At 39.9% G+C, this 71095-nt stretch overlaps 3 protein-coding genes and 1 long non-coding RNA gene across 13 annotated transcripts in view; 3 read left to right on the top strand and 1 right to left on the bottom strand.

Moving 5' to 3' along the window:
• Positions 1-2753, top strand: part of EDARADD (EDAR-associated death domain) — a 26696-nt gene extending 23943 nt beyond the window's left edge. For all 7 annotated transcript variants that reach the window (XM_014951261.1, XM_014951260.1, XM_014951262.1 and 4 more), the window contains one exon: positions 1-2753. This exon is cut by the window's left edge and continues 381 nt beyond it. The gene's annotated coding sequence lies outside the window, so the exon portion shown is untranslated.
• An 8187-nt stretch (positions 2754-10940) lies between these two features.
• On the top strand, positions 10941-25319 carry LGALS8 (lectin, galactoside-binding, soluble, 8). 4 transcript variants are annotated; one of them, XM_014950813.1, is made up of 11 exons: positions 10977-11035; positions 12132-12190; positions 13167-13301; positions 16516-16604; positions 17330-17540; positions 18174-18290; positions 19890-19946; positions 20025-20051; positions 21433-21521; positions 23387-23552; positions 24007-25319. In XM_014950813.1, exons 3-11 carry the CDS (start codon positions 13263-13265, stop codon positions 24154-24156), a joined length of 945 nt encoding a protein of 314 aa, XP_014806299.1. In that variant the 5' UTR covers positions 10977-11035; positions 12132-12190; positions 13167-13262; the 3' UTR covers positions 24157-25319. The 4 variants fall into 4 exon arrangements, with proteins under 4 accessions (XP_014806297.1, XP_014806301.1, XP_014806299.1 ...); XM_014950811.1 differs by lacking the exon at positions 12132-12190 and having other exon boundaries at positions 10941-11035; XM_014950814.1 differs by lacking the exon at positions 12132-12190 and having other exon boundaries at positions 10977-11048.
• A 963-nt stretch (positions 25320-26282) lies between these two features.
• Positions 26283-61455, bottom strand: HEATR1 (HEAT repeat containing 1). The gene is made up of 44 exons (XM_014950810.1): positions 61277-61455; positions 60136-60352; positions 59146-59287; positions 58515-58616; positions 57454-57594; positions 56674-56885; positions 55348-55481; positions 54420-54528; positions 53979-54089; positions 53418-53535; positions 52086-52193; positions 51573-51668; positions 50469-50557; positions 49974-50185; positions 49532-49653; positions 48849-49046; positions 48397-48580; positions 47972-48120; positions 46215-46407; positions 45517-45689; positions 44974-45141; positions 43904-44146; positions 43017-43148; positions 42500-42606; positions 41254-41397; positions 40359-40477; positions 39966-40087; positions 39022-39150; positions 37583-37813; positions 36781-36907; positions 35525-35691; positions 34856-34902; positions 33890-34013; positions 32903-33043; positions 32406-32695; positions 31491-31641; positions 30873-31031; positions 29798-29932; positions 29457-29561; positions 29194-29362; positions 28296-28450; positions 27748-27906; positions 26950-27058; positions 26283-26518 (listed from the first exon to the last, which is right to left on the bottom strand). Exons 1-44 carry the CDS (start codon positions 61416-61418, stop codon positions 26430-26432), a joined length of 6474 nt encoding a protein of 2157 aa, XP_014806296.1. The 5' UTR covers positions 61419-61455; the 3' UTR covers positions 26283-26429.
• LOC106893126 lies at positions 26575-43927 on the top strand. The gene is made up of 3 exons (XR_001412996.1): positions 26575-26620; positions 39867-39954; positions 43330-43927. It is a non-coding gene; the product is annotated as an uncharacterized LOC106893126 (long non-coding RNA).
• Positions 61456-71095: the final 9640 nt, after the last annotated feature.

The raw sequence follows: 71095 nt of genomic DNA, 5'->3' as shown, positions 1-71095 counted from the left end.
AAGAAAGTTGTTAGTTTGTACGTGTTAAGCACTGGGACAAGCTGCCACTAGTACATGGGAAGTTTCCCTTGCAAGAGAGAGAGAGCCTGTATTGATGGTTTGTATACTGTGTAAGCTTTATGTACTGTATACACATACATATGTTCTGTGCCCTCAGGGTTGCAAAGATAACCTGCCAAAGTGGATGGAATAATGCAGGCTGTGTTCTTGAGTCTACAAATGCCTTTAGTTTCTTTGCTGCTGTTCTTAGGCTTCCTAAGCAGAAGAGGAGTGAAAAAGCCAGGCCACTGGTTTTACTGCAGCAGCTATGAACCATGTCAATTGTCTGCTGTTGCTATTGGGAAAGCTACAATTAGAAGGCAAGTCTCTTGGCCTTTCCGGCAGCCCTTCCACAATCTTTTATGTTCTACCTAGTAGAAGATGATAAGGTTTTGTTTTGTGTGGTTTTTTTTTTTTCCTCTTTTGTTTTTTATTTTTTTAAGCTTTATGACGCTGGTTTTGGCACAGGAACACCTTAGTGTTCCAACCAGCAGTTTGGATTTGCATGTTACAATTCATTCAACATTTCAACATCACATTCAGGCAAATTAAGCTTTAATTCTCTTGTATAAACAAGAATAGATGTTAAACAAAATAATTATTTGTGTACTTCTACATCATAGGGCATATATTTGCTATAGAAAAATCATGCAATTCAAAGACACTTTTCAGCCCATAACCACTAGGGACCAAAAAAACCCACAACAATTAAAATGCTTTATATTTAAAATTAGTTTCCAAAGTTTTGAAGAAAATACATACACTGAGTGTACTTACCTGTTTATCTCAAATGCCTCTCTCCCTTTGCAGTGTGAGACGACGGCTAATGCCTCACCCACAGTATATCCTTAGTATTGAGTATAACTTCCCTTTTCATGGGCTGTGGTTTTCTTCACAGTCCTGTGGGTTAGCCAACTTTGTCTCACACCAAAGTAATTGTACATGTGAAACTAGCACAAGTTTACGTATTGATGAAAGCCACTCTAATGGGAAATTAACAGGTCAATTAATCCACAGTCCAGGTGGATGGTTATTAAAGCACTTATGGTGGTTTAGACTTATGTTTCTCAAATAATTTTGATACTCTGAATTACGCTGTTTACATTGTCACTATTTTAGAAATTGGTCTTTTTCCTAGCATTCTTCTGTGTTCTAATGTTTTGAAAAAACTCCTGAAAAATCAGTTATATAATACAAGGTATAAAGTACTTGTGGCAATAATGCCACACACAGAAATATTGTGATTTAAACATCTACTAGTTATTACCCTTGCTAAAAGCATCTCAGACAATACTAATATGTACATAGGTGTATATATTGAAGCACTGGTGAACAGTATGTCAAGATGTGGGGCAAAACTAGAATGGGGCACAGGTTGATGCACTGTTTACTTTTCTCGACTAGAAATGACTAAGAATTAGTAGCAAAGCTGAGGGAAGTCTAATGCTGTATACTGAGTTTCTTAACTGTAACAGAATGAAAAGGGACCTCTAGTGATACTATTCTATAGATACTGAGTGATACGGTTACAGAGGAGCTGGAAGTAAAGACTAACATTTTCAATGTCAGGCACTAGTTCTGGGGTGACATAAATTAGCTTTATTTTAGTGGCTTCAAGAAGCTGAAAATCTAGTTTCAAGGTAAAAGACTGACCTAAATTTGAGGCTTGATTTTTTTTTTTTTTTATCTTTTTTAAAATGCTTTTGGAAGACTGGAATTTTTAATAACTTTTTTTTAACTATTCCTCAAAAAAGCTGCTGCTCTTCAGAACAGTAAGTTTTCTAGCCATATTTTAAAGAGGAAATTGTACTGCTCTATTTTGTTGGGGCTGCAGTTCAAATGTTTCACGACCCTCTTCTAGGAACAGGGATTTCCCAATAGATATCTGTCAACCCTAACTTTTGCAAGTAATCTTCTGTCTTTAGTTTGGAGCTCTAGAATCAGCTTTGAGAACTATTGCTGTGGCTGGGCTGCCTGCTATTTTCAGTTCCTACACCAGGCATCCACTGCATATGGGCAAATAGCTCGTAATACAACTTGTCCAATGTACTCCCTGTACCTTGGGCCTATGATATGCATGGTTTAGGATCATGTGTCACGTTGTTCTTCAGGGTTATGAGTGCTGGCACATAGGCCAAACAGTTTTTTCTTCCCCATAACATACCACTGTTCTATCTGTGTGTTATTATAATGTGTTCTGATTTGTATATCCAGTCCAGCAAGGAACTGGGCCTCTCACCTAAGACTCACAATGTGTACATGAAACGATGCTGATGCAGCAGCATTTCTGAATCAAGATGTTCAATTGAAATCTACCCCTTTTCCTGTTTTCTGGCTAAAACGTGTGAAATTTTGAAGGAACACTGTTGTCTTGTGGAAATGAGTTCTGATCCGTTGAAGCTCTTGAAAAGTCAATGTCAGCTGCAAGGATTCATGTCTGATGGAAATAAAGCTGCTTCTGAGAGTTCATATGTGGATTCTGCATAAATTCAGCACTGAAGATTGAAAATGTTAGTCTTAAACAAACACTGGATTACTCATTAGTATACTTGAAATATTTTTTTCCTCTTTGTATGGCATGAATTGAGATGTACACACTTTTTTTAGTTTTATATCTGTTTACAAGATACTGGGTCTGAGTGTTAAGCTTATTCTTATATCTTCTGTTATAATGCATACTATTTTTAGAAGAAATATAGATTGTCACTGTTTGACTTTATTGTATTTGTTTTTATTACAGCTAGGAAAACAGCTGTTTTCCTTCTTACCAGTTATCTTGGAACCACTGAACTATCATCTAGTTGTGCTGTGTAAAAAAAACATCTTATATACAAGATTCATGGCATCTTAAAGCATCTATGTTTGCAACAGATACTGCTGTTGAAGAGAAGATGATGGCACTCTTTTCTCAAAAGTAACCCATTTTTCATATGGAGAAGATGATGAACAAAGATGTTTATCTAGAAGGTTGCAGTGGAGTTATTAACTGTAGAGAGGTATGAAACCTACACTGGGTGACCTATTCCAGAATTAATAAGCAATCTGATAATGAAGGTTAGAAAATCACATGGATGCTACTAAGGGCTCTAGTAGACTATCAGTTTTGTTGCATTACGTCTTTGTCCTATTCCTGTACAAGACCTGCACTCCCTTCAAGGATTTCCAGTTTTTTGGCTGCCATCTCCATGCCTGCAGGATAATCAGTGGCCCTTCCCACCCACTTTAGCTTCTATGAAGATGTCCAAACCACTATGTTCTTTAATTCCTGCAGCTTTGTGTAAGACATGGTGAGCCTGATAACTGTTCTTCAACAGCAAAAGTACAATCCTGTGCTCCAGGAGCCTGTAGCATCCTCAAAACAGGGACAGTGTGCAGTTGCCTTACTCGCTGCATGCAGTTCCCTTTGATCTGTGGAGAGGAATGTGGGGTGAGTGTAGGGCTGCCCTTTGGAAGCCTACAATAAAGGATAGGGTAGTCAGCATGGCCCCAGGTGCTTGCTTGGACTGAAGTTGCACAGAAACTGTAAAACATACTTTTTACTGAATCACCGCAGAATAATGGAGGGCTGCAGCTCAGTCTGGGCAATGCTTCGTGCAAGAGACTGCATATTTTTCATGGTCTCAAACTGAGTACCTCCCACATTTCCGAGTCAAGCTGCTAGCAAGTAGAAAACAGTGTAAACTCTGCCTTATGGTGGTTTAAGTTAAGGTAACAGTGTTGACTTATGGCCAGACATAGTGGGATATTGTCGGAGAGCAGAATTGTTGAAACGAGGTTAAAGAAAGTGCATGGCATTTATAGTAATTTGAAGAGCAGGCCTCTTCGGCTTTTGCAGCATATAATGTTCTCTGTCCATGAAAGAAAAGCAATTAATTATTCATAACTAATTCCAATATATTTTATAAGTCTTAAGTTTTGGTTTGGTTTTGGAGAGTAGGGCAGAGCACCATTAAATGAGGACTTGGGCTTGTTTTTTTTTTGACAGAAAAGTGCTTTTTCGTTCCCTTGAGCCCAGCTAGTCCTAATTGCATGGCTATAGTCAGTTGTTAGCCTCAGCTGGGTAGGGAAGGTAGGGATCTGCTGGTCAGACAGGCTGAATGCAAACAACACTAAGAAGAATTTATTTGGAAAGGAGGAGTCTGTAGTACTTGTAAATCTGTACCTTGGCCAACAACTGGGACTGACTCCATCTTAGAAGAAACTGATGCAAAGAGGAGTTGACAGACCTGGGAAAGGCTTGCCTGTGCTCTCTGTTGGGGCTGGGCCAATTAAACAGCTGGGCAGACTTAGTAGTTGGTTTGATCTCTGTATTTTACCTTTGTAGAAAGATGATTCTTGATTTTTAAAGGCAGGTCATTGGGGTAAATGTGTATTTTTTACTGTGGTAATGAGAGTCGCATGAGAATCTTAAATGGGAGAAAGATGAAGCAGTGCAAGTCTTGTTAGGATGGGATCGGCAAGGTTGGCTTTGAACTCCATCACAAAAGAGTATTGGTGTGTTGGGTTTGCTCAGGTTTTGTTTACTGGTCTTCACAGTGCTATGAAGATGAGGATTAAAACTGGAGAAGAGATGAGAAAGAAGTAGCTTCTCTCAGAAAAAATTAGTGAGAAGTAATGTCAATGGCACTAGCTTTCTCTTTCCTCTGATATACGTGCAGAAATAGTTTCCTTGACTGAAAATTTTATTTACAGCTGTACCTTTCAACTTTTTTTTTTGATAAAATTCCAGAAACAAGGTCAAATGTGTTAGTAACTTGGCGAATAAATGTTCTCTGTATCTGTGTACAGACAGGCATGCAACTTTACGTATCCACATAAAGGTACTTTTTATTTTATTATGGGTTTGCTTAAAAATTACCCAGTATTTAGTTTGGGAATGCTTTTTGTCTCCAAAAATAACTGAAGTTTCATGTTGTTGATGACATAAACCACATTTAAAACAACTAAAAAGTTTCTTAACAGGAAGAGCCAGGATAAGAATGAGAAAAGGGCACCCAAATCCTTACACTAGCAATAATCTTGAGTCTAAGATGAGGGGCTTTTTTCATGTTTCTGCCCAATATATGTGAGTTTCCCTCACTTCTCCCAAGCCTCAGTTCATTCACAATCCCATAAATAGCTTATTGGATATTTTTTTTTGGTCCTATTTCCTTTTGTCTCTACTTTATCTGAAGCTGAGGAATTCACCAATTATTATAAGCCTATTCTGCTGTAGCCATCAGAAAACACTCATCTTTTGGTGGGGAGAGGCCCTGTTGTTTCTCCCTTGAAAATGCAGCAACGCTGAGGGCAAGTGAGCCCATCTGTAACTGTGGAGACCCAACTGGGAGATCCAATGGCAACTGCAAGGAGAATGATGGTGTAACTAAGGCATGAAGGTGTAGTCCAAAGGTTCTTGGGTTTTGTCACAGTCTCTATTTTGGAGAACATCATACAGTTTTTTGATTTGCACAGATGTGTGGGTTTTGGTTTTTTTAACGTTCCTGGGTAGGTAGGGACCAAGGAACTATATTTTTGTAGACCACGTCATGAGCATCTTTTAGGAGGGAGCAGACAGGGCAGGCATAGGCACAGGGTTGCTCTGGTACCTGTTGCAACGCAAATGAAGAAGTGATCCTGACTACTTTCAGAATCCAATCCTAGAGTGTTGTCTCACTGATTTTAAAAAAGAAGGGGCAAGTATGTTTTAGGGGTTATATGGCCTATAATTGGCTTTCAGAAAGCAAGTGGCTTCTCTGCAACTCATTTGTCTTTTGGCCCTCATATCTAATCTGTATCTCGTTTGCTCCTATGATTCTTTTCAACCTTTTGCTTTAAAAAGTTGGCCTTGCAACAGCAAAAAAAATAGACTACTTACTAGTTTTGGAAGTAACAGTAGCATTTAGGATTTTGAATGGGTAAGCCCATTTAAAAAAAAACCAACCAAAACCCAAAGACAACTTCTTATTTTGTTCCAGGTGATTTGTAAGATTTGTGCATTTAGGCTTTAAACTGGAAACTGGAAGATCTGAATGATCGCTGGAGCTAAGTATTGACATATCAAGAAAGAGTTATGGAAGGCCGCTGATTAATTTGTTGCTAAATAACAGCTGAACGAGCTGGGCTGTCAACTGAAATTTTAATGTTAGTGTACCAAGAAGTGGTGATTCACGTCCACTTTGAATAAAAGGCCTTTCAAAGAATTTAGGGGAATAATTTCCATCAGAAAACATCAGGCTTTTGAGATGACATGAAGTCCTTACACATAAAATTTTTGCTGAGCAGTACAGTGTACTAGTACTGTATTAACTAGGGGAAGAAATTAGTTATTCTGATACAATGCAACAATATAAAAAAGTTTAGCTGAGGAATTTCCACTGGGCACATTTCTTAATGGGAACTCATAGGCTACTTTGATTGCCTCACTGCAAAGCCGGATAATGTGTTTATCCATTAGCTTTGGGTGAGCACAAACAAACTTGTCATAACCCATATTTTTGATCTCTTACCAGCCTGTTAATGACTCTTCATAAAACCTGCAGAGAGCCATTGAGGTCATTGATACTGAATGGTCATAGCATTACCATGTAAGTGGTACGTAGAGTGGGCAGAAGCTTCTGGTTCTGGACAGGATTTTTCTTGCAGGATATTCACAGTGGTTCATTGAAATATACTACATGCTGCCATGGATTGTGTTGTGGAGGCCAAAAAGTGGTGTCATTGACCTAAAAATGAATTGGGCTAGTTCATGGTCTGTTTACTCAGTGAGATGGTGCAATTGTAACCTTTGGCTCAGAAAGTGCTAAAGGGCTGATGGTCAGAAGCTGAATGTGGTGTACTGTGTGCTTCCCTCGGTTCTCACTCTGCTCCTCCAGGCAGCTCATGATGGCCACTCTCTGTAATGGTTGTGGGTACGTAACCCTTGGACTTGATGTGGTACAGCCAGTTTTGCCTCTACCAAACCACAGATGTTTTGTACCAACTGCAAAAGAACAGCACTACTTAGGAAGTTGTTATGGTACTGTATGTGTCAGAAAAAGGACAAATGTGGCCAGTGGAGCTGCCAACCCTACCCCTAGACTAAAGTCAGCATAACTTTGGGCTTTTGTATCTAGGCTAGGAAGAAAAGTATATAAATGTATTTGAAGATTAAGAAATTGCAAGTAAGCTATTATAGGAAGTGCTGGATAGGCCTAAAAAGGAAAAGCATGGAAGAATGGTGGTTTGGATCATGGCGAGGAAAAGAGTTGAACAAAAAGGGACCTGTGAGACGTTTTGAAATGTGTTTGTTTGTTTGTGTCAAGTCTAGGGACACCTCTTTTTTAAGTAGCTCACCGTTAATTAGTGGAAATGTTATAATTGGAACTGTGTGTAAAATATTTGGCCAAGTAAGTATGACTACGTATGCTGTTAGCTTAACTTTGGACAATGACTTGCTGCCCTGAGAGGTACGGGTTATAGGCTGGGAAGCAAGGACAGGGGGTCTGCTTAAGAAGTCTCCTTTGAGGAAGTAGGATAGCATGTAATTGTGTACTTTGTGGCACTCTGTGGAAAAGTGGGAGAAACCAGAGAGCAGGAGCAGAGAGCCAAAAGGCAGTAGGCAGCCCAGGCAGTGAGCAGAGCCAGAGTGACTCTCAAAGGACAGAGCAGCTTGTAATGCTGCTGGGTCTGGGGCAGCTGGGATTGTTGCACTCTTTTTCTATCCAGTAAAGTGCTGTGTATTAGGCCACCTGACTGAATATGTGAGATGGGGCTAAAAAAAGTGCCCGGACATCAGTTTATGTATCAAACTGTATCAAATTCAGTTTTGCTGACAACAGATTCAGTGAGCACTATTTATATAAACTAAAAATTTGATGTCACTATTAGACTTAGTCACATAGGTCCAAAAGCTCTGAGTATAAACGGTGCTAGATACCATCAGTCTGTCCTAATCGTGATCTAATTGACCAGGCTGTGGTCTGACACTGCTCTCAAGTGTTAAGTCCATCTCTTCTGCAAAGTGGAAAGGGAAAACAGAATGGAAAGCTAAATCTGTAAAAGATCACTTTTCAGTTTTTAATAAGACTAAGTCAAAGCAGTTCTTGGTACCCAAGAGGGAACGTGTAAGATTTGGAGATCAGCTAATTATCACTGAAAAAGGGCAGGAACTTCATTAAGGCTGTACACAGTAGTGCTGGTTGGGTATGGTACAGCTGACCTGCAGTAGCAGCTCCTGCACTGCTGGTGTTTTGCGATGATATTCTTCTCCCAGTTCCTGTGGTTGGGGCAGGAAAGGCAGGTAAAATTTCTTAAGGTTAACAGGCCCCTCCCTTAAATGCTACCTTTTGGCCAAGAGTAGCTGCTACATGAGCTTCAGCTTGAAGTTGCCTGCCTCTGTCTTGACAACGCACTTCTGTTTCTCTAGCAAGCAAAATTCTGCTGAAACATGGGAAGTCAGAGTATCCTGGCAGGATAACAGAGATTGTTGTGTGCAAGTTGAACTGTAACTTTAAAAGCAAAAGCCTGAGTTAGGACTTTGACAGTGGAAATAAGGGAAGACTTTGTTATTTGCTGTCATGACTGCCATTAGTAAATGCTGCTATAAAATAGCAGTCACAAGAAATCAGCAGGAAAATGACAGTCTGTGAACAAAACAACAGCAGTGCAGTGCAAGGCTTCACAAGCTGTAATCCAACTGACTCACTGTCAATGCTGCATTAGGTTTGAGAAGTGAAATAGGGATTTTCCTGTAAATTTCACAAACTGCCTATGACTCAGCCTTCAAAGAGGTGATCAGCATGTTAATGAAATAGCTGTTCTGCTTCAGTAAAATCTGGTGCATGCTTTAAATCACTTTATTTCCTTTGGATTGTTTCTTCCTGAAAGTAGAAGAGCTCTGAGCCAGAAGTAGTAGTAAAGTAGTAAAACTTAATTTTCTGTGCTGCTTCTAGAAACACTTAATAGAAGAAAGTGCTCTTCCTTTCAGTATGACTACATTTTTATTCCAGCCCTTCAGCATTGTTTCTGTCCCCGTTGTTTGACCCGAACTTGCAAACCTGCTTTGAGGTTGCTTCCTAATACTGAGAAGTGAACACATTTCAGGTACTTCTGTCAGTCTGGTTTTATCAACATTTTTTACTCTTTAAACCAAAATGCCTGGAACAATGGCTTCAAAGGAAAACTAAGTGGCAGTTCAGGCTCTAGGACCTTTTCTTTATTCTCTTTTAAAAAACTGCATTGGAATTTTTTAGAACAATTAAATAGCAGGCTTTTTGCTATCATCCAACTACAGAAAATAGCTCTCGGTCCTCTCTCAAAACCATGCATGATTCTAAGGTATCTTCCCCAAAGTGATCTGCTTTGCAGCTCTTTAATCTGAATCGCTCATTTCTGCCTTTTTCCTCAGAAACGTTGTCATACCTTTCAATCCTTCAAATGAGATACAGCTAAGCTGATGTACCCTTTAAAGCAGCAATCCTACAACCATTAGCAGAACTCTAGTGGGTAGATATGATTTGGTATGGGGTTTTTTTGGTGCTGGTTAATTGAGAATAGAAGATGGGATATTATCTAGCTAAAATATGGAAATGGTCTTTGTGACAGGAGTGGCCGAATGCCATTCTAACTTTGCTATATATCCATATGCACTACCCTCTGCAAGGCAAAGAAAAGCTGAATGTCTGCGATTGAATAGTATATGGTGATTTAGTTTTGTAGCCTCTTCTATTGCAACCTTTATTTTTGTCCTTATCTTTCCCACATCCGGCATATGAACAGGGAGAGCTTTAAATAGCGCTTCTCTGAGCAGCTTGTTGCTACACAAGCTGTAAAACTACCTGCTTACTAGACCAAAACCACCAAAAGCACCTTAGGGAAGCCTGTGAAGGGAGCAGGACGATAAAAAGCACAACCTTGGTGCGGAGGGTATAAGACTGGAGGTAGGTATAGGATTTCCAGGTTTCAAAAACTCCACAGTCCTGGGGCAACAAGTCAGAATGTTGTCCCAGAAGTCATGGGACTGCTTAACCCATGTGCAAGCCAGTGTGCTTGCACACAGAGTGGAGGTATTAGCTATTTATTAGCGGTTCTGTGCCGTGAAGTGTGGTAGGGGGTATTGCTGCAAAGCTAGCACACCCAACATTGAAACAGTCATGCATTTAGGCATTGGAGATTAGCATAATCAACATATTCATTGTTTATCAACGTCTTATTGGTGGTCATAATTCCTTATCTGGAAGCTGATTGGTGTAAAAATGTCCTCATCTTCAATTAAGAGCACAGTTTCTTAATTTTACTGCACAGGCTGAGTGGGTGAGGGTCTTCAAGGGGAGGCAGGTATCTTAACTTCTAGAGGAGTGGTTTTCATGTTACAATTAGTCCAGTTAACCTTAAGGACACGTTTCATGCGGTATAGCCAAGTTTCTTGGGCAATCAGCCCATTGGAGTTTCTGCTACCTGTTTTTAGGTCCGTTTGTTCCTTCTATCCCACTGTCTTGTCAAGAACCATTTACCCAGGTGACTCGAGTTACCCAGATGACTGACCCAGAAACAGAGTTACCGGCCGCAGAGGTCTCGGTGTCTCGCTCAGAGGAGAAGGGGGTCAGGCTGCGACAGGGGACCTACCGAGGAAACGCGAAGCACGGAAGCAGCCGTAGGTTTGCGGGGGAAGCTTGTGGTAGCCCTAAGGAGCAGAATTAACTTAGCGACCGGGCTGTTTGTTGCTGTGGCGCTCGTACCGCCGGGGGCCCGCGGGGCGGCTCGGCTCGGGCCCCGCAGCGCTCTGGACGCAGGCCGAGAAACGCGGCGGTCCCCGCGGCCCCTTCCTCCCCGGCTCACGGCAAACACAGCCCGGCCGCCTCCCGGGGCGGTAGAGTACCCCCGTCGCGTCGCCGGGCAGGGCGGGGCCGCGGCGGCCAGGCCCGGGGCGGAACCGGCGTCCGCCCTGACGTTGAGGCGGCCGGAAGCCGTTGGGAGGGGCCGGGACGGAGAGGGGGCAGGTGTCGGGGGCCACGGCAGCACCGTGCTAGTCACGGAGGTGAGTCGCGCAGGTAAAGAAGGAGCTTCCCCTGAGCGGGGAACCGGAGGGTAGAAGTAGCGATAACCGCCCCCCGCGTGTCTGTGTCTGTCTGTGGGGAGAAGGGGCCGCTCCCCGGCGGGGCCGAGGCGGGCCCGGCTGAAGGAGGAGCTCTGTGGAGCCGGGGCTTCCTCGGGACGCCTTTGGGGTGAAGCGGCCGAGGTTTCTGGGTGAAGCTGTTCCTGTGCCCTTCCAGCGTGCTGTGGTGTGGCGGCTGTAACGCGGGGCGGGGGGACGCCGCTGGTCTTTTGCACTTTAATTGCTTGCAAATACCCGCAGAGTAACTCGCTTCTTCTCTTTGCAGAGGTCTTGTTTCCCTTGGTGTAAAAATCTGGCGTTCATTCTAAAGTCTGTCCTGAGTTACTCTCATGAAAGATACTTTCTGCATGTCATAGAGGGACAGCATAATAGCTGGTTGTTGGCCTTCCTGTTCTCTTGTTTTGTGGTGTTTTGTTTTGTTTTTTTTATTGAATTGGTTTTCAGCTGCTTTGCAATGTGGGAGATAACAGGAAAGCATAGGAAAGCATACATACCTTTCTCAGTTCTAAACGTATCGTCAAGAACCTTAACTTACAGTGTTGCAGACTTAAGATTCGGTGTAGCGTGTACTGGCAATGGTTCCTCTGAGAGAAGGTTACAGGAGAACCTTGCAGTTAAATGCCTGTCTCTTGGTTTGTCAAACAAAGCCTGAATTGCAGCTTTCCCTCATTATTGTGGCCTTTTTAATAAAAATTGAAAAATAAACAAAAAACCCTGAACCCGTCACTATGCCATCGTGCCACCTGGTCTGCCAAGGCTGACAGTCCATCTGTTCCAGGATCCTCGTTCAGCAGGATCTAGATTGCTGTTGCACAGCCAGGGAAGTCCAGTTAGTGGGCTGCTGGAGTCAGAGTTATTGTTTGCTTTGGTTTTGATTTTCTCCTTTTAAAAATTAAAATAATGAAACTTGACTGCCTTTGCACATTGCTGTTGTGAATTGATGGTCATATCCCATGAGAAGATCAAAAGTAACAAAACAGTTATGCAGCATAAGCACCTTGTGTTCTCTGAATTGCAGTCTAGATACTGGTCCCTAAAGGGAGAAAGAATACTCTTCTGGCCCAAATCTCCCACAAGGTAAGCCAGATGTTGCAATGGTCCACTCTGTTGTTGAATCATTGCAGAAGATTAACCACAGGGCCCTGTGGTACACGTCACATCTGTTGGATTTTTGTGTGGTGATGGCTTGGTGGTGGCTTTTTTTTTTTTAGTATTGCTAGCAGTTGTCACACACTAATGGTGCTATAACCCTCATCTTTGATTTTTTTCCCTGGCTGCCTGTCATCACTACACAGTCTGCATGCTACCTTAAGTAAATTCTCCAGAATGCGCAAGGAATAATTGCTTAGTAGTTTCAGTTGGGCCCTGAATTTTGGTCGCTTCATTAGAAGATTTGCTAAAGCAATTACATTGTAGCTGGATATACTGACAAGCTGTTGTTTCAGTTCTTTTTAATTCTATGCTTTAATGTGAGTTTTACAAACCCCTGTAGTTATTTGTAGAGTTCCGGATTGTATGTGTTGGAGGAAGAAACATATGAAACACCCTTTGCTTTCTCCTGTGTCTTTGCATAGTATCTCTTAACTTCATGTAAGATAAAGCTGGAAAAAAGCAAGCTCAGCTCCTGGGACTTGTCTGCCTTGGGAAATCTGGGGACAGGTCAGAAAGCTTAAAGGAGACGGAAATGGTTGTTTGCTTTGTATTATGTATCTTTTCCCCATCTGCAGTCAGGAGAATGCTATCAAGGCGCAGCAGGGGGGCACGGAGTTACCGGTTTTCCTCTGTGCAATGACTTTTTCGTGGGATGCGGTCTCAGTATACTTAATCTCAGGAAGCTGCTGATGACATTGTGTAACTGTGTGCACTGTCCCTTGTTAGGGTGGCACCTTATTTCTGTAAGCAAGCCTTTAATTTTGGTATTTCAAAACCTCAGCAAAATTAATTGGAAAGATGTTTGCATCATTTCTTGTGCTGTTTAAAGTTATACCTTGGAAGGTTTTGTTTCATGTAGTGTCATTTTATTTCTTTCTAATTAAGTTTTGTTTTTTTGAAGGCACCTCTGCTTTGCTGCTGCCTGACCAGTGAGTCCTTCAAATACGCTCCAGCAGTGGTCATACAGAACCGACAAACTTAAACTGGAGGAGGGACCATGATGTCCTTGGATGGACCGAAGACAATCAGTAACCCGGTAACTCCTCTGTCACGTCAACAACTCCTCCCTTGGGAAATGGGACTTTGCTGTTTTATGTCAATAGTTAGTACTCACACTGTTCTGCACAGTGTGCGGTGTTACTGAGAACTCTTTGCATTGCTCAGACATTTGAGGAAGAATGTCGCAGGTGACACTAGGAGCTGATGGTGTTTAAAAATTGTGCTGTAAGCAAATGAACAGTTAATACAGAGGACTTGCAAAACAGGAAGTTCTCTCGGCCTTGGAGGGCGATTCCTTTTCATTTTATTGGATGTCTGGCGGAATGTGCTGGATTAAAAGTGAAAATATGATAAGCAGTAGTTTCACTTCTAATTCTCTGTAAACATGGGTGGTGCCTAGCAGCCCTCATGAAATATTTTTTTTGCGTGTGGTGCTTGTAACTTCGGTCTCAGCAGTTAAACTTGGAATTTTTTTTGATAGTTGGTGTCTTACCTTGCGATAAATCCTACTTTGTAAGGAAGACTTGAGCTAACACCATTCAGCCATTGCAGAGAGTGGATCTGATGGAATGTTGTTTGTGTGGCTTAGCATCTGGAGACTTTCTCTGAAAAGCTCTGGTATTCTCATGATCTGAGGATCTGGGACAGTGATCTTACACTGGCATGTAGCTAAAGGGCGGGGCTGGAGCTGCGCTTTTCATTATATCTTTAAAAAGGTAGTTCCTTTGAGCCTTCAGGAAATAATATTTTAACATTCTGTTGTAGAACTCTTAAAAAATATCAATAGTATATTGGGAGTATTTGGGATTGGAATATGGAAGCAAAGTTGGGAAAGACATTGCCGATGATCTCAGGGCAGCCTCCAGACAAGGCCATATGCAACCTGCTCTTTCTGACCTTTCTTTGAGCAAGGCATTGACACCAGAGGTGTCTTCCAATCTCAGCCTTTGTGTGATTCCACCACCTGTGTAATATCACAAGATGAGTTTACTAGGAATGGAGAAGGGCAGGCTATGAAGATTTCACTGTTTCAGTGAATTGTTTGGCTGACATTGACCAATTGAATTCAGAGGTAATTTTTGGAGGTCTGAAAGAAAGCCAGTATGCTGTTGGATCATATGATATCACAAGTGTTACTTTTAATGAATGAGGAAAAATTAGTAGAAGAACATCTTGAGACGTGTGGAAATTATAAGGACATTCTGTGATGATAAACCCTCATTAAGTCTTTAGTATTGCACCCAGGAAATGCTCTATTATGGCCTTGCAGATTCCATGTCTGAGCTTCTGAAGAGTTGATGGGCCAAGCTTCTTTTCTCTGAAATAAATTCATCCTTTTAAATATAAAGAAGGAGTTTTTCTGCTATAGCTTTCTCTTCCAGGGATAAATAACTTTGATACACTAGAGTCCCAGTATTCCTGGCCTGGGTCTGTGTGTTTCTCTGGGTCATCTTTGGAGATTCAACCAGTAATTTATTACTATACTGCATTGCTCAGGGCTACTATCGCTCAGGAGTAGTCTGTGAGAACTAAAATAATCAAGATATGTTTTTTCCTATTTATTATTATTATTCTTTGAATAAAAACGAGCCTCTTGTGTATAGTTTGTATATTAAGGAGTGAAGCTACTGCCAGTAAGTGAAAGGATTTCAGCATATTTATTCTTTCACTTTTAACACTTAATTTCACATTTTGGTCCTCCTCTACTGCACTTAAGTTAATAAAAAACCATGAGACTTAAACCAACTGGACCATTTGTGAGTTTATGCTTGAGAAGCAAGTTCTTTAAGTCTGTTTTGCTGATGTAGAAGATAACTACAAATTAGGTTTTGTGCAACATGTAGGTAGCTGAGAAGGGAAATGAAGAGAGGGTGGAAAAGGATGTGTATCTACTGGCAGAAATTATCAACAGTCTGGATTTAGACAATTTTTGCTGTAATTCCCCTCTTGCCCCTCACAAATTCATAAGAATAAATGTCAGCAAACACTTTTCATATCTTCCTATTTTGCATGATTATATACATATAAAAAAATCTCAACTTGTCCTTTTATTGTCTAGTATTCCATTCAAGAATAGTATTTCCAGTCTGTTCATTTTTTGTTGTTAAATTACTGGAACTCTTGTTTGCAATTGATGTTTAGTTTGAAAGATGTCCTGAAATCTTATACAGTGTTTTGTAGATCAGAGATTTGGAGGGTAAAAAAACCCTGAAAACAGCCTTGGCAGAAATTTTTGTCTGTTAACCAGAGCAAATGCAAAATTTGCTACCGTTTACTTAATTTTTCAATCTCAAGCACATGTGATGAGATGCAAACTTATGGCTTTACTTTCAGATCAGTGTCCTGTGAACTTCCACAGGTTTCTGTTGAGGTGCTCCCCTACCCTCACTGAAATTCTGGGTGCACCATCTGATCATCAGGGTAGGGTTTCTGTCAGCAGGTCTGAGCCTTTGCCAGAGAGCTCCGCTGGGGAGTTTGGGGCTTTTATTTTAACTGACATATTTCCTCACATGGCTTAACAACTCCTACCATGTTGCCATTTCATGTAAGGTGAATTTGTTACCTTCTGCAGCTATTGATGCAGAAGGAAAAATAGGCAGGCTTTGAGCCAGATTGCATACCATAGATACTGTGAAAACTGAGATCCCTGGCCAAAGTTATTTCAGTGCATCTTGCGGTTTTTAGCTCATTAGGATGAGTTATTTTATTGTGTGTGTTGTGTAGTTTTCACTAAGAAGACACTGTGATATACTCTCTTCTTTTCCTATTGCTGCTTTCCAAAATGGAACAAGAACAAGCAAAAAGGCAGCTGCTGTAGTCTGGGGTCAGAAGGGTTGTGGAAAGGGCCTCCTGATACCAGCAAAGGGCTTGAGTATTAGTAGCCATTTGCAATGACCTAATTTGAAGTGAATTTTCTTTATTAAAAATGAGGCAATAAAATACTACCACTCTTCGTTTGAGAGCTAGCAATGAAGGCTGGAAATGTTAGTTTTAATTTTGGCTGAGAAGCTTGGTTTTCATGGGTAAAACTCTACTGGGTTTTTCCTTCCTGTTTTGGTGGGTATTTAGTGCTTTTCTGCTGTGTCTTTTAAACAAAATGCTAGTTGTGTTTCCTTTAATGTGCTAAAACCCCACATAATTAAGTATTAGAATATTATTTTTAAAACTGTTGTGGCTTTTTTTTTTGCCTTCATCATAAAATGTTACTTGAATCTTTTTTAATCTCCTTTCCCCTTCTTCCCCTCTTCTAGATCATTCCATATGTTGGGACAATACTTGGTGGCCTTTCTCCTGGAGAGCTGATTGTGATACATGGGACTGTTCCTGATGATGCAGACAGGTAGTGGCTATGGTGTCACTTTTTGCAGTGTCACTGCATGAACAAGTATGTTATGGATAAAATGTTTACAGGGTTCTACTTTATGATGGCACACAAAGGCTTGATCTAAATCCCTTTGGTGGTGTCAGAGCAAACACAGGCTTAAGCGGTTAATGAAAGCCTTGTGATGAGAAGTGAGGGATTGACTGATTTTTTGCTTTCTGCTGATCCTCTCTTCTCTCTTTTTGCTTTGCCTGCTTTGACAATGTTTTTTTTCCTTGTCATACATACGCGTGCTCGTCTGTAGAGGTTAGCTGAGACTAATGAAATTGATAATGAATGTGTTGCATGAGGTAATTAACTTTAACTGGGATAAGGAGGTATGAACTAGTGCGTGTGCCCAGTGTGGGGCTTCTGTTTCCTGACCTTGTCCAAGGTTCATGTCGTTATTCTACTGAATATGATGGGGGGGAAGGTGGTGAACACAGTGAGGGACTTACATGATGTGAATGATGACCATTAAATAAATACTTAAATATTTTAATTCATTGCGATAAATGATGGGAGAACCTTTCGCAAATGCGTACGAGTTGGACAAATGTATGTTTGGGTTTTTTCCATTACTCAACAACACTCCTTGTGTTTGCCTGTTTTGAGGCTCCACAGTAAAACGCAAGTGTATGGAACTTCTAGGTGATTTCTTGATAGACTGACCTGAATGTGGTTTGTCTTATTTTTATGATTAGGTTCCAAGTGGATTTGCAGTGTGGCAGTAGCATAAAGCCTCGAGCTGATGTGGCGTTTCATTTCAACCCTCGCTTCAAAAGGTCTGGCTGTGTTGTTTGCAACACACTAGAGGGGGAAAAATGGGGCTGGGAGGAGATCACTTACGAGATGCCCTTTCAAAAAGGAAAGTCATTTGAGATTATCATCATGATTTTAAAGAATAAATTCCAGGTGAGTTTGGGTTGATTCTTTATCCATAGCCAGTTCTCAGGCCAATAAGAGAGCTATTTTTTATGCTTCCAATAAAAAGTTGGAAGCCTTGGTTTCTGTGTTACCTAGATATAGTATAACTACAGAAAAGTTTAGAAGCTTATTTTAAAGAGGTGCTAAGTAAAGCAGGCCTTTAATTTTGTATTGTTTCCCTCTAAGTTGGATGAATAGGCAAGGAACTTCCTGCTATGGCTAATGGCTACTCCACCCTTCCGTTCTTAGTGCAAAGGACTGACCTTAGGGGAAACCTGTTTTGCAGACTAGTGTAGGACAGTCCTCTTGGAGGAAAGGTGTGAAATGTATTTGTCTTGCTCTGTTAGACTGTTAGATTGCAATGTGGCATTGGTAAATGATCAGGAGACAGAAACAAAAGGTGTGAAATGCAAATTTTACTGTAGTCACATAAATCCCCCTCGTAGTAATGGAGAGAGAGACTGAATCATGCATGAGGTGAACTTAGTTGCTCTGAAATTTCTAGAACACTCCCTGCTTCTGTACCAAAACGGTGTAAAACAGAGATGCATGTCATTTGATGTGAGGCTGTTGTGATGTATGTTTAATACAATTTTCCTGTTTTGTTTCCTATCTTTTTAGGTGTCGGTAAATAAGAAGCACTTGCTGCTCTACAACCACAGAATTAGCCTTGAAAGAATAGATACTCTTGGAATATATGGCAAAGTGCAGATCAAAACTATAGATTTTGTTTCTAAGGTAAGTTATACAGACAGCTGACTTGTTAGATTCCTTTTCTGTCTTGCTAAACTAGAGTAGGATTTATGGTGAAAAGGAAGTAAAGAAAAGAAGCTACACAGTCTAACATCAGTAACAAGGCTTTGTTTCAACATGTTCAACATGTGAGTCTCATGTGAGGATCTCAGTCTTCCCTTTTCAGTCGTGAGGTTAGAGACAAAAGGGTGACAAAGTTTACAGCTTACAAAGTTAACAGGACAGATACTGAATCTGGGAATGGATTAGACTTTTCAAATATTGCAGAAGCTCCAAAATGAACTCTCAGTATTCAGTGCTTCTAAGTGACAAGTTCAGCCACGCTGGAACTGCTTGTACACATAACCCTGTTTTTCCTAAATGACTGAATTATTGAATGAAGTGATAAGTGGGAGTGTATGTTTATTTCTTGGGGGGAGACGAAATGCCCTTTCTTGAAGAAGGCCTTGTGGCTTGACTTGCACTTGGACCAAACTGCAGTGACTGTAAAGTGCAGGTAGCACTGTACTTCCCCTCAACTGCCAGAAGGTAAACCAACAGGGAGTTGAACAAGATGTTTTCCCCTATGCAGAAGGAAAGGTCCTTCTGCTCTGGAAGGGTGAGATTTTTAGAACAGAATCCAGGGAGATACGGAAAGTAAATATCTTTTCCTTTTCTTCCTGCCACTCGCTAAGGCAGCCTATGTACTCCTTTGTAATATTCTGGCTCTCTTCTGCCCTGTCCTCACTACATTGTACGAAAAGCTTGGGTCTCTTGCTGCCAAACGTCAGGTTTAACTTGGATCAGCACAGTAATAACTGTATTGATGGAAGGTGGAGATTTGGGCCTGAATGAAATGGGATCTAAACTTTAAAGATAGGTCTACTTGCTTATTGTTTGCAAAGCCTATGCACAGGCCCCATCACTTGGCCACGTTACTTCAAAGCTGTTTTTGGAAGACTGACTCTGAGAGAAGCTTGGGGGCAAGCAGGTGTTATGGGTTGGTTTCTGTCCCAAGAACGAAACAAAGCAGAGTTCCTTTAGTCTGTGGTTGCTGATGCTGTATCTTTTGGGGAAGAAAGGAATGGAGAATGGCAATTGTTTCCTTCCTGTTGCTTCTAATATACTCCTCTGAGGAGGAAGAGGGAGGCTTGTATTGAAATAAACAAGTTGAAGATACAGTCTGCCAGGGCTAGGCTGGAACTGTATCTCAGCATGGCCATGTTGCTCATATGCCCTTCCCTTGGGAAGAGGTGGGGATTCAGGGGCTGCTTAGAATCCCAAGGTCCCCTGCATGGACCTGCCCTGCTGCTATTCATACCAGTAGGAAAAGCTCAGTGGGTACCCTCGGATGCTAAGGGGTTAACATCCCTCTGACTGTTAAGTAAGGATTAAAACTCTCATGGGGTGGTCTTTAGAAATCTCAATTTGGCTTCGGCAGTTGATCTTCAGGACTTTTCTTTGGTTTGTCGGGGTTTGGCTGTCTTTTCCTCCACTGTAGCCCTAGATTTTCATGTTAACAGTTTGCCCTTCAAAGCAGCACAGATCTATGTACAGTTCTATGATGTTAGCAATAATATTAAATATATTCTAAATATTCTGCAGGCTTTTCAAGGCTCTCAGCCATCATGTCTAGGAGTAACAAAGATAAAGACAGAAAATGTACGTATGTTTGTAAAAGGTTGAATGAATTTCCCTGTTATGTGATAAGCTAGTTAATGTTCTTGTTTTCTTTTGCAGGGGGAAATGCCAGATGGTTCACAATTTGTAAGTGTCTTGTGTAGACTTGTGGGAAATGTGAAGAGTAGAAAAAATTGAAATAAAAACATTTCAGTTATTCATGAAAACACATGCACAAAACAAGGGAATCGAGAATCCAATGGGAGATGATCAATGAGGTTTTGTAGAGAGAAATCCTCTTTGCTGCTGCTAATAGAAGTGAGGCTATTTGTTAAGTCATGTAGAAACCCCAAAAGATAAATGCATCATCCATAGCCATAAACAGAAAAAAAGTGAGGTACCTGCAGTTTTAAAGGACCAAATCACATTAAAAACTTTTTTCAAGTAAACATGCTCAGTTTTCTCTGCTTTAGGGGTATACCTGCAAAACAAAAGCATTCAGCAGTCATACTAGGCCAAATGGCCATATGTTAATGCGTGTATCTTGGATCCTGTCTGGCTACGTCCACCTCTTGCTGGCAGATCCGTGCTGACTCCACGTACGCTTGGGGTGGCTGGATGCAAACAGTGCACCTCAGGGCTGCAACTTGCCCCCGGCTCAGCAGGGAGCAGAGACAGAGCCAGCGCTCATCTGTTTGCAAAAAGCTGTACAGGTGGGCAGTGTCCACACTGGAGTAAGGACCATGCTCCATCTGAAAAGGAGTTGGGTGCCAGGAATATATACAAATAGAATTTGTGGAGAAGGTGAAGTTGCAGTGAGTGCCATGATTTAGTTGCCTTGTCACTTGACAGTCTGCCTTCTTCAGTCTTCTTCTCAAAACCAAATAACATGCAATATTGTCATTTGCATGTGATGGACTTAAACAAAAACATAAAGACAAAGTATTTATCCATTCACTGCTTTTCCTGGATTAAATTGACTTTTAGCAGAATAAAAAAAAAGGCACATAAAATACTTACGCTATCTATCGTTATGAACTGGTGCCAGGAGGATGGAATACTCAGTGACCCTACATCTAGAACTTATTCAGTTGTGGACTACACACCTAGCATGAATCTGTTTGTTCGTTTGTTTAAAGTATAACTGAAGCTTTCAGAGAGGAGAGGTTGGGATGTCTGTATCTGAATATTTATGTGATAGAAATTTAAACTAGTGTAGGGAGTTTCATGCTTGCTTTTTTTTTTTCTCCTCCTTCCCTTCCTTCTGCCATTATTGGTGGTAGAAGTAGTTGTAAATAATGTTTATTTTGAACCCAAGGTGGTAGTCTAAAGAAAAAACCCAACACATTCTTATGTTTATCTCAGTGTAACTTTTCCACTAAAGTATTAGGACCCCAGAAGGAGTTGTTAGGATTAATTTTAGTTATAAGGGCAGATTCATAAATTTATTCCTGCCATAGTAAAGCTCAGCTTGTCTATTGAAAAAAGTAAGTCACAGTCAAAATTTTTACTGGTGGTGTACTTTCAGGGAGTTCCTTACGTTGGGAAACTTGATGCTGCACTTTCTCCAGGATGCACAGTTGCTATTAAAGGAGAAGTGAATAAAAACCCAAAGAGGTAAGCATTACTAAATTTTTCTGCTGTTTAACTGAGCTACTCTTGAGTACGAGTAGGCTTTTCAGTTGCATAAGTATATCCTTACTCACTTGCAACTTTGCATCTGGAATCATCTGAAACCCCGGCACAGTTTTCTCAGGAACCTGCAGACACTGCTTTAGAGAGGACTTAAAGAGCAGCTCCGTTTTGAAGGTGAAAGTAAAACCTGAGTGTCTTACCTACTAAATCTGCATCTTTCACAAGACTGTGTGTCTGTTAACGGTTTCCATTGTGCGAGGCATGTGAGCATACATATTGTACAAAGACAGTGTTTATTCTAAAGAGATAACAAGAGCAAGGAAACTGGCAGAAGTCGATGGCAAATGAGTGAGGTGGATGAGTTGCTGTTGTGCTCAGTGCTGCATGTTACATTTCTGAATATTTCTCAGATAGCTTCCTCATGGACTGTGCAGGAGCATGAAGGTCCATAACTGACAAATGAGTCATGAATGCTGGTAGGGGAGTATGAGCTATAATTTTGATAGCAAATTAGGAGTTGCAAAGATGACATTTTTCCAACATAATCTAGAGGCCAGGGGAGGGGAGAGGGAAGGGGAGCACAACAGTCGAAATGGAGCTGAGGAAATGTTTGTGCTTAAGCATGCCCTTTGCTTGAAGGGTGGTTTTGGCTCTGCAGAAGTAGGCCTAAAAATGAAGCAATTAGTGCAAATGCTGAGAAGCATGCTGTTTATGCTGTGTGTATGCATTGCACTCCTGCTTCCTCAACTTCCCTGCAGCTGAGCAGCACTCAGAGTTCATATTAATAATGGAACCCAAGGTCTAGAAATCTTAGCAGCAAAGCCTGAATGGACTTTAAATTGGACAGGACAATTACTACTTACATAGTAGCTTTTGGCTTATTAAAAGCTTATTAGCATATTTCAAGTGCCGAATGTACTATTGATAAGTGTGAAGAGGCTTTTGGGTATTGGTTAAAGCATTGCAGGTTGTCTGCTCTTTGTGTTTGTGCTTTTAAATGTACAGTTTTTTATAGAGTTTCTAAGTCACTTAATGCCTTTTACTCAGTTCACGCAGTTGATGTTTCTTTTTCCTGGTGAAAGAGGACTTTGCAACTTGCAAGTGTGGCAGTTGCCATATTTCATATCTGGACGAAGCAATTCTAGGCTCCTCAAAGGAGGGAAATAACCTGACACCTGGAGCTAATTGTGCATCACATTTCTTCTTTAACTGCAGTGACGTCTTTGCCACAGGTTGAATCTGAATGACTCTTCCACCTGATCACTCTTCTCCAGAGGTCTCCTTTAGAAGCCCTTTGTTGTATCGGTGTCAAAGTATTCATTCAGCCTGGGCAGAGCTGTGCTTGCCTACAAAGTAATGCTTTGTATGCCTGGTGTCCCACCAATCTTAAATGTAGACAGAATCCTCAAACTTTCCTTAGAGTCTAAGCAGTTTGTTGGGAAAAAGAATATATCTTTAGGTAAAACAAAGCTTCTCACTCCACGAGTGAAAAGAAAGAGATGGTGAACAGGTAGCACTGTGTCCTTCCATGAGAATGCTGCTCCCTAGTGCTGTAGGGGAGCAACACTTTGTCCACTCAGCTCAATACCTCCTTGCTGAGACACGAACAAAAAGCTGTGAGTGATGAAGCAGATCTATCAGGGTCATGTCCTATATTTGCTGCTGCCAGCAAAGGTGTCTGTGTGAAGGAGACAAATCCACGTTAACTGCTTACTTGGTTCTTCAGCTGAATCAACAGCCCTGGCTCCAGAACAGTCCTCAGTATTGGCTAGGAGACTGGTACATAGCATGGATACTGCATCATGTTTGTAAACCCTTGGTATAGTAAACTTTTAAATATCTTCCAGCTTTACGATAAATCTGAGATCAAGTGACTCAAAGGACATTGCATTACATCTGAATCCCAGAATGAAAAATAAAGTTTTTGTAAGGAACTCATACCTCTATGACAGCTGGGGAGAAGAAGAAAAGGAAGTGGCCAATTTCCCTTTCAGTCCAGGAATGTACTTTGAGGTAAGAGTAACTGAAACATGGCATCAAGCTAGTAATTCTGCCAAAAGGATGAGCAGTGGTGCTAAAATATCATGTCACTAACACAGATTTAAATAAAACTGTAACTTCTGCATTTCGGTGTCCTGAGAGTATTTAGGATTAAATGGGAGCATAAGGAGCAGAGATTTGACTTGGTTTTAATGACAGTTTTCTTTTTAAATAGTTGCAAGAATTCAGCCTGTGCTCAGAAGAAATTTTAATTGAATTGAGTTGGACTCAGCGATCCTTATGGGTCCCTTCCAACTTGAGATACTCTGATTCCATGAATTTTATTGAAGTTTCACTTTTTAAATATTTCTTTTGTATGCTTTGTAACAGAAGAAGGTCTTGCCCAAGTCTAGGCTAGATCATGAGGTTTTTTTTCATGTCTCACCTGAGCTTAAAACTTTTAAGTGTTTCTCTTCTTGCTTTTCAGCTGATCATTTTCTGTGATGCCCACCAGTTCAAAGTTGCTGTTAATGGTGTTCACACTCTGGAGTACAAGCATCGTTTTAAACAACTTGAAAAGATCAACGTAGTAGAGGTCACAGGAGATATTCAGCTGTTAGATGTGAGGAGGTGGTAGTTCTTTTCATTCAGTACTAAAAGAATTAAACCTCTTCTAATAACAGTGCCTCCTTGTCAAGTACAGTCAGGCGCTGACTTCTGCTGAGCCTGCCTTTATCTATCTAGGCTTCTGCGCCTGCTCTCTTGAGATAGGTGAGTACCAGAACTCCTAACGGCGAGATTAAATCCTCCTCTAGTGCACACTATCCTGGCAAGCTAACTTTTGCTCAAATAAATCTCCTGTATTACTGAGCCTAACGATGTGAAAATGCTGCATCCTACTGTGTCTAACAGATGCACTCAGTATGTTTAAGTTAAACTACTACTTGCCATTCCTTGATAGCATACATATGATATTGTGAAGCAGAAACAAGACTGAAACAGGATCTAAATATATGGTTGTCCATCCCAGAAGGGACAATGGTAATTCATTTAAAATACAATTATGAAATATACTCTTCTGCGTCTTAGTTTATATTGGCAATTATAACCTTTTTACTGAGGCTGGATTAAGCAAACAGTTGGCTCATCAGTTCTAGCAAAAGTGAAGAAGGAATTTGACCTTACTTCTTAGTCTGCTGCTGAAGTAGAACCTTCTCTGACAGTCATGGTTAAGTCACCTCCAGCTTTTAAGTGGCTTAAATCAAATGTACAGCAGCATTTCTAGCTTTTAGTTTTCCAAAGTGAAACAAATGAAAATGATTTAGCTGATTTCAATTGCGTGAACTTTTGAAAGCTTGTTTGATCTGAAATGGCTCCTAACTAGCCAACTTGAGATTGCTCAGGGACTGAACTAGATGTTTGTGTATTTCTTTTTTAAAAAATGTGTGAACCCATGTATCCAGGCAGGGTTTCAGCTGAGATGAGACTTGGATACTTATCAGTGGAATAGAGAATCAACCCTTTTTCAGTCTTGTATTGAAATACTATGTATTTGAAACAAATGTTTCCTCTTTGATCAGTTTTCCATACAAAAGTCAGTCTTAATTTTTATATTCTTTTAAAAAATAAGTTGCTACTGGCTGTCAGTACATGCCTGAGGGATGTTCCTATTTATCTGAACAGATGCTGAAAGAGTGAAGCAATTTCAAGAATAAGAAGTACCCTAACAGTGTTTAAGATAAATGACCAGATTTAATGTATAAAAAGCATAAATAAAAACATTTGTGATCTCTACTTTTCTCCAAGTGTAGCTATGTAGCTATGATCCCTTTTTGGTCTGTGTTTTGTCTTGTTTTGCTTACTGTCTCCAGTATCTCCAAGGTGGCATAGGAGTGCTGACTGGAGGGCTGTTTCCATGCTGAGGAGTTAATGATTCCCAGACTAGTTAACCTGAGTAGGACTTGGCTCGGCTGTGCTGGTGTGGCTGTCAGAACAAGAGTTGTGCTCTGCACACCCCCTGGCTGCAGGATAAACTTAGCTGGAGGCCAGTTGTAGCAGAGGAGGAGGTAGGCAGCTCCCACTCCCTGATGGCAATTGCACTACTTGTGTGACCTTGCCTTCATCTAAAAGGTCAGCGGGAAGTTCTCATGCGAACATCCTTTATGTTTGACAGCAGATATGATTAATTTTCTTTTAAGAAAATCCTGTATGAGCATGAATGACCATGATGGGGTAACTGTGCCAGAGGCAGGATCTGCATGCCATGCTGCACTCTGAACAGCGACTCATTCCCAGTACCCAGTGGGATGTAAGATTATCCTCTTTGTAGCGTTAGCTGCATTTTAAACCATACTTTATGGAGTCTGAGTGCCCGAGTCCTGATGCAAAACAGGTGGTGAGATTTTTGGTCAATTAATTACCATAGCAAGCAATTTATTCTTATCTTCAGGTGAATAAGAAGCTGATCAGTAGCAGTCTTTAAAGACTACAAAGCAGCTTTAGCTCCTCTGTCCATTTTTACTTCCCTAAAAATGACAGAAAAGAAGCTTCTCAGGCTTGCAGTGCCCGAGTGCAGTGAGCACCATGCTTACATTGCAGTATGACAGCCCCTCCACAGGGACAGTAACTGCACACAGCCCAAGCACAGTGGAATTGTCACTCTGTGCCCAGCTATCAGAATTTGCTTATAGCTTGCTACAGTTTTCCACTGTTAAGAAACAACCAGTTACAGAAAAATAATATGACAAGTCCCCAGATCATCCAGAAATTATAAAGCCAGATTCTTACAATATTTTATTAAAAAGTTAAGATCTTAGCTCTGATAAAAATTAGTATGACAGTTTGCCTGTAATACTGGCACGTGTGAAGCTAACATGATTCAGACAAAATTTGAAAACAAAGGGGATCCACTTAGAAGTAGCTTTGGAGTGGTTCTCCCAAAATGACTTCTAGTTGGTGAATTGTCTTCTGACACTGCTGTTCAACTTCTTCACATTCATCTAGAAAAAGAAATAAAACAGGAATTAACAGAACACTGACTGCAAAGCTACCCTAGCAAGGCTTCATCATTTGTCAAGGCTGGAACTGTCTTCAAACACCAGGTATGAAATAATTATTCAAAAAGATTTTGGCACTGACTCAGGACTTAAGCAAATTATTTCTGCTGTAACACTGATTTAAATGATGCAACTGAGGAGATGTGCACAAGCTGTTACACTGAAGAAACTGCCGTAATTTAATGAACTTTAGGAATGTGGTAGATGAAATCCATTTCAGTTTGCATCCTGCACAGCTTAAGCTCCTGTATACCAATTCTTAAGGTTTATAGCAATTACAGCAATCTTCCTGTCTGAGACTTTGAAATAAGTGGCCCTATTTTTTAGTTATAGGCCAGTTGTCTGCCTTCACTAATGCCACTGTAGAACATTACCTTCCATTAGCTCAGCTAAGAACGGAATAGATTCTGGTAGCAGGACCAGGTAGTTTTCCTTCAGTTTTTGTGCAACTTCTACCAAAGCAAGCAGAGCAGCAAATCTGACCTAAAACAAAACAATAATCTTTGTAAGGAAACATTACAGTACAGTTCCCTGTTTCTCCCCCTCACACCTTCTTTTCATTAAAGTTTGTGAAATAGCTTTCCCTACTGAAGGGAACTAGTTTTAAGCTAATTTAAATCTCAACATCTGGGTTAAGATAATGTCAAAGGAATAAAGGTTGCAAGAAGCAGGTATGTTGGAAGTTATTTGCTACAACAGACTTTAGCTTCCTGTTACAATGCAACTCTGTTCCATTGTATCAGAAGAACTTCACTCAGTACAATGAAAAACCAAGTACTTCCCCTGAATAAACTGACAAATAGAGAGTGTTGACAAAACTATACGCTAAACAGGTTTGAAGGTTGATAAATAACTGTCTTCCAGTTCCCACTCTAAAGTGCCCCTTTCTTCATACACAGACAGGTCACCTCTTATTCCAACAGCTACCACATCTTAAAAAAAAAACAACCAAGTTTAACACAAGTGTGGAAGACATCCACAGGTGGAATATTGACTGCTTACAGTAAGAGTGGGCAGCCATGTTGTATACATCTCTCTAGAACTTGGGAGTAGCATAGCACAATATCAGTATTTTAATTTAGCAACAAATTGGTTAATCCACTTCTGTTTTTTGGGGCACTTGTTCCCATTTTCTAACGCAACAAAGAAAACCAAATTCTGATTGCTTCTACCTTAGCCGAAGTGTGTCTCATTTTCAGTAGGATTTGGTAGTTCAGTGGTTTCCAAAGAGAATCGTCTGCCATTGCCACTGAAAACTGAGCTATGCAGGGGATCAGGTGTGCCGTCACCCTTTCCTGGAACTTCTCATCTCCTCCAAGCATATTTTCTAGCTGTGGAAGTAAAAAGCTTGTCAAGCAAATCCAGGCTCAGATAAATCCAGCCAAAAAGCACTTCCAGCTTTGGCTTTCAGGTACTCAAGAGTTACGCTAAAGAACATGAGTGGGAGTACAGTGGTCTGCAAGAGCTCAACAACATGCATGAACCTTAAGGAATCAAGACATTTAGAAAGAAAAAGATTAGTAATTCAGAGCCTCAGGCAAAGTAGTTAAACTGTAGCTCAAAGACAATGAATTAATTCCTCCCTTTTTGTTAAGGGAGAAGATTGAAGCCTTGAGGCATGATAGTTAAAGAAAATAAATAAAAAAAACCCAATAAAATGAATTGGGGGCAGGGGAGGAAGGGGAAGTCAGCTTTGAATTTTTTTTGTGTTTATCAATACCTGATCAACCAGAGGCATCATCAAGGTTTCGGCTCTTTCTTTACTCAGGAACTTCTGGGTGTCAAACAGGAAGAGCTTGTGCAGACAGTCCATGGTGAACTGCAACAGTAGACAGCTCTTTTCTGTGCTGTTCTCAGAGTCAAAGAAAGCTTCATCTGCGTACCAATCAAGAAAAAGAAAAAAATAATCAAAAAAAGAGAAAATACAAAACTTCCTCACAAGCTAGAAACACTGTTAGTTTGTGAATATAGCTAAAGGATGTACTACATAGCAATTATGTACTCATCACTCAGAACAATGACGTGGATGCAATGTTATCTGGCTTTTTAGCTAGTGCCCTAGCAGGTCTGCCACTGCCATTCAATCAGCTGGGGATAAAAGAGAACAGCCACAGGCTATAGGAACAGTGCTTGGCCATGCCTGTGGATATGGATAATTTCTTCAGGCCACTACAAATGGGATGGGCAAATAGTTTCCCATACAAAAAAGTAATACCTATTTTTGCCAAGAAAACAGAGGAGTCTGAATACACCAGGCAGCATATAGAAGTCAATGAAGGGAGGAAAAAAAAAAAAAAGAAAAGAAAAAAAACCCCAAACAGAAACAAGACACCGTCCTTCCACACAATTTCATTCTCATGGAACTCACTGGGACTGACACTGAAAATTTTCATGTAGTCTCAACTTTGTACTGGCAGCCCAGAGCCCATGGATGAAAAATGTCCTTTGGTTCCACCAGAGTAAGAAAGATGCCTTATTTATGAGAGAAAGAAAGAGAGAAATGAGAGGTATATGCTATGAAGTAAATTCTGTAAGACTAAACTTTCAGCAATTAACCTCCTTCAGCAATTAGAGTTAGCCTGCCAATGCCTCTCTGTAGTTAGTAACTGAAAACTTACCGGTTTTAGAAATGTTGACCTGGTTCAGTGTCTCAGCAAATGGCTTCACTAAATGACCAGCAAACAGGGTGAAGAGCCCCTTGAGCTTGTCTGCAATGCAATCTGCTATTCGGTGGAACGTCAGCAGTCTGTCTTTTAGGGTAGACTCTGTTTTGGACCAGTCAAAGAGCTGGAAGTGAAAGGCAGATTAGCTCTTTCCCGTGTCTGTGCACCAGTAAATACAAATACGCTGATGCAAATGGATTACATTTAAACTTTTTTACCTTGAAGAAGAGGGGTCTGAAAGAAGCCTCAGAAAGTTTCATAACCATACTTATTAGACAATCAATAATGTAAGCCTCTGTCTTACCAACTTCCTCTAAATCATCCTAGAAAAATTAGAAAACAGAATTCCAAGTTAGAAATGCAAAAAATTGAGGTTTCAAAGCACATTTTGTCTGTTTCAGACTAAATACCTAACCATAACGTTTTCTATCCCAAGAACAGAATACTCCATACCCAGAATTTCAGAGCACACATGCAATGGGAAACTACTCATATTTTTAAAACAACGGATAGAATTAGCCTGTAGAGCTTGAGCTGTTCACCCCCCTAAACAAGCCACCTCGGCATGCTCTGTCCGGAAATCCAGGGCTCTCATGAAAAATGCCGTCAGCTCAGACTGATGGGAGGTCAGGTGCTCCTTCTCCATACAAACAATGTGCTCCTTCAGGATGTTCATAAGGGGACCCAGGCAGTTCTGCCAAAACAAAAGCAAAGCAAAGCGCAGGCAGCTGTGATACTGACACTAACTGAGAAACATAACAAGGATTTTTGCATTTCACACATTTACTCATTAAATTTAAATAAACTTTGTTCTGTACTACTTGACAGGACAAGAGGAAACGGGCACAAACTTGAACATAAGAAGTTCCATCTAAACATGAGGAGGAACTTCTTTCCTGTGAGGGTGGCAGAGCAATGGAACAGGCTGCCCAGGGAGGTGGTTCAGTCTCCTTCTCTGGAGACATTCAAAACCACCTGGACATGTTCCTGTGCAATCTACTCTAAGTGGACCTGCTCTGGCGGGGGGGGTGGACTAGATGATCTCCAGAGGTCCCTTCCAACCCCCTATCATTCTGTGATTCTTGGGGGCTTAAGTTAATAGCACTCCTGAAAAGAGCTTGGTCTCCCCTCTCCAATTGTGGAGACACCAGTTAAGTCTGAAAGGTTTGCATCTATGAGACGGGAGCAAATCCCAGATGAAAATTATTACCCAACTTGTGTTCCCAGCAGATAAATCAAGGCCTTTATGAATGGGATGGTCTCTCAAGCATTTATCATCGAACATGCTAAGGACATTACACTGGTGCATTTCACCCAGGTCTAACTTTCCTGACTCACCACTGCGGTACAGAAGAAAACATTTAATATAAAGACTGTGCTAGGCTTGGCTGGGATGGAGTTTCTTCACAGCAGTTCATAGGGTGCTGTGTTTTAGATTTGTGACCAAAACAACGCTGTTAACACCCTGGTGTTCCAGCTATTGCTTAACACTGGTTGCATGTTATGGCTTGCTTTGTTTCTCACTCTGCTGCCCCAGTGAGTAAGCTGGTGGTGGGCAAGAGGCTGGGAGGGAACACAGCTGGGACAGTTAAACCAAATTTTGCACATGCAAAAGAATGAAGAAACCTCCTTACCTTCCGGGTATTTGCCACTTCACTGTAACACTTGGTAACTGCAGGCAAGAGTATTCGGGGAGCCAGCCTTGTAGCAAGAATAGTTTTCAATGATGTTACGCGTAAACTTATTTGGGAAGAAGGACCAAACTCGACCACAATCTTTTCCAAGCGGACAACCTAACAGGAAATCCAACAACAGTTAGGCAGACTTAAGAGAACTCCTTGGAGGAGTTTACATTAGAATATTTGTGTACAGAGCTTTGCTGTCTTCAGAAGACACACTGAAAAAATGCGCGTGTCAGCGGCAGGGGGTGAAGATTACCCTGACTAGAGCTGTTAGATACACATTTGATGAGATCATGGATATAACAGAATGATCCTTCAGGAGTCATCTCCCTTTCCAAAGATGCAAACCTACAACCTATCAGAGGGAGGAGTAAAAGACGCTCTTATATTCAAAATCTTAGTTATCTGCATACGAAGGTGAGTAGCAGAGTAATTTGTTACAACCTTCCCTGTAGTTGGCACACACTCCTACTTCAGTTTCAGACAGAAAAAAGTAATCTCCGTAGCTTCTTCTAGGAACTGGGCAGATGCTGTCCCCCTTTACCTATCTGTAGGAGTCGGATGGCTCACCTGCAGCAAGCAATCCAGAAGATAAGGACTGAGGAAATGGGGCAGTGTTTCTGCAACCTTCAGCAGAGCAGTGACGGCGCTCAGCAAGTAAATCTCATTGGAGACCAGCTCCTTCTTATTTTTTAAAGTCTTCAACAGTGCCGGCATCAGCCTATGAATAAACAAGCATAAACAGCAAAGGTGAAATCACTGAAAATGGAGGCACGTTTCCAATCACATAAATACATCTGTTAAGCCTGAAGGGACAATTTTCACATGAATTTTTACATGTATATTTGAAAAGACTCAGTATTTTAGGCTCTTCATCTGTATTTCATTTTTTTTAAGCTAATGAGTTAGGTTCAGAATCACAGAATCATTGAATGGTTTGGGTCAGAAGGGATATTTAAAGATCATCTAGTCCAACCCCCTCCCACAGGCAGGGACATCCTTCCCTAGATAAGGTTGCTCAAAGCCCCACCTCTAGTTTAAAGATTTAGTAACAAAAACCATATATTTTTAATTAGATAAAACAGTCTTAAAAGCAACAAATTAGATGCTTGAATTCTTGAACAGGGAGAACAAAGTAATATAACACGCGGGGTTTCCAACTGTGCTGGTTCTCGTGTTTTTAAATGCAATCTGTTCTACAGTAAAAATACAGAATATGGTCTGGCTTTTCTAAAGCCATAAAGATTGCCACTCTGCTCACAGTAGCAGACTCCATAAGGAATTCTACCGATTATAGAACTCTTACAATTTCCCCACTAGCTTCTTAGTTCTACAGCCAGGGAGCGCTACGAATACCTTTATTCTTATGCACACAAATCACACACATGGCAGACTGCCATGTGGCCTTCATCAGCATTCCTTCAGCAAAGTGTTTTAGTCTAATTCCTGCTGCAGTTGGTTTTGTTAAAAAGGATGCAACGGTACCTTGGAAGCTGAGGTATTGCTTGGGCTTTCAGCGTGCAGGTGACCTCAGCTATACACAGTAAAGCACTTCCCATCACATTCTTCTCCTCCTTCTCGGAAGAAATTAGATCAATGGCAGTTTTCAGAACAGGTACAAATGGCAGTGGATTTTCTGTGCCAAAACCTTTGCAGAGTAGCTTGAGGCTGAACAAAGCAGTCTGTCTGTTGATGGCTTGCTCCTCCTCTTCCTCCTTTCTTTTACACTGCACAATAGCAATGAGCTCAGGAACTAGCTCCAAGAGCTGCAGGATCTAAGAGGACAAGAGAAAACACACATTAGAACTCAGAACCTGCAAGGTTCTAAGGGCAGGCAGCCTACAGCTTGCTACTCAAGAGCTGCCTGCCAGACTTGGCACTGCTACTTCATGTCTTTACATGGAGCAAACCGCTCCTGCATCAGTCTCTCTCTGGGTACTTCCGCTAAAGGAACCAAGTTTAACCACTTTGCTCTGCCTCACCTGGCTCTTCTGCCACTTTGTGCGTTGCTGCACCTTATTGTTCAAAAGTTCCATTGCCTTCCGTCTTACAGATGGGAGCTGATTCGTCATTAGTCCCCCAATTACAGGGATGAAGGTTTCTGTTGGCAATAAGGCATTGACCTACAAGAAAACACAAACAATACCATAAACACTCTTCCATGCACCGTGATGTAGTAGCCTTCAAATAAGACAGGCAAACTCTCTTCAGCTTCCCACGTGGGTTTCAGGATCAGAGGAGAGAGGACAGGCCAGCAATGCTGTACCTGAGGCAAGCTAAAGAACAAAGCAGGTTCCATTTACAGTACTTATTGTATGTTCACTGGCCGCTCACCAGCCATTATCCACTAGCTCCGAGATCTCCGCAGCAATTCCTCATGTCTAAACAGCTGAGCTATCACTCTTTACCCTGAAATACTCCTGGTAGTGCCCTGTGCATGAACATCATGAGAACTGGAATATGCTTCACATACAAAAAAAACCAACCACCCAAGCTGTGAAGAGAAGTATGTTCCACAGCATGCAATGAGATAGTGAGTCCCATTCTACAAAGACACTTCTGATCAGAAAAATATTAGAAAGAAAAGCATAAGGATTTTTTTCCCTCCATTTAAATTCCATGTAGAAATATACAACAGTTCCATTAGCATTAGTTAAATCTTTTTATGAGTTAACAGTGAGAAATGCTGCCAAAAGCCATTCTTCGCCATCAGAGAGATAGTGAAATGACTGTTTCCAGCCAGTAGCACACTAACTAGATGAAATAAGTAGTCCTGACTTTTTTCCTCATTGTTCTAAGCTGTTTGCTGTATTTATTAAAGTCGTTAGATAAATTTAAACAATGATGCACCAGGTTGCAGACCATCCAATAAAGATTATTATTTATCCAACAAGAAATCCTACCAAAGTTATATTAATAAGCAAAAGCAGAAGTGCCCCACTGCTAACATTAGGGCTAATGAGACATACTTTATCCAGCATATCATAGGACTTGTTAAGGAGAACCCTCCAAAATTTGGCTGTTGGCTTGTCCACATTTCCTTCCACTGAAGACGCCACAGTGTTTATATAGTGAAGAACTTCTTCTAAAAGCCTAGATGGAAAGGAAGCATATTTTAGTAAGTAACCAAAGAAGTTGATTTTATTACTGGAGAGCACAAAATTTCACAGAACAGCAACAATAAAAGAAATTTGAACACCTAGTGGAGAGACTAGCAGATAACACCAACATATTAACAAAAAGCTATGCAATAAGGACAATCACGTGCACATTATAGTCTACCTCATATGCCCAAATTAGCATCTGCATACAACAGTAGTTCTACTTATGAACTCTCCTTCAAAACAAAAATAATCTGGGAAGATACAGAAGTTTAAGAATGAACATTTAAAGAATACAGCATTTAAAATAAATCCTACACACTTCTTCACTTAGAACAAACATTAAAGTTAAGCCTCCACAAAAGAAACCCTCAATTTTGCATCATTGGCTGTTACAGCCTGATGACTACAACTGTGATCTGTGATTACTGGTCATTTTCCAAGACCAGTATAGGGACACCTGTGAATAATGATTTTTTTTTTTCCTATGAATGAAGTGATATGTTTTACTAAAAATCTGGAATTCTTTTAGAGGCTCCATCATCAATAGCATAATAGTTACGGCCAAGTATGTAAAGAAGCACTATCAGAAATACAGAAAGAGCAGATACTGGGTACAGCAATCTTTCAAAAATTTCAAAAACTCTACATCATACTAAAAAAAACCCCACAAACCAAAACCCAAATAACTTGCATATAGTAAATACTGCTTTTGTCAAGGACAACATTAAAAGTACTCTTGGGGAAAAATACTCTTAATAGGAATACACTTAAAAAATACTCCCAGGTTGCAGTAAAAGCTAGAAATATGAGTGGAGAAGATTTAAAGCATACCTCTGTTCCAACTTCTGTAGCTCTTCTGTTTCTTCACATTCAACTATCTGGTTTAAAAAGGAAGAATGAAAATGCTAAGTCCCCTCATTAAGTTAATATCCCAGTATGGTCAATTTTTTTTTTCTGAATCAAATGTCCATTGACATATTAATTATGAGTTCCCCACATGTGCATTTAAGTCATCATTGTAGAAGAAAATCTGAGAATCTTCAGCAATGCAGTCGCAGTCGCAAATACAGTTCAAGCTGGTGGATGTTCAGCTGAAAAACTGGGAACTACTTCCAGCTAGAGCTGCAGCCTAAAACTTGTAACATTTATTATGTCTTTTCAGAGTTAACAGTATGAATCCCACACCAAACTTGGGATACAGACACTGAGTGAAATCCCAGACTCCATAATGCCAGTGGGAATCCACTGGGACTAGAATTTCACTTTGTTACCTATTCATCAGTCACACAAATGGAGTCTCTCTCGAAAAGTCTTATTAAAAAATAATTAACATTATTGAGAGGTTTCAAAACTGTGTGAATAAAGGTGTCACCAATATAGACTGGGCAGTGCATTCTTTCATCCCCTTTGAATATAAAGCCATATTAAAAAGCAAATTAAACCTCAGCTATTATGGTATGGCACAATGTGATCAGTTTGAAAGCAATCTGCCATTATTACCTTTTTCACAAAACTCTGAGATGATAAAAGTTGTGACATGAAGGAGACTGACAAGAATTTGAAATGCCGAAGTTGTTTGTCTGAGTGAGACTCCACGTTAAAGAGCTGCCCATCCTGATTTTTCAGCTTTGTCTTGCACGTTCTTGACTTTTTTGGTCCAGGATCATCTGTTGAAAACATTCACAAAACGAATTTGCAGCGAAGAAAAAAGACATTTGATTTTTGATTACAGAAACAAAGTAAAAGTACAGTCAGATACCTATCAAGGATAGTCATTCTGCAGTATCCAAAATCACGTCAAAGTTCCAAAAAGCTGCTCCGAAACACCACAGGAGATAAATTTTTCATTTCAACAACCTGAAAAGAACTAGTGCTATTTCACTGCCATTCCATCTAATCATTTTTGTGTGACGAAACTTCTTTTTTGTTAGTGCTAAAGCTATGATACACTGGCTACAGACACAGGACTTCTGAGGCAGGACCACATACACTGTGTGTCATGTATTTGGGAGAACTGCTTTCAGTATCATTACCTGGTCCTTCCTGGCTGAGAAAAATGTATTCAAACAACAAACAGGGCAAGTCCTAACTAAAAAAGAGACGAACAACCCTCCCCCACTTTCCTAATGCTCTTTGAAGTAACAGACTGGAAAAGTATTAAAACATACTGTTTAATGATTGCTCCACTCTATTATAGTAAAAAGAAATGAAACCTTAAGAAAAAACCAGAAATAACTGGTAGTCCCTGTGATCTTGTCTGCTATGAATAATAGCTTTTTATTTCAACTAAAATGAGGACTAATGATTCTAAGTGCTCAAATTAATCTATAATTAAAAGACTTTTAAAAAAGTAATCATGTATATTAGCCATTTCATTAAAAAAAGAAAAAAAATCATTAGACTAATTCTGTACCCCTTAGTCTTCTGTCTAGAGGAGTAATAGAATGACACATTAGTCTGGGTTGGAAGGGACCGTTAAAGGTCATTTAGTCCAACCCCCCCTCAATAAGCAGGGACATCTTCAACTAGATCAGGTTGCTCAGAGCCCCGTCCAACCTCAACTTGAATAGTTCCAGGGATGGGGCTTCTACCACCTCTCTGGGCAACCTGGGCCAGTGTTTCACCACCCTCATCGTAAAAAATTTCTTCCTTATATCTAGTCTAAATCTACCCTCTTTTAGTTTAAGACCATTACACCCCTCGTCTGCTGAGACAGGAAAGTTTACATGCATTTGCTGGCTCTGCTTAATGCTCACCTTCTTTGTTCTCTGGCAGCTCTGTCAAGTACTGGATTATTTTCATCATGCTCTGGAACTGAGATTGCACATTAAATTCGCAACAAATGGAAATCCAAAATTCAGTGTCTGCTTCCAGAACAGCATCCTGTTTATGGTTTAGAAATAAAAAATAAAAAAAATTATTTCAATAATTTAAAAAACCTAGTACTAATAATGATAAAAAGACTCAAAAATTCCTCAGTGAGTTCATGAAAATGCCACAGTAAGCTGAATATGGCCAGGATTAACACCAAGGGTAAGAGCAGGAAGCTCTTGGAAAGCACAGTTTCAGAGGGTGTAAAAGAGATTAAATTGTTACAGCAAAGAACATCACCGATGTTCTTTTAATAATTCTTTTAGTTTTCTACATAAACTATGCTTTCATCTAATCCGAGGGCCTGCCTACACAAAAACATAATAGAGTTTATCTTCGTCTGCACAGGAAGACCAGTATTGTATTTCACAAACACACTTAAAGAAAAATAAAACAACTTAAAAAATATTGAAGCACTTCAAAATGAGATTAGCAGTGCTTCAGGTCAAGGATTGCTGTACAATATGATCTCATTTATTGTTCAGGCTGCAGGACAAAACAATATTGTACCCGCAACAGAAATCGTAGTTGACATCACCACCAGGTTCTGCTGTAGCACCAGCTCAGAGCTCTTGACTTATTTTAGCATAACTTAGGGGCTTGTCTTGTACCTTCTTAAAGGCACCATGAACAAAAAGAAAAAGATCAGTCTCCCGAGGAAAAAGGTGACCCCGCTGGTCTTCTAACCTTGTCTGTGCTTGATGTCGCAGTCACAGTTTTGGTCACGTACTGCTCAAACAGCAGCACCAGGAGAACCCAGAGGAACTTATCTCCTCCCACCGTAGTGATCAGCTGGGCCAGGATCGGCAGGCGTCGGTGCTCCGGCACATGGGGCAAGGCATCCACAAACACCCGCACGATCTTTGTCACCACCTCTTCCACACTGCCCGAAGACTCTGACAAATCGCTGTCTTCAGCCTATGCACAAACAGGCACAGCAGTTCTAACAGGTTATCACCAGTCCTTTCTTGTGAATTCAGAAAATGAAAGAAAGCACTACATGCCTGAGAGCAGCATAATCTTCAAGGAAAATAAAAGGGCTCCAAAATAAACAGTTTTCAACCACGCAGTTCTTTATCAGTGTTTAAGCAAACCCAAAAGTTAGTTGGCATCAGCTGAAACAAGTAGGACATTTGCAAGGGAAAGCAATGCCACATCCGTCTGAAAACTTTGCTCATAAACCTGATAGTGAGGGTCTCAGATTGAAGGGCCTAGCAAAAATGATAGAAGTTGGCTACATGATCTCAGGTAATTAACATTAGGCTCTCCCCACATGTAATCATTGCGTGTGTCACAAATAGTTCGTCACAGAAACTTGTGATGGCTGCTATGAACAGTTTTATATATAAAAAAAAAAAAATAAGAGACAGCAACTTGGTTTCTCTAACAGATCTGCAAGAGGATGCAGAATGAGTATACATATCATTGAAAAATACACCAGGAAATGCCCAGCCCATTGTTGGAAGAACAATTTTTTTTTCCAATTCCTTTTTATGTAGGAAATGTACATGGCATTTTTCATGTTTGAATCTTGAATTAAGATTTATTATATGCAAGTGAAATCTGACTGAAGAAAAAATGTCCCCTTTGAAAAACAATTATGTGTTTTTGTTTTGGTTTATAACCAGTTATTGAAGATGTCCAGACAAAACCAAGAAAACCCACGCAAACACCAGCTGGAAAAATAAAACCCATTCTCAAATATTTTACCTTTCCACTTCCTTCAAACCATGTCTGCTACTGATATCACCATGACATATTATTATAGGACTAATAGCTTTCTTCTTATTTCCAGTGGTTTCTCTTCTGAACTTCCCTGCTATTTTTATGATGAGGAACTTAAAGTATGTTTCAGGTCCTCTGTGGGTAAAGTTGTGATAATGTTCTGGCTAAACCATTTTAAAGCTTTTAAGATTAAAAAGAAGAAGCAGTTCGATGGACTCAGAGGTGGTCAGATGAGGAGCAGTCTGTTAATACAGTTGTTATATATAATTTAATATCTATCTAGAAATAACCCTAGGATAGCCTACTACTCATTCTACCACTGATATTCTAAACCATTTACTCAATTAATTATCTTATGGTTTACTTTTTTCTACTCCTTTCCATGAAGTAGACAAATTTACCTGTATAAGAGCAGGAATAACCATCTGCACTGTCTTATTTATTACTTGGAACGTGTAAGTATCATCCAGACGCAAGACATTTGCTCCCATGAATGTGAAAATGGGCATAATGTTGTGGAGAACTTTATCCTGGAAAAGAAGACAATGAGATTAGTTTGCTTTTTGAACTGTGTTGGTTATATTATACCTTAAGGCATTTCTCCTTCCTGCAAATGCCTCTAGATTCGTACAAATGAAAATAAGAATCATCAGCATCTAGCAAAATCTCCACTATTTTTAAATGTATAGTGTCCCTTAAAGCTACTTACTATGCGATTGTTGGAGAAACCAAGACACCCTTCTAAGCAAGTAATTAAAGAGTGGAAATTGAGAGTTCTGTCTGATGTAACACCTTGTACTTTTCAGCTCAGTGCCATGGTAGATTGACCAGCAAAGATAGTTATGGGGAGATGTGCAGAAGCAGCATTATGAGTGTAGCACAAAGATGCTAGTCATTTTCAGCACCTTGCCCACTCACCCTTTTTATTTCACTGAATTTTTTTAGAGTTGGAAGGGACCATACAGATCATGTAGTCCAACTCCCCTTTATATTTGTAAAACATCCGCAATATCTAGGCATACAATGGAAAGCAATCACGGTCATTTGGCTTTTTTTGGGGGGTGAGACTGTAATCACATTAATTAATTTTAAGAGGGCTGGTTAACTCTTGTCACCTAGTTCAAGAGTTAGGGCCGCTGTCGGAAAGCTTCTTCCATTTCTAATGGGTTTCATTGCGAGCCATCAATGGAACAGAAAGCCCTAAAAATACCAGGGAATTAGTAAATTTTGTCTCTTGTTCTTTCAGAAAATTTCTCCCCATAGACAGCTCTATGTGTTCTTCACTCTACCCAATATTTGGAACCTGAACAGAACAGCCAACACAGAAATTTCAGGTACTACTTACAGGGAACATGCCAGCAACAGCACCGAGGAGCAGCAGTGCATGGTGGTGTGTCTGGGGCATTTTAGATATCCTGATGCACTGAACTATCACTTCCACGTTGAATTTTTCTTTGTCAAGGATATCTGCAAGTAAAAAATAATCACTGATTAACACTATAATAGCCAATGATGTGGGAATAAAAACGGTGCACTCAAGCACTGGTTTCAATCTACAGACCATATCTAAGGAATCTACAAAAAAAATTATTAAGGTGGCAAACTGGTATCCCTGATAAAGAAGTCTGTTTCTCCTTAACGATACAGTGTAGACTCAGAGAAGAAAAAAGTTAGAGGCTATTGCTTTAATGCTGTGCTGGTGAGAGAACTACCAAGAAACGGGTCTGGCAATTCTTACCTGCTGGGATCTTGCTACCATCCGAAGACAATTTCTGACAGATGTTTAGCAGGCAGCTGAGGATTAGCTGCTTTGTATATTCCATATTTTCTTCTTCTGATGCCATAGGTTCAAGACAACTATACAGAGACAGAAAAATAAGTGACCAAACCGCATATTAAGATACAAATAAGAAACTGCAATCTTCATTCTACCAAAGTTCTAAATTGAGACTTCTAAAAAGTGTTTGCCAAAAAGTGTTTCTTCTTTTTTGTTTTCAAATGCATCAACTGGTATAATAAAAGACATTCATGATTGCCAGTCTGTATAAAGGCACATCATAAGGAAAAATAATAAATACCCAACCTATATGTAAACTTTCCTAAGTGCCTGGAGACAGGGCTGGCAGGGAAAGTGAGTTTTCTTAGGTTGCACGGGATGAAGGCTGTTCCATGATGTTTTGGGAGGAATTTTAAAGCTTAGAGTTGTCCCAGTTTGAAGTAAAACAGAACCAACTTTCTGTTCTGTAATTTTACATCTTAGCTAGGCTTCTTCTAACACTCTGAAATTAACAGCGTATTGTGGAGAGAACTGCTCGTTCTCAGAACGGTAAGACCAATGTTGGTGCTACACGCCAAGGAACGGTGTGCAGAAAGGCCCTTGCTTAGACTTATCGCTGTAACAACCAAGGTCAGCATCAGGTAAAAATCTTAAAAACCCCTTCACATTGTTCATAGGGCAAAAAAGTTGTAACAACTTCCCATTCCCCTCATCCAATTTACCTAAAAATGTGCAAGTAAAAAAGGCAAGCTAAGTTACAAAACATGGCAACACATCCATGTTTGCAGGCCCCATTTTAACGCATCTGCTGAGAAGAGAATGCCCAAGGCCTGGTGTGTCAGGGAGGCACCATTACCGGCTCAGCAGGTTAAAGAGCGTGGGCACCAACGCCTGTGGACGTCTAAGCTTCTTCTTATGCTGCAGTAACTCCAGAATAAGCATAACCCTCTGCCAGCTGAAATGGATTGTTTCTGGTGCCAATTCTGCATCTTGAGGCTTTCTAAAAAGATAAGACAAACAATCAGGATGTACATCTGCAAAGAAAAATAATACAGTGTTTCGTCTGCAAAGAAAATAGTACAGTATTTTGGAGAAAAAACACACACTTAAGTTAAGAAAGACAAGCTTTCTTTCACAGAGGAATATCTTTTATTGCTTCTCCTGAGAGAGGTGATGATGTGTGGGCTTGCCATTGAAGCAGCAGCACATTTTAAACAATCAACAGAAAATCCAGACCAAACTTGAAAAAACCAAACAAGTATAGCATGCCTTCTGTGTATACAAAAATTCTAAACAATAATGCATATTTCTGGGGGAAAAAAATAAAATAAATCTATTACCAAATAACTGCCCAAAATGCTGATGCGCTTGCACTTTTGGAACTACCAGCTGTCTAACCACTGACTATGCAGGCAATGGGGGTCTGCGCAAGCCTGTGTGTTTATAAACTCTGGCAGACACAGTTTACAGATGGATCAATCTAATGGGTGATGATTGTTAAACAAGGTCAAGAGAAGGAAAATAAGGACAGCTATTCTAAGTCAAACCAAGAAAACCAACTGAATATCCTGTTTCAGAAATGGCTGACACGCTTAAAGAAGAGAATAAGTACAGTGGGAAAAACAACTCCTTCCTCATGAGAATGGAGAGAACAAACAAGACAAAGAGCTCTAAAAATTAACGATTATGTTAACATTTTAACTGAAAGAAAATACTGCTTTTCAGTCAACTAACAGGAACATTTTGATGAGCATCTGTTGGCTTCAGACATGTGTGTGCAATTTGTCCATACCTCTTTATTACTAAGTTTAATACCCACAAAACACCACCTTGTTCAACCATGTCAACCAGCTTCTAGAAGAGCAAATGTCAACATTAGAACTACTGGATTGTTTTTTTTTTAATATTGACTATCATTCCATCAGCTCTCTAAGAATGACATGAGTTGGTTTTCTCCTGCCGAAAGTATCCGAGTTATTTTACTGTGCAGAGGAAAAGAAGAAACAGATGCTTATGCTTTCAATACAAATTATGTAATGTAGTAAAACAAGTGGCATTTTTAAACTGTACAGATAGTATTTTTGGGTTTTTTGCTAGTTTACCTCTGTTGCTGCATTTTCTGCCTTCTAGTTTGCTGAACAGTGCCCAGACCTTTGGTTTTCTCAGGAGGCTCCAGTTCTCTGACAATCTGCTCAGCACACACTGAAATCTGAAAAAGAGAACAATAATGCAAGTACCAATGAACAACGTGTCATACAGCATATCTATGCCCGTCCTTTTTAAAAAAACACACCCCTTTCATGCATATATGGGTATATAATCCACATATCCAAGTCAGATTACAAAAAATGAAAATCAGTGCAGCAGAAAGAAGTGACAGCTGCTCAATTCATTCACATAGTATAGTAAATGAGTGGTGCGTGGCTTATAAAGAAATACCTTCTAAAAGCAGTCATTTAACAAACTTTTCACTCCATTAACACAATTGTATTATGTGACAAATAGTTTCTGATTCCTTTCATGCTGTGAATGATATAAACAAGTGTTACTGATTGAAACAACACAGAACCACCACAACAGGTCTGAACATATTTCTGTGTTCTGGAGTTTGCCACTTACCCCTTTAAACACACTGCTAATTGTCTGGGCACAAAGTGGGTTCTTACAGTTTAGCAGTAAGTCAAACAATACTTTTAATAGCTTCTGTTGCACCATCCCATCTGACACGGCTGCAAAGAATGGCTTAGTGATCTACAAAAGGGAAAAAAGAAAGGATGCAGACAGGTTACTGTAAGAGGGTAACAAAATCACAAGCAATGAAACTTAGGTTAGATTACGAATGATACAGCCAATCATACTAACACGCATGTTAGTATGAAAATATATTGTAAAAATTTGCATATTAACTATGTTTTTTTGTATATATATCCAGGAATCCTTAGATACTATGCACATACTTCTGAAATATCCATCGGACATACTGATTCCTGACATTTCTCACACAGCTTGCCTGGTGGGAGAAAAGACTTGTTGTTGCCAGCCTTTGGTAAGTATATGCTAATACCTGGCTAATAGAAGACCTGAATTTGTAGCCTCCTTCAAATAAGACTATTTCTCACCTACTGTATTTTTTCTGACACTTTTTCCTCAGAAGGAAAACATGAAGTAAAGCTCCTGTCTGACAAAAATTAGGACAATGTCTAGAATAGTGTCTGATACAGGTATTCACCTGCACACTAATACAATGATATTTCTATTCTGTACTTGTCAAAATGCAATAATAAAGCAAGCAGCAATTTCTCCTTCAGGTGATTTTCAGAAAAAGTTTTGCAGCCTGTTGAGATGTTTCAAAGACGCTATGGAGACCTTGAAAATTTGTACTAAAAGTAAGACAGGTCAAAAGCTACGGAATCCTTAATACAGGAAGAGCTTTCATAAAACCAATCCGAACACTTATCATTGCTTTAAACATAGAAATAAATTAAAGATTTTTCAGAAAGCTATACCTGCCCAAGTGCTGTGATCTGAAAAGGTGGAATTTCTTCATAGATTTTCTTGGCAGCATGCAGACATTTGATAAATAAATCCAGACTCTGCTCATTCTTGCACAAGAGGGTTGCTGAATATTCATTAAACTGTCCAAGGATGAGATGCAGGAGAACAACTTCATCTTTCAACATTGCCTCAGGTTTCTTAAAGACCTTTTCTAGCAAGCGGTCCAGGGCAGGCAAAAGGTGAGAAAGAATCATCTGCAAACAGAGGAGATTCATATGAGAATTTTTATCCATTCTCATTTCAACAGAATTCTACTAGCACAGCTTAATTTTACTGCAACATCCCCTCTCTGGAAACAAACTGCATAGAGTATCTTATGCAACAGCTATTCAAGGGGAAAAATACAAACCTATTGTCAGATTATGAGGAGTACGTGCTCATCTTCTACTTTGCTATTCTTATATTTTTAAAAGTACAGAAACAAGACAATTTTTTTCAGCGATTTACGACTGCTGCCTCCTACAAAACCCAAATGTGGGGCAAGAATGCTCATCCTCTATGCAGTTCACAATCTGTTCAAGACAACATACAACTGGCCAGAGCATAAAAATTCATAATTTCATTCTTTTTTTGAACACTGAACTCATTATTTTCCAGCACTTAGAGAATTCTGAATATACTAGTTATGATGTTAACACATACAAATGAAATTGATAGTACTACCTGTTATGTTACAATTCTGTACAGAAAACTGTATACTCACTGACGTCTAACCAAGGTAATACATTTTTCTGGAAGAATCTTCTTCTGAAACAGTCTTTTTAAGTAACATCAAGGGAGTTTCTTTAATAACACCAGTGCAAAATTCTGCAGCCCTTACATTCCTGGATGGAGCATGCAAATACTTCATGTTTCATTAAATCATACTTTGCAGAGCTACTGCATTTTATTAGAGGTGTCAATGCCTAATAGTCTAATACATTATGAAGTTGATTTAACAGCATTATTACTAAATGAAATGTGATTTCAGCATGTCAATCAAGCACAGAACCCATAAAACAGCTAGAAAGGCTGCACTTACCTCACCATGGACTTCACGAAGAATTTTCATTAAGTGTCTTGCAATATATGATGGGAAAATAGGGTTCTGTACACAGTCAAGTATGCTTTCCAAAGCTTCCGACAATTTTTTCTTCTGGGATTTCTGTTTTGTTTGTGTCTCAAGCTCCTCAAATAGACCTTCCATAACCTAATTAATTAACAAAGTTAAAATTAAAGTCTTTCCCTGCAATAAAAATACCTTAAACCAGTATTTATTTAATGCTTTTGTAATAATGCAACCTAGATACAAACAGAATTCTTCATCTGTAAATAAACCACAAGTTAATACCTCTTACTTGACTGATATTCTCAATTCTCTGTATGTAGTAAAATCACTTGAATATTTTTATAGTATTTTAAATATCTTTTTTTTCTTGAATCAGTCTGATTTCTTTAGTCTGATACTATAGTAAGGAAAGACAATGAACTATCCTGGTTAACTTGATTTTTTTTTCTGGAAAAGATGGGAGCTTGCAGCAGCAGACAAAATTTGTATTAATGTACATCTTAATAACAGAAATACCTGTGTTATGTATGTAGGGTCAGATATGATCTCTTCTGTCTTTTGCTCCAAATGCTGAAGAACAGGATGAAATACAGACTCCTTTATGCCTCTCAAGGAATGGAGGCAGTTGAGAGCACCCCTTCGAACTTCACTCACAGGACTACCCAAGTTAATGAGCAAAGATATCACCACTGCAAAAACAGAGAGGGAAGGAAGGAAGGAGGAAAAGACATGAGTGGTCAGAATTTTACTGTATGTGTCTCTGAAGAGACATCAGCATTACTTTGGAATTAAAAATCTTTTTTCACTATAAACTTCTAGACTACACAAAACCAACGTGAGTCTCACAGACCCATGGCACTGATCTTCACCACAGTCCTTATATTCGTGCTTAAGCTCAAGAGAGCTCCTACATTGCTACTGACTTGCACATCCTCACACCGCACAGAAAGAAAGGTGCTGTAACTGACTCCTTCAGCATAGGAGAATGTTGTTTAACGCTTTAAAGATTAAAAAAAAAAGTTATTTCACCTACTTCCAAGCTTGGACTAGTAACTGCAGCAGTGAATCAGCAAGAAAGACTGTCTCAGCCTACTGCAGTTGAACATAAATGACTATAGATATCCTTCACGGTATAAAACATAGTAAAATCACACAAAATTAAAAAATACTGAGATTAAGTCTTAAGACGACAGACAGATACTGTTTTACTTTACCTGGAGATAATGGTGATAGCAGCTGTTTCTTTTTTTGGTATGTCTGTGATTCAAGCAGTGCATAACCAATATATAAAGCTTGAGTCTGTAGCATTGCACTGACTTCATAGTTCAGATGATTTGAAAGGTTATAACTGTGAGTCCACAAAATTGAAAGGAATTTGAAGAGAATCTCTGAATCTTTTAGATGTACCTTAAATTTAACCAAAAAAAAGAAAAATAGAAAAGCGCTTGTTTAATATCTTCAATTTACTTTGCAAACTACTACTCACAACATCTGATAAACTACCCAAATCAAAAGAGGACACAAAAAGAGAACTACAGAGTGAGAAACAGGTAAGAGTGCCTTCTCCCTCCCTGCCCCCCTCCCTCAATAGTAATAGCTGCTCCAAGAAGATTCAATTCAGTTTTTCACACATCTACATCCAATTACCTCAACTTTGTTCTAGGACCTTTCTGTCAAAATTTAATGAGGCCAGCTTCTGATTTTGACGCAGTTACATTGTCTCCTAATAGTATCCCAAATCAGTTTAAAGTTCTGGCTCACTACACAGTCTGGCGAGAGCTGGCACGCTGCCTGTCTGCAAGATGCTCTCTGCAACCCTAAGAGCTCTTTGTTCATCAGGCAGGAGTGCCCACTCAACACCCTGCAAACTGAACACAGCTTACCAGAACAACCGATACAGCTTCTGACATACTCTTGCCTATTCTTTTCCACAAGCCAACCAAGATCTAAGTTCTAGTTATATTAAATGTGCTAAGGTGGGCAAAAATAACTTTCTTGTCCCTTTCAAATTAAACGCCGTCAAAATCAGCAGTACTCCATAAGTGAAATGAGCAAATTATTACTGCAGCTCTTGCCTCCACTAGGTCCTGGAACATTACTAATCCCATGTCACAAATTTTCTGTAGTTCCTCCTTCCACCTTCTTCTCTTCTTCACTGCAATATCACCCAGTTTGCTCAGTCAAAAATCCCACCAAAATAACATCCTTCCTTCCCTGTTGACAGTCTTTAACTAGCCAGGCACCGAATCAATCTCTTTTTAACAGCTCATGAGTACAATTTCACTATAACTTGGAGTGACTGATAATTACTCAAAGTAATATACAAGAATTAATGTCAGAAACAAGTCTGGTTATTAAATAAATCATTGCTGTTCTTTTCTTCCTCTGTTTGCGTTTGTGATGTGCTTTCTTGATGAAATAGCATCAAATTCCAGTAACAGTGCCTTTGTGTCAATTACTTGCTTCTCTTTTCCTCAGAATGTAGAGTTATTACTCTCTGTCATCTAAAATCCAGACTGTCAAAATCCCTTATTCCCTTCACAAAAATGTATCACTTGATGTGGGTGAGAAATGGTGTTCTAAGGAAATACGCAAAGTCTTCTAAAAGTTTTCCTTTCGATTCTTGTATTTAGATCTAACACATTTTACAGAGCAACTCTGCTCCCAGATAGGACCAAAACTTTTAGTTCAAACTTCAAGCTCTTGACCTTGTCCTGCAAATCAGTGTTATGTTTTCACCTTTGCCTCAACTGGCCCATTTACTGTTTTTTTCACTTTAGTTTTCTATTAATACGTTTAACTAGGGTTAACTAATAAGCTGGAGCTTAGACTTTTATCTGTTCACAGTACTAGTATGCCACAAGCAGTGCCACATGATCAGTTCTCCATTTTCCTCACTTTTCCTTAAAATTGTCTAACTGCGTAATAGTTGTTGACTAATAAATCAGAGCAACAAATGCAAAAGTAATACCTTGAGTAAGAGGTTCATCAGTGCTCTGTACTGAAGAGCGTCGCTTCCCTCGCTAGCTCCACAGACAAGTAGGTCAAAGAGCCCCAAAAGGAGATGCAGATAATCTTGGCTGTCTTGATTCAGAGATTCAGGGTTCCACCAAGTTTCCTCTAAAAAGTACATACAGGTTATAAACGAGACACAGTGGATGCATGTGAACAAGTTCAGAAACCAAGAGAAAACTGACATTTCTAGTTAAAAGAAAACAATACATTTCGCTGATTTCATGTTCACAAGTAAATAATCCTTAACAGATCTCATTAACAACAAAGGAAGGTTAGGGGAAGCAAGGCTGGCTTGTTTCCAACAATTTCTGAAGACAAAAAAAATTAAGCTTCCTTCTTCACTTCTCTGATATAAAAGACAGTCAAAGCCTTAAAACCTACCTTTTGAAAAGGACAGAGGAGGTTTTAGGCCACTGATGAAGTTTTTCAGTAAGAACAGGAACATAGCTGACTCCTCTGCATAAGCAGACTGATCACTATTCAACTTTTCTATATACGCAGTCAGCAAGTCGTTAGGCACCAAAGTCTCCTCTGTTGTTTCAACAGACCAGTTCAGGGGAGTTTCCTGTGAAGGAAAATTCATTTTAATGTATACTGCCACAATTTCAATGGAGTTCTTAATTTTTTAATGCAAACTCACTAGAGTGGTAAAATGTAAAAGCAATTCCTAATGGCAGCTTCTAGTACTGCTGCCAAGTGGGTGTTTCCACTTTGAAAAGAAATGAAGGCACTATTTTCAGTACTTCTCAAGGTTTTTGAACTTCTTGCTCTCCGGTAAAAAAAAATTTCTCCATTACAAAGAACATGCCCTCTCCCAACTGTTCACATCTTACCTCTGCAGGATCACAAGCTCTGAGACTTTTTATTTTTTTATCCAAGAAACGGAATACTCTGATAGCCACTGAAAAATAACTTTCCTTCATCTGTGTATTGCAGCAGCACTGAACAAGCACCGAACCAATTATATGAGTAGTTACTTTCTGTCTCACGCTGTCAGATTCTGTTTCAGCAATGAGTATCAGATCATCAACCTTAAAAAAGGGAGTGGAGAAAAAACAAGAGTAAAAAGCCTGTGAGACAGTGGGACTTCACTATAACTTTACACCGTGTTTCATTCACATGTCCAATTAAATCCTTAAATTCCAATGACTGTCTGCTGTAATGGTACTTTTCAAACCCTAAGAATACACAAACATCTGTTTCTATGAACCACCCACAGCTATACTTGTTTATTCTCTAGATTATTTTTTTTTCAGAAAATGAAAAATTCCTGGAATTTATTTACACTAATAATTTGTCAAAATAGTAACAGCTTCATTTGTTCTTTTTCTTATGTTTTTTTACTAGATTTTATTGGGGTTTGTTATTCAATATATACATACATTTGCCTAGCAGCTTGAGGATGGTGTACTAATGCCAAGACTGTTCTGTAGTTCTTCTATATCACATTTGTTCTACTACAGTGATCACCTGGAAAGTAAGATCTCTTAAGGTAAGGATAACACGGTACACATACCATTTGCAATAGTAAGGAAGAGTCCCCTGCAGTCATGTTTTTGGAAAACAGCAGAATCATTTTCTTGTTGGCCACTCCAATCAACTCTGCAGACTTGCTAGATTTAATTGCCTCTTCAAGATCTGTTCCAAGGTAAAAAATAATAATCAGATACAAATCAGAAATACAAAGAGACACAATCACACAAAAATATTCTGATTCTAAATAATCAGAATACAAATCGCATAAAAAATCTTGTGGCTCAATAATATTTAGAAACAGTCAGAAATATACTAGACAATTTCTTTGTCAAGAGGCTTTTAAAGAACACTATTGACACTCATAGCATGATAGCTTGTTAATGACAGCCAGTCTCCTTCAGTAGGTGTTTAAGTTCAATAATGTGACATTCTAAATTGTTGCAATTTTTCTTTTACTTAATTAGTTACAATTAATGCTTTACCTTCTGGCCAACCTTTCAGTAAAGGGTGTAAGGAGCAGAGATCAGACTCTGACAGACAAATGGTCATTTTCCAATCTGAAGATTTTGAATTTGTGTTAGTGATTACCATAAAAGGTAACAACCGCATTACTGCTTCATCTAGCAGTTCTTTTTTCTCTTTCAAAATCTTCTCTTTGACTAAAATTTTTGTTGCTCGTTCCAGAACCTTGTACCTAAAAAGAAAAAATGATGTTGAAAACCCATGGCTCAATCATATCAGTTACATTTCTTTGATTTGTTTTCAATTTTACATGGCAATTTTCTGAATCCAAATATCAGAGAGAACAAGTAAGGAACTCATGTGAAACAGTATGCAAATAATTGAACACTTCTCTTGTAACTCAGCTTAGGTAGAGCATAACAAAAAGTGTCTGAGTGGAAGTATTCTTTAGAGTTACATTTTTGAAATTTAACTTCTAAAGAAAGAATGCAGACTGAAAAAAGGCAAAAACATACCACTTTCCATCCTTTGAAAGATCAGCTCTCTGGAAGATGTTCAAAAGACTTGATACTACTACTTCTGGATTGACTTGTTCCCTGAAAATCTGAAAAATAATCAAGAAAAAGAAATAAAAGTTTAATAAAATACAAAATAATTTACCATATCATAGTGGAAAATGCATCTGCTCTACCAAGTGGAAAAATGGATCAACATCGCTAATTACTTTCCTATTGATGATCATGTAATAAAAATATTATCAGAGTAAACTGAAGCTATAAGGCTGCCCAGTACACCCTCTTGATTTGCTAAAGCATGGAGAAATTATTGAATATGAAAATGTTTAGTAAAATCAATAAACAATAAACAAAACACTATAATTAAATAAGAATGGCTTTTACTTTACATAGCATCTGTATAACAAAAATATAAGGCACGTTAACCAAAGATACTAAAGTGCAAAGAAGCACTCACGTGCTTCTATTCCTATTTTTTAGTGATTGAGAATGAATGAACACACAAGACCAATTATACTACTGCTAATAATACTCTCCACTACTACTAGCAGAAGCAATAAAGAGAGACCGTTACTCTTGCTGGAAACAATCAGCACAATGCATACCAGAGTCCTATCCAGTAAACCTGAGCTGCAGTTTAGGACTTTGCCACTATCAACTGACCAAATGACTCTCATACGGAAAAACTCGACCGAGCCCTTCTCACTGGCGTAATGACTTGTCACCGCACCATTTTCCATCCAAAAGGCAGATGACATAGCTCACGTTTTTATAGGAAAACGAACAGTATAAGCAGGAGGCATACTTTAAATAATAATCAAAGACTAAAATATGCTTTAACAGCCACATAAAGCCCCATTAATAAATGCAGGTTAACTGCAAACACTTTGGGAAAGCTCAGAAGGCAGAAATCTGGGGGGGGTAATTGTGAGGGAGTAACCAATGCAAGCCTCCTAAATTTCTGCTGCTTCATCCTGTTAAAGGACAAAAGCTGTACACTAAGGACATGAACAGAAGAAGGGCAATTACAAAGAATACATTCCAGACACACATATTCAAGACCAGCTAAAATCTCATCTAATGCATCAAAAGATACACACTTACCTCCAAAGAGCTGAGAGCAGACATTACAACATCTCTGTTGTCATCCTTCAGCCGACCAAAAATTGCTTCTTCTATAAAAGACTGATCAAAGCCTTCCTGAAAAAAAATAAAAGAAAAAAAAGAGCCCAAAGAAAAAAATCACTCATTGGTAGCACAACTTACAGGCTTTTAATGAAATATCTAACTCCTAGTACTAGAAAAGCGGTAACATCATTTAAATTAAACCTCAAAAAAACAGGCAGACTAACTTTCAACAACAAAAGAAAGAAAACCAGAAGTATCCATTAACTTAGATTTTATCTTAGACCACAAGCAGCAATAAAGAAGAACTACACCCAGACTCCAGAATACAGGAAAACAGTGACAGAAGCCTACTGAAAACACTGTGAAAAACAGTGGGGATGACATACAAACAGTTAACACACCATCTTCAACAGAATTGTCTGGCAAACAGCTTTTTCAAGAGACCATATGCTAAGCCAGTTCTGTAAGTAAGACATTCAGGACACAAACCTTTGATGTTTCGATAACATCTTTCAAATGCTGAAGAGCCAGGACCCGCACAGCTGGCTGAGGATGATTCAAACTAAGCAGAAGGGAGGTATCAGAGTCTTCCAGAAACTGAAATACAGATTTCAGAGTGACTCACTGGATGTTAAAAATACTTCAAGTATGTATAAGGTTAGCAGGAGAAATTGTTTCAGCAAAATTTTGTACCAGAAGAATACCTGTATAATTCAGACCCCAAAAGTGTCAATTACAGAACAATGATGTTTTGTAACTATTTCAAATTTGGTCTTCTTCACTTTGGCAGGCAGTTTTTGGAATAGAGCTTGAAAAGTACAGTAAGCCACAGGCACCCTTTTGGCCTCAAAAAGCACTACACTTATCTAAGGATTCTGAGAAAGCTCTAGTGACAATGTCAGCGTGACAGAGCACAGATAGAAACTGTTAAAAAGGCATCCCTGCCAGTCCCATTGCACGTACTTATCTCAGGAACCTTAAAGGCTAGAAGAGTCATATGCCTTTGTTCTGCATGCCTTGTTTCCCCACTAATCCACTTGTTATACAGTCACAGAATCTGTGCCTTCATTAAAACAGTAAAAAAAATACATGAAGCACTTCTATATCTAGTTTACCATCTTTTCCTAAGAGCTTTCAGTCTTTCAATTTCAATCATTGCAAACAACAGCCATGATACTAACCATCTCTTAATAATAAATTCCTTGGACAGATCTGTTGCACTCATGGTTACTCTGCGTTAGGCTGAGTTTCAATTGCTCTTCAGAAATGGCACAGGAAGAACTCTGTAACCACTCTATTCTTCCATGTTCCTGACTGTAAACATTCATAAAAATCAATGCAACAGAAAGGACCGAGCCACCTTCTCTCAACAGCAATAAAGTTGTTTGTCAACTTTCCCAAAACAGACATTGACAAAATCTTTAAGTAAGATGAGGCCTTGCTGGGCACCACCATGTTGTCACTATCAAACAATACAGTATATGTACTGGCCACGTTCCTAAAGAAAAAAAATATTGATAGCAATCGAGACAGGTGGAAATGTATAAATTTTAACTAAGAAAAAAAGCTCATACCCATGACTGTTCATGACAAACATGAACTTAAAAGATCTGGTAGCTTCTGATTCTACCACAGTTTTGATCAAGACACCCCTCCTCCCCCAGATCACATTTAAATAAGTTGTTTTTTTTTTTGTTTTGGTGAGAATGGTAGAGATTTTCTTTAGAAAGAGGAAGAGAGAGCAGAACTTTGCCAAAATATCAGCATTCTGACAACATAAGCAGATTAAGAGCTAGGATCATGAACTGAACTTCTACATACCTTGTATTTGCCACAGCTTAATGAAAGAGAAATAAATTGATGAAAAAGATTTTGGTCAGCCTCATCTGCGCCATCTTCCAGATGCTTCTCCAACACAGAGTCTAAGGCTTTGGGATACCTGTCAACAGACAAAACCCCCAACATTTTCCACAGAGCATTACAGAAGACCATGGATTTACTAGGGAAATACAAGGAAGCCGAATGCACACATGCTCATCTGAACAAGCTATTTTAAGTAGCTTTGCAAAGGCAATCAAACGTTATGTCTCAACACGGATGAACGATATGCAGAACACTAGGGTAAATAATGAGCAGAAAAGGTCATGCTGCACAACAAACAGCTGCACAAAGCCAGCAGGTCTGTGTTCAGGTACTACAGTGATAACAAAATAGGTAAAGACAAATCAGTAAAATAACATTTGAACAAAGATTAGAAGTCACTTATTTTTACTGTATTCATTTGGGCAACAATATTGTGCTTACCACACCCAGTAAGCCAAGATCATAGCTGACATCACCACTCTACAGATTGTGGGTCTGTCATAGAAAAATGGAACTTACTTTCTCTCCAGAAGTCTGATAAGAGGAAGCATCTTTTGATTGAGTGCAGCCATTTTGGTGGGATCAGATTCCATCTCTGTACCACAGGAGATAAACTCTTCAAGAAACTTGCTAAAATTACAAACAAAACAAAAAGCTACCATTTTTTGGATAGTACGGTTTTCATCAATATTATAAAGCACACTGCTAAACAGGTTAGGATTAATATACATTACTTATTGCAAGTACAGATTTGCTTCTGGCCTGGAGTGTCACTCGGTCTCACAAGTACTAAAAGCCTGGCTCTTCTGAATTACTGAATGTTTCAGTTTCAAAATCCAGGTATGGAGTTAACTTACAATCTCAGGAAAACATGCTCATATAACACTAATGCCATTGTCAGGAATTAGTTGTTATTAAACCAGAAAAAGTACTGCAGAAAAAAAAATAAAGTTAACTCACGAAGCCAACAGGTGATCTAAATCCTTTTCCAGTGGTATACTCTGAATAATAGCTTCAAGATGCCTGATGTAAATCTGATTCTCTGTCTCCTCAGATTCTTCTTGTTGCTCTAAGGATGACGTGTAGTCATAAAAGATGAACAATAGTTTGAGAATCACCCCCTCATACTGATTAAAGCTAACAGTTTACACAGGCATCATCATCTGGTGAATCAAGCACAGAACTTGAAGACCACAATATTCATTGATTATTAGCAGTAACTCCATGAAATGCCAGCAATGCTTTATACTAATGTCATTAAAATGGCAAAGGCTGTATTGCTACTAGTAAATTCAAGTATACTTTGGAACGTTCCAGACCTGCTACCACAGCTTGTGCCAGCAACTCCCTACAGTGTTCCCTGCCATGAACTTGGCCTTTTCAACAAAAGAGCTTTCCCAAACACGATTTGGCAGTTACAAGCCCACAGTAAAAACAGAATTACTAGTGCAGACACAGGCCACTACTACGTGCCAGTCAGCCTTGCTGTCCCAGACTGTTCCCAGGCACGTTCAATTCATCAGGTAAACATAGATCTTCACTACTTAAACTACACATGGAATACACGTAATCTACCTAAAAATGATTTTGCAGTGCTATAATGCATCTCTAAGAGTAGGAAACTTCATACATCAAAATTAACTTACTGCTGAAATACTGCAAATCATCATCTACATTAAAGCAATATAGATACATCAATGCCTAAAATAACCTCCTCTGTAGGGCCTGGAACAACGAAAGCAACACACATGCAAGAGCTCAATCAGGTCTTCTCATGTATTGACAGAGTTTCCATGGCAGAAGCAACTAAAATTACACAGCTATGACACTGACCACAAACATCTGTCCTTAACACTCAACAAAACTGTAAAAATGTATGATAACTTACCTGTATCACTTCTCATGACAGTGCAAACAAGGTGAGGCAACAAGTAACGCAGAAGAGGAGAAATATCATAGCCTGCTGAAAGGCCTTGCAAAATTGCTACCAGTTCTGGGGTTTTGCACAGATAATTAAATGGCCTGCACAATGGAACAGGGAAATAAAAAAAGAAGTACATGTGTGTGTCTGGGTTACCAACGCTTTCAAACCATGCAGACTTCTTAAGATTCAATTCTCAGCATCAGCTAACAGTCTCATTGTAAACAAATTCTGAAAAGATTCAAAGGGTTCCTCTCCCTTATTGCCAGCAGTTTGTTGGAGCATTTAACATCCAAGAAGAAAACCGGGTACTGCTGGTCTTGGTGAGCACAGCTGCTGCAATGGCACAGTGAACATACATATGTTTTTGCAAAGTTGGTAGTACAAGAAAATAATAGTTTGGATTGCATGAAGAGATATCCTCACATTGCAAGGAGCATATCATAGAATTGTCTAGGTTGGAAAGGACCTTCCAGATCATCAAGTCCAACCATCAAACTAACACTGACAAAACGCATCATTATACCATATCACTGAGCACTATGTCTACCCATTTTTTAAATACCTCCAGGGATGGTGACTCAACTACTTCCCTGGGCAGCCTGTTCCAATGCTTGATAACCCTTTCAGTGTAAATTTTTTTCCTAACACCCAATCTAAACCTCTATTACCCAGAGGCGGTAAAAGGAAGGGAGGAGAAATAACAGCTCAATGACAGGAGATCCTCAAAGAGAGTAGAAGCAATTTCCCTTCCTGATAATAAAAAATTTCTCTCATCTTGTCTCCTTTCATACCCATATGGCTGGATGCTGTGTAATGCACCAAGCACGCCTCTCCTAAGTTCCTCACACCTTACCTTTTAGTCCATTTTCCTCTTCTCTGACTGCATTCAAGTATCTGGAAGGTAATCACTGTACTTACCCCAGCAAACGTTTACCCTGTTGGAATACCCACACTAACTTCTCCTCAAATTCAAACTACTGTTATTATGCTGGCTTCTCTTCCAGGATTCCCACTTTCAAGAGAACCTCTTACTAGCAGAATTCAGTTTTGCACATTGACATTTACAGAGGGAAGAGGCAGGAGAGGGACCACAAGATAACGGACTCCCTAGCTGTAGTGAGCATACAAATTTTCAAAGGCAAAGAAACTTCTGAGCCCTTTGAAATGTCAACTACCAAAATTTCTGATAGGAAAGTACCCCTTTAACACAGAGGATAAAAAAATATGCATATTATCAAAGTGCAGTCTAAACTTCTAAGAAGTGGGAAATCTCAATTCATGTAGACTTACTTTTTCCCAAGTTTGTCTCCTTTCTGAGTTTGTAGAAGTAGATTCAAGCATGCCACCCCGTCCCTGACTAATGAGGGCACTTTAGATAATGTCTTGCTTATCTGTAACATCAAGGAATGCACCAAGGAAGTCTCTACTGTCACTTTTACTGTCATCTGGCAGATTATCATGTATGTTGCAGCTCTGTAATCCTGTACAGAGGATTTCAAGCCCTAGAAAAAGAGATAAAGGTGGATTTTTAACACACACACACACACAATTTTTTTTAAAAAAAGAGTATATTAACATGAAAATAATTTTCTTTCTGACATCCATGGAATCACACTAACTTCTTGTCTGTATGTTAAATTTAAGGGATCTACAAACTCAACTCTCAAGAAAAAAACAGCTGTCACATGGGGTGCACGCATATTGAAGATCGATTCATTAACTGCTGCTCTGTTTGTTAACAGAGCAACAATCAAGGAGGAAAGAGGATATTAAAGCAGGCTGTCCACCCTGCCTCTATTTCCTCATTGTTTAGCTCAGGCAAAGACGTTAATTTAAACTGCGTATCCATTTCTCATAGCTCCACTCCTTATGCAGAGTAGGAAATAAAATTGTTAAAGTGCTCATCTGAGGTGTGAAAAAAGCATTATTATTCATGGACCTTCACCTGCCTCATGTTTCAAAGCAGGCTAAGAGTGGTACAATACATTTCATACAGAATGTTCCCCTTGAATGTTATCTGCAGACACAGTAAACGTCATCACACAGGAAGGAAAACAAAGCTTTCTGTACCTTTTGGATGTAAGGGAGCAGCATGGAGACCATAGCGTCTGTTATCTTCTCTGCAGCTCCAAGAGCTGATACAATGGTGGAGGCATAAAACACTAGAAGAACTCTCAATTGAGCTGAGTTGCCAGGACACTCTGAAAAGACCTGGACCACAGAAAAATCAGTTGTTCAGACATCAGGAAAAGTGGAAACGCACATATGGCCTATCTGCAAACCAGCAAAATCTCAGAACTCCAGCACGTAAGCTCTACTAACTCCTGCTGGCACAAGGTCAGTCATCCCCTCCTCCTAGCAGTAACCCTTGCCAGAGGATACTGCTCTGCCTTGCAGACAAGGTAGAAGGACAAGTGTGCTATTCCTCAGCTGTTGTAGTCAATCACAATAAGGTAACCTAAATCACGTGTGATTTTGGTGTATTGTTCAAGATTGAGAACTGGACAGCCAAGAAATCGACATGTGTATGTTTAACACCCTCTACTACATCTGAGACCGAACCCTGTTATTGTGTGTGCTTTGACAGCACACGCATTCTAGTTTTCTAAGTAACTGGAACTGTCGTACATCTTACCCCTCTGAGACTATAAAACTAGTTCTCTATCAGACAATAACTGAAAAAACAAATAAATCTGCTCTTCTAACATTCTCAATTTTAAGTTCTCAATATTTGAAGACATACGTTAAAAACATCCATGACAACCCCAAAAGAGACACCCAAATTTAAAGCACAGTTACCAACTAATAGCAAGAATGACTTTATAAAAGAATTTAAGACAATGAAGCACTTTGAAGCAATACAGTATCTTTAAGTAATACAGTACTGCCAAATTGTTTTGTCGTGGCCCATTGGTTCTCAGCTGCTTCCTTACAAGAACTTCTGACAGACTATCAGTCTTCTATACAAATAATAAGAAAGTAAATTCTTATCTTGTCTACTCATAAATTACTCCTTTTGCTATTTGATATGTAATTCAAAATACTAGTAAATAGAATAATGCTATAGAAACACAGAGGTGGGAAAAACCAAGTGACAACAAACAAATCGTGTTCTAGAATAAATGAACAACCTTCACAGATTTTGCTGCCAGCCTGCAGATGAAATCCATGAAATCCAGGTCTTTGTAGCAGTGTGTAATGACAGTACCCCTTGCAAGTGGGACTCCAGGTTTCTTTACGTGGTGAAAAAAACCAAGATTAAAACACTCAAAGGTAAAGTGAAACACACGAAGTAAACATTAATATAATCTCTAAATTAAACCTACTAATCAATTAACATCATTTAAATTGAAATAAGTAATGGAAACCCACACACACGTATGGAATTTTTTGTATCCACATTAAGATAGGCTATGAAAAGCATTACATATGATCTACATTCATATAAACATATACTTTAGTAATTGACTAATTCTTCCTAGCAGTAGCAAATACTTGCACCTCAAAGGCATACTTTAACTTTGCCAAAACAACGAGTAATTACAATCAAAGCTTCTTATAATTAACTGTGCATTTAAAGAAAGACAGCAGAAACAACAGGTGGACATCCAGGCTCTATCCCTGCAATTAAATCTTTCAGTTCGGTTCTACAACTAACCACATGAACAGGTGGACCATATTCATAAACCTAGTAACAGAGTCAAGATATTATTAATAAAGTCCCTTATGTTTCGCCCAACTTGCATCTGTTAAATACCTTACCCTTATTGGATCCATCCAATGCCATTTATGAGTTGGGCTTTTTATATCCAAAAGCTGAATAACTCTCACAAATAGTTTAGTCTCATGATATGGCAGAACACAACCAATCAAACTATCTTGATTGTAGAGATGGATGTGAAATCTAAGGAAAAAACCATATATATACAGTTAAAAATGATCTGGAAGTCAAAAAAACCCCACCCAACCACATTCTACTCAGAACACCTGATTTACTGCCTTTTCAATAAGAGAAGAGATAATTGTGACAGTGACTCTGTCATATGGCCCACCTACAGTCCAGAATCCCAATAAACCCACTACCCTGCATGTGCTAGAAGAAAGAAACGGTGCTAGCAATTTTTTCCCTCCCTCTCAATAATTTATAAAAATAAATTGTTATATTAAAAAAATTGTGATTCAAAGGTTGTATCAATAAAACTAACCACTCCTTCATGACATGAAATATTATACTTTCTGCATCTGGATGGGTTAATTTATATAAATAAATACATCATCACTTCACAAAATACTTGTTTTTTTCTTCTTCATACCTTCCTACATAACCTTGAAATAAAAATACTTACCTTATGTCATAATACAAGGGCATGTTATTCACTGTTGACAGTTAATATTGAAAATGAGCTATTTTACACAGCCCATTTCTAAAAGTATATTACACAAATGCCTCTCTAGGTCCTCTGTAAGCTACAGCTGGGCAACTTTGGTGAAAATCAGGCAAGGAGATAATTGCTTTTATATAGAATTATCAAGACAGATCAAAACTTTCACAGAGATTTATCAAAAGACAAAAATCTAATTGGCAAAGAAAAACATCTGGCCCCGTAAAGACTAAGCCCAAATGGATATTTTTAACATTTTAACCTGTATTTTCAGAAAACTACAGTATTCAAAATTATTCTCATTGGGGAAAAAATATCTGGCATTTCTAGTAGCCTTATCTATTGACATGTAGGATATTCAGTGGATTACCTGTGAATCAGCCATTCGAGGCACTTCTGGGCTGGCTTTAGCATAAAGTAAGGGGATAAATGAATCAGGAACAATGAAATATTCTTATTCAGCTCCTGATTTACTGCTTTAGACTGAACACTGCGTTCCAGGCCTTTGGACACGGAACTAAACAAACTGGACTGGAACACTTCAAATGAAGGATCAATCCCCATCAGCTCTTCTAAGCCAGTGCATCCTGGGGAAAAAAAAATGGAAGAATGCTTTAAACACACCAGTTTTATTCACTAGTCCTACCCACCCACCTCCTCACCTGCATATCCAATTTCTTTGCTATGCTGATATATGTCATCCTCACTAAGCAAACCAAGCCAAATCAAACCAAACAGTAAACAGGCCTAAGACCAAAACCTTCTGCTATGCTTCAAGTATTTCTTAACTGATGAAGAAAAAGAACATTAGCAAGTGTGGGGAGTGCGCTCCCGCGGCAGTGAAGGGCAGCAGCATCCTGGGCTGTACTGGCGAGCGCACAGCCAGCAGGCTGAGGGAGGTGAACTGCCCCCACCATTTGTGAGGCTGAATCTGTGTACTGTGCACAATCTCCAGCTCATCAGTAGGAGATAAACACTGCCACATGGCCGTGGGTCCAGCAGAGGAACGCTAAGATGGTCAGGGGACTGGGAAATAACAGAGAAGGAAATGGAGGAACCACGTTTGTTCAGCTTGGTGAAGAGAAAGACAAAGGGAAATCTTCCTGCTGTCTGCAACTACTCAACGGGACACAGCGTATGTAGGTAACCACGATCTTCCCATGGACTGGAGTGATGCTGACTAGCCTGTAGCTTCTTGAATTATTTGAATATGGGTTTGCCTTTTTCATCTAGATTAGATATTAGGAAGAAATTTCTCACTCTGAGGGTGGTGAGGCACTGGAACAGGTTGCCCAGAGAAGCTGTGGATGCCCCATCCCTGGAGGTGTTCAAGGCCAGGCTGGATGGGGCTTTGGTGGGAGGTGTCCCTGCCCATGGCAGGGGGTTGGAACTCGATGATCTTTGAAGATCCCTTCCAACCTAAGCCATTCTACGATTTATCTTTGTTTCTCCAGCTGTGTTTTGGGATAGATGACTTTCAACACCCGTGGTATCTAAGCGGCCAAACTCACCGATGGCAAAAAACGTGTCCCTGTCGATGCCGGCCGCCTCCTTGCTGCTGAAGAGCAGCGACGCCGCTTCGCTGCGGCTCAGGAGGCTGGGGTCGGTCTGGGGAAGCGCCAGCCGCTTCAGCTGCTCCGCCAGGGACGTCATGGCGCCGCCTTCCCAGGACAGGAGCCCCCACAGAGACCTGACGGGGGCAAACGGAAGAAGGCCCGCGGGTGAAGCGGTTGCGCGGCGACACGCCGCCTCTCCCCGCCGCCGGTGCAGGCCACGCTGCCAGCCGCCCCTCGGGGCTGCGCACACGGGGGGCAAGGGGGACAACCGTCCGGCGGTGACCCCTCCCGCGGCGACACCCCCCCCGCTCCCGGACACCCACCTGCACCCGCTCCGCGCCGCTCCCCCGCGGCCACACGTGGGCTGCGCGCGCCGCTAACCCGGAAGCGGCTGCTCGGGCGGAAGGGGAAGCGCGCGCGCGCGCGCCCGCCCGCCCCCCGTCTCGTGGGAGCGGCGGCGGGAGGGCCGGCACGCGCCGCCTGCAGGCGCGGGGGTGCTGGGGCACGAGGACGAGCGGCCGTTGCGGCCGGTGTCCCGCACCCGGGGGGTGCTGCTGAGCTCAGTGTCCGTGAGGAGGCTTCGTGCGGGTGCGGGCCGGCCTACCTTGGTGAAGCAGGCGGTGCAGGCGGCCAGTGGAGGCGCGAAGGCCCGCAGCGCCGGCGGGTGGGTGGGGGAGGCTCAGTGAGGTGCCGGTGGCACAGGCCAGGGAGGGTGAGGGTCCACTAAACGGCGACAGCCTGGCTTAGCAGTGAGGGCGCGTGTTTCGACGGAGGGAAGACATGAGCACTCAATATGAGTGATCAGCAAGCTTCGTTTATTTAGACACACTACCATTCTTTTATGCACACTCATAATTAGCTCATACATATTGCAAAATGAGAGCTCATTATTGGTTAGTTCTAAAAAGACAGTTCCGCCCAAAATCCCTTTCTTACGGTTACATGTTTACCTTATCACAGACATTCTGTTGGTGGACCACAGCTGCCTTCAAGGCCAGAAGAACAACTTCAAGGCATTGCAGTTATTGGGAGCTAGATAAGCTGAATACGGTGCTTATTGAGCTCTTGCTGGACTAGCTGACCCTTCTCAGCTAGCCAGTCTCCCACAGGCGTGCACAACTGGAGTTGTGCCACCTCAGGGTTTTTCCATATCTGGTGATGATAATGGATGATCATGATGGTATCATCACCATCAGTCTTTACAGCTACTTGAAAGGACGTTGTAGAGGGGTTGGTGCTGGTCTCTTCTCCCAGTTATTTAGAGATAGAACAAGAGGGAACGGCTTCAAGCTACAGCAGGGTAGGTTTAGACTGGACATTAGGAAAGAGTTTTTCACAGAAAGAATAGTCAGGCATTGGAATAGGCTGCCCAGGGAGGTGGTGGAGTCACCATCCTTGGATGTGTTTAAAGTCATTCAGATGTGGTGTTGGGCAATGTGGTGTAGGGGAGAGCTTTGTAGAGTAGGGTAGATGGTTGGAATCGATGATCCCAAGGGTGTCTTCCAACCTAAATGATTCTGTGATTCTATGAGTGATGAGAGGGGAAGTGCAGGACTCCTATGAGCAAAAGGTCTTGAAAGCTACTGTTGTACGTATAAGCTAGATCCCAATTGCAGAACCACAGAGCTACATAGGTTGGAAGAGTCCTCTAGAAGTTGTATGGTCTAGCCCCAGAGCGGGGCCAGCTTACACCAAGTTGTTCAGAGTTTTGTCAAGTTGAATTTGAAGTATCATCAAGGATGGACATTCCACAGCTTCACTGACTGAGCCTCTTCTCATCCAAGGTTTGATTACCTTCAGATTAAAAAGAAATTCCTAATATTAAAAACTGTGATGTCTCCTGCCACTTTGCATTCAAGGCTGCAGGGTTCTGCACCTGGAAGTCAGTGCACAAAGCCAGAAAGGGAACATAGCTTGTGACAAGCCAGGAGAAACCTGGGGAAAAAAGCAGAAATAAATCTAATTTCAGGTGATGCCAGTGGGTAGACAAAATGATGCCAATTATAACAATTCCAGCACCAGATCTGTAAAACTATTTCTGTATATTTTTGGGAAGCTATATAGCTATGGCTGAAACAACAAATTTGTTTACATAGTAAAGCTGCCTTATTTGGCAATCATTTAGCATACAGTAGAAATGCAAAAAGCTGATTAAAAATTTAGGATTGCAGAGAACAGAGAATTGTTTAACTGCTTAATTTTATGTTAGGAGTATCCACTGATTTCAACAAGACTGTTTGTTTGTATGAAGTTAAATCTTTGTAGCAGCAGAGAGAGGAAATGAAGCTGGATGTCAGACTTTGTGCCTGATTATATTTGCTGCTGCCTTGTCAGAGAGCATGTATTAACTATATATCGTGTTACCCCTGACATGGTATTATCTGGATGTAGTGACAGCAATTGCTGAGCTGCTAAGGGTTGCTACTACTGCAGTTATAACAGTGTTAAGGTGATTGGAGGATATCACTGATTTAATGGGATTGCCATTATTTTTCTGATTGTTCTAACACTGAGATTCTGATCCTGTAGCAAATGAGCTGCCTAGGAGTGGTGGAAACCAAGAGCCATTTTATTGAACTTTTCACATTCCCCATGGCTTCTGTACAGCTTTTTCCTTTATGAAGCCTTCATGTGACCTTATTTTTAGCATATTTTGAACCTGCATAAATATGCATGTTTCCATATCTAAAAATAACAAACATATTAAAATATATGGACTTTGCAAGGGACAAAAAGCTGTTTCTAAAAAACAAAAATAGTCATTTTTTAGCAATGCTTTTCATTCTTTTAATACTCTACCCAGAAGTTAAACTAGAAGCTGTAAATGCTGAAATGTGTTCAGTTTTTCAGGACTCCTGTCTCACTCTATTCTTTCCCTTGGCGAGCTGCAAGACAGAGGTTTTATACCTCTGTGCTTTCTGCTCCATACTTGTTTGATTTCAGAGTAAAGCTGGGATTCCCTTTGGAGGTTAATTGAAGGAACAGGGACACCTTCTGCAGAGGAAAAAATATTTGTTCTTGATGTAATTCTAAAAAAGTGTTTCCTGGGAAAAATATAAAAGCAGAAAGTCTGTTAGGAAGTATGCTCAGTTAGCTTTGTAATTCCCCAGTGATGAAGATGAATATCACAGAGGTTTGCTCCTTGCTGAACTACAAAGAGATGCTTTTCTAAACTTAAATCCTGGCCTGTTTCAACCAGTCCCTCTAGCTTCTTAATGCCTGCATCATCGTGTAGCTATTCTGTATGGGTGGAATTCTTGTAGCCATACTACAGCTGAGATCACTTTGCCTGATGGCTGCCATTAAACTGCATTTGACAGATTAGATTGTCTGTTAAAAAATCTTGAAGTCTTAGAATAGAAATTGTCACATGCTAATTTTTGTTTGGAAAAAAAGTGATCTGTTTCATGTGTTTTCTGTAAGCCTATTCACTCAGAAGCATTGGTGTGTTTGGAAGGATTTGATTGAGAAATGCTATTAAACTTCTAATGTTCTTTATGTCTGGGTAAATTTGTGCTACCACTGGAGCAAATATAATTGATACCTTTATACAGATAAAGATCAAGTCTTTGTATTCCTTTCCTTCCAACTCCCCTCACTGGCTGTGTATATAGAGAGCTATGTCTACAATTTGGTTTCGTGTGTAGGCAACAGATAGGGAGGAATTTCATTTAAAGAGGAAAAGGGAATCACTTCTGATTAAAAAAAATAGTGTGTTCAGTAGCATTCAATTGTAATGTATCAAAATGAAGGTAAGGAATTAAGTCCTACCTATACAGTTCACTGTTTACATACAAAGTTAGAGAGTGTTTGTATTAAATACTCTTAAGTACTCTCAAAAGCTTATTCATTAATTTGCTAAAATGATGCTTCCTTCTTGCACCACCTCCTGTAATCTAGTGAGCCACAAGATTTTGGATTTCTAAAACAGTTCTGAAGGAGATGAAAGAGAGCCACTTTCTGTGCGCTTCACCATCGATTGCTAGTAATTTTGGTGTGTTCGCTGACATTTCCCCATGCCATTTCTAATAGGGAATGTGACAGTGCCTGACATCTAAAATCTGATCTGATTGTAGCTTAATGAGGTAATACGAAAAACTCCCTAGGATATGAAAGGAGACTGTAACTTCCTTAGAGTGTATCAAATTCTCTTAACTTTTTAAGCAAAAGTAGTTGTTAACAGATATGTGTGTTCAGTGTGGGTATATATATGCCCACTGACCTGTAAACCGATCTGTGTTGTGAAGCAGTGACTTGAACATCTTGAAAGCCAAGGTAATCTTATTGTCAAGGGATATATTTTGTTTTGCTATTGATTGTAGAAGGCATGCAATAGTTTTGTAGTTTTGGAGGCTATGCAGTTAAATCTACTACTCTGAGCTAGTGTGTCCTTTGCTCTTAATTGGTGTGCATATCTGGTCCCTATTGGAAGTTTATAATTTATAAGACCACATCTGAATTTATAGAGTTACTGTAATTATCAGGAAAAACAGCACTTTATTGTATACTTTTGTAATGATTTTTTTTTCCTGTTTTCAGTTCTTACTGCTCACTGTGACGATGCAGCAGTCCAGTCACCTTTCACCTTTGGACATTCTAAAGATGAAACTACCCTTCTGCAGTGTATACACTGATAAGGCCTTGAGGCCATTATTCCCTTGGCTAAACTTTTGTTAGAAGCAAAGAGATTGGAGCCATTGTGTCATGTAGCAAAGCGAATATGTAAAATGAGAGAGTTAAGATTTGTTTTCCTCATCTACCCTTTCTCCCTTGAGCGCTTGATCTTTTTATGCTTACATCAGTGAAACTGAGTAATTCTGATGAGGTCAGTGGAGTTGTATGAGTGTGCAGCTGATGTAACTGGAGGCAGAAACAATCAAGCATAATTTGATGATGGTTGAGGTTACAGAGAATTGCAGTTCTCATAGCTGGAACAGGAATGAAGGGAGAATAATTCTTCAGTTGAACTGCATGGCTGGAAGAACCTTCCTTGCTAGGCAGTGTATCAAGCACATCATAGACTCACTGACCACTGTGGCAGGCAGTATCATGTTTCCCTGGCTTTTCTTGGAAAATCTATTGCAGCTTCCCCCAGCCATAAATTCTCATGTGTAGCTGCATTCTAGATCTAATAATAAATAGAAACCCTCTGGATGGGGTTGTGGGAAGCTATTTTGGGGATTTTACTGTATTAAAAGGTTTCTGATATGGAACTATAAATGGAGGGCTTTTGAATCAAAACTGTTGTAAAGGAAGCTTCTGAATATATATTCTAGATAAGGAGAAATAAACCCCAAATAAACAAACTAGCTTCAGCTGGTCACATGCAGAAAGAGCATCAGCTTGAATAGGTTAGCTAATAGTCATCTTTGTAACTCCATTTGTATCCACTTGGGGTGCTTTTTGTCCCAAAAGCATCAAGGATAGTAAGGAAGACAAATGGAGATGGTGAAAAATGGAAGAAAAAAGCAGTTCTTTCAGTGCTGAACTACTTGATGAATTGTGGTTTTTTTGTTTGTTTGTTTGTTTATTGTGTGAACTAGAAGCTTGGATTTTAACAACTGCACAGTTGTTGCAATGAAAAATAGGAAAATGCCTCTCATGTTGCTGAGATTGCAATAGTCTTTTGTCATGACTTGATATTTATTGTGGTGGGAAATATGATACTGTGTGTATAAGTTTGCTGTTTATTATTATGAAAAGATACCTGTGCCAGAAGGAGTAGGTGTCATAGATCTGGTGTGTGATAGTTGCGAGGCACATTGTTTAATACATTGGGAGAACTTGGTAATCAGAGTGTAGCAATATGGCCATTGGGGACTTGCTTGTAGTAAGCAATAAGGAGAGTGCTGTGTGTACTAGACATGTCTCATCTTTCATAGCAGGGCTGTAAACAGTAAAAGAGGCAACAAACTGAAGGATGGGGAGGAGGAAAAAGTGATCAATAAGGAACATGTTTAAACCAGCATACTTTTCTTACTGCAGTGTACTGTCTCGATGTCGCCTCCCTCAATTGCCTGTTATTCAAGCAACTGACAGGCATTGGAATAGCAGTAGGTCTCATATGGTGCAACTACCCATTCCTGACCTGCAGCTGTTCAAACCTCTATTTGCTTGTCAGTGAGCCATTTGCTGGGTTTTTTTTAAATCCAAAGATGAATCACAGCTCTTTCCCTGAAAGAGAAATAGAGTCATTCCTGTATGGATGCAGTAGATACAAATTTCAGCCTTTTCCCAGGCTGGTCATTTAAGCCTGTGCTGCTTTCATTTCTTCATTTGCACCGGTCGTTGCCAGTCCGCAGGCTTTTTCCATACCTGGTGAATATGTGGCTTGAACTAGAATGAGCTCACAACTTTATATGGTAACACCTGAGGAGAGTATGTTCTACATTCAATAGCAGAGAGAAGAATATATCTGCTATTTATTTATACACTTTCTAAAGTTTATTTTACATGTTTTTGTGTGGGAATGAGTTACGCGTTCATGTAATGCCTAGCACAGTGGCACTGTGAACACTGGGACCAACTGAACATTTTTTTAACCTATGTGTACATGCATATGTATATGAGTGAGGTATTAAGACTATAATATTTTAAAAGTATTAGAAAAGTAGAGAGTGCATTTCTGTGATACTGAATCGTACAAAGTATCTGTAATCACAAAATTCCCCCAAACTTTTCTCTGCATTACAATGCCATTTTAAAAAACGTTTGGCTTTTGTATTTGCTTTCATTGTGCATTGGAAACTGTTCGTGCTGTTGTGTATCTTGGGAATTCTTGGGGAAGAAAACCTGTTATTAGAAGAAATAGTGTGTTTGATTTAGATGGTGAGGGTGTGCAAATGAGTTTTAGTGTTAAGCCTAGATCTCTAGATCTGCTGATTTACTAGAGGTGCCATGTTTTCAGAGTTAATGTAGTGGCCCTGCTGTCTTGAGATGATGTAAAGGCCCTGGGCTGCCTTTCGTAAAATAGTCCTGACAGCTGGAAACGTTCTTGATAATGGCTAATAACTCTTACTGACAAAAATATATGTCAATGTTTTCTTCAATGCATTTCTTACTCTCTTGACATTCTGCATCTTTTGTGTATGCCAGTGACTTAAGAGACTTCTCTGCAGAGAAACTACTTGAGAGAGACTTAGAGGCCCAGTGACATCGGAGGCAATTCCTTGGGCATACTGGGAGGAGGGTGCTAATTTGCCGGCAGCCAGACAGGTGCTTAGTGTAGTCAGTAGGAAGGTCTCTTGAATGTGTAGTGAAGGGGAGCGTGTGGTGCTAAGAATCAGGTGGTTCTGCCACTGATGCTGATACACCTCTTTTAAATAAGCCCGGTGGCCAGTTCTTGCTGTGATCTTCTCAAATACTGCACAGGGGAGGTTACTCTTCAAAATCTTTCTCGCTTTACTTGTGGTAGGATCCCTTTTGGTTTGCAATACCTGCTTATTAATTATGGTGATGTATGTGCCTGGTTTTAGTCTGTAGGGGGGAAAAAAATTTTAAACAATTTATGACTCGGTTAATCTTAACACATGCCTAGTCTGTCTGTGTCACTGTAACATGTTTAAAGACTCTTGTGTTGACTGCAACAGACGGAACATGGTGTTCTTGAGCAAAAGCTGTAGTGGTTATGTAACTGTTAGGCCACACTGGAAACCTTTAGTGCTTTCCTTTACATTTTGTATGAACTGTCTTCCAATTCAGAACTCATTTATGATTACTTAATTTATGATGTCTTTATAATTAGTTGTAGAGCAGATAACTTAAAAGAACATCAAGATCACAAGTCAGTTAATGGTGGACTATACCAGAGTTAAGTTTTCCAAGCAGTCTTGCTTCAGCTGCTTTGTATATATCACAATACAGACTTAATTGCATAGTCACAAACTACCTTTTCTCCAGAAATCCTGCTTTGTTCAGTAAGCAATGCTCTACAGCATTATGATTTCTCTTTTTTATTCAATGAAGGTCTGTTGTGCTCAGTTGAACCATGTTCCCAAATACATAATTTATGATTTTCAGCTCTGGTCATTGCAGTACTTGTACTTGTTTTCAAGTATTCCAAATCTATTGGGTATTTGATTTTCACATACTTCTTTATACTTCACAGCGTTAGTATTGCTCCTGGTCTACAGAAGGAAAACTGAGGTACATGCTCCAAACTGTCCATAGTTTGATTTCCCCATCCATGGGTAGTTTTAGGTTAATGAATCCTGGTACTATGGAATTTGTCTTTTCCCTAAGTGCTTTACAGAGTACAATTACTCCTTTTGCCCACTGAGCAGGCTTGGTGGTTTGAACCTTTAGGCGCAGCAGAATCCTATATTTGTCTGGTATTTCTGTCATGCATTGTTTTAAACATTCTCTCCTGCAATGGAAAGTACGGTCTGTGACCCTCCTGACTTCCACCACTGGGACTTCAACAGTGGAAAATCAGGTCCTACAAATTTAGGGCCTGATTGACCTGATTTTCCATAGATCATCCGTGTGCTAAGGTTACCTGTGGAAGAGATGTAAGGGGGATTGCTAAGCCATGGGGAACAAATGGGGAAGTGTCTTGGTGTTCTAGAAGTGCATTTGGTACTGAATAGTCTCCCCTAGAGAAGGCCAAGATATGCAGTTCAAATAGGTGGATTCAAATATAATAAGCTTTCTGCTGAATGCTTTTATCATGGGAAAAGAGGCCAGGGGAAGATGTGTTCGGAGTATCTCAACTAAAAAATGAGTTCCGGAGTTTGCTATAAATACATGTGGATCCTTACAGCCTATAAGGGTAGGCTCACCTTTGTCCTAGTTGCTAACTCCACCTTCAGTAACTATTGTCTGTATAAACTGGAAAAATACCTAGAACAGCATCTGGCCTGAAAAAAACCCAACCAACCAACAGAACCCTTGTGAATTTGGTTGAGTTATGAAATTCTGGAAGATTACGACTATTCCATATTTAACTATGGGACACAACAGAGGTCTAAACTGCACATTAGGCCAATTCCACTGCATTTATCCTATAGACAAACTGGTTTCAAAGTGAAGAAGTGTGCAGATACTCTCCTCTTCTCCTGTGCTTGTGCTAAACTGGATTTATGCAGGGAGGGAGGTGAGCCAACTGAGAAACAAAGGACTTGTCCACATTCAGAGGGATTGAGAATATACAAGAGCCTTCACCGTGAGTAGGTTGTTGCTGGTAGATTTCAAGAGCAACCAGTCTTCTACTGGAAAGTATGTTGTGTAAAACTGATACCCATTGCTCCTGAGATGCGAATACAGCTGAAGTTAGTGAGAGAGATCGTAGTTGGACAGAGAACAACTGCCTTCAGAACAGGAATTGGAAAATTCAGGCCTTTCTGCTTTCATGTCAGGCACATTGCTCATTTTCTCAGTGCTGATTCTTAGTACAGCTGAGTGTCAGAGTAAAGCTTTGTTGGACAGGATGTAAGGACAACAGTTCTGGAAAACTTGCACTGTACGTGTTGCAAAAAGAACATGTTATCCCTGTTTGGCAGTAATTCAGGTTGCACCTAATGCTGCCTTGTAGAGACGGATGAATTTGCCCCTTTTACTAATCTTTGTATCACTCCTGTGGAATGAATAATAAGTAGCTAATATTCGTTTTTGCAGTCTGGCAATCTGTTCAACGCAGTTGCCTTCTTGACTGTGTGACTTCAATTCCATTGATGTTAGTGGAATTACACCAGTGTATCTGGAAAGAGGAATGAGGGCACTGAGACTGCACCTTGTCTAAGGTCGTTCAGTCAATCTGTACAAATGCTGAATTTA

Source organism: Calidris pugnax, unplaced genomic scaffold (genome assembly GCF_001431845.1).
Source record: "Calidris pugnax isolate Ruff unplaced genomic scaffold, ASM143184v1 scaffold24, whole genome shotgun sequence".
Classification (NCBI taxonomy): Eukaryota; Metazoa; Chordata; class Aves; order Charadriiformes; family Scolopacidae; genus Calidris; species Calidris pugnax.
Note: the sequence above shows the minus strand (reverse complement) of the source record. Positions and strands in the feature narration are given on the sequence as shown.

Bases quoted from the DNA above. Each gene is read 5' to 3' on its own strand.
- HEATR1 (XM_014950810.1), bottom strand. From the start codon at position 61,418: ATGACGTCCCTGGCGGAGCAGCTGAAGCGGCTGGCGCTTCCCCAGACC. The intron at 44,147-44,973 runs GTAAGTGCAGCC...CTCTGTTTGCAG, and splicing joins TTCGTGAAGTCCATGGTGAG to ATGATTCTTTCTCACCTTTT. The intron at 29,562-29,797 runs GTGGCTTGTTTA...TAATTTTTCTAG, and splicing joins TCCGGACAGAGCATGCCGAG to GATGATTTAGAGGAAGTTGG.
- LGALS8 (XM_014950811.1), top strand. From the start codon at position 13,263: ATGATGTCCTTGGATGGACCGAAGACAATCAGTAACCCG. The intron at 18,291-19,889 runs GTAAGTTATACA...AATATTCTGCAG, and splicing joins CTATAGATTTTGTTTCTAAG to GCTTTTCAAGGCTCTCAGCC. The intron at 19,947-20,024 runs GTACGTATGTTT...TTTCTTTTGCAG, and splicing joins CAAAGATAAAGACAGAAAAT to GGGGAAATGCCAGATGGTTC.